This window comes from Oncorhynchus gorbuscha, linkage group LG16 (assembly GCF_021184085.1).
Source record: "Oncorhynchus gorbuscha isolate QuinsamMale2020 ecotype Even-year linkage group LG16, OgorEven_v1.0, whole genome shotgun sequence".
NCBI classification, from domain to species: domain Eukaryota; kingdom Metazoa; phylum Chordata; class Actinopteri; order Salmoniformes; family Salmonidae; genus Oncorhynchus; species Oncorhynchus gorbuscha.
The window spans coordinates 23,589,425-23,661,513 of record NC_060188.1 but is presented as its reverse complement, the minus strand read 5'-3'; the positions used below and the strand labels follow the sequence as shown (position 1 = coordinate 23,661,513).

At 42.2% G+C, this 72,089-nt stretch overlaps 2 protein-coding genes across 4 annotated transcripts; both read left to right on the top strand.

The window, feature by feature from the left end:
• Positions 1–43,446: 43,446 nt before the first annotated feature.
• LOC124000377 (proteasome assembly chaperone 3-like) lies at positions 43,447–44,732 on the top strand. Of its 3 annotated transcripts, none has more exons than XM_046306696.1 (3): positions 43,447–43,564; positions 44,045–44,273; positions 44,407–44,732. In XM_046306696.1, exons 2-3 carry the CDS (start codon positions 44,058–44,060, stop codon positions 44,557–44,559), a joined length of 369 nt encoding a protein of 122 aa, XP_046162652.1. In that variant the 5' UTR covers positions 43,447–43,564; positions 44,045–44,057; the 3' UTR covers positions 44,560–44,732. The 3 variants fall into 3 exon arrangements, with proteins under 3 accessions (XP_046162652.1, XP_046162651.1, XP_046162650.1); XM_046306695.1 differs by having other exon boundaries at positions 43,477–43,608; XM_046306694.1 differs by having other exon boundaries at positions 43,481–43,608; positions 44,050–44,273.
• Positions 44,733–49,925: 5,193 nt separating this feature from the next.
• Positions 49,926–66,909, top strand: LOC123999992 (transmembrane protein 184B-like). The gene is made up of 9 exons (XM_046306059.1): positions 49,926–50,250; positions 54,189–54,417; positions 57,526–57,691; positions 60,469–60,559; positions 60,852–60,927; positions 61,914–62,005; positions 62,177–62,346; positions 62,482–62,688; positions 64,894–66,909. The coding sequence occupies exons 2-9, from the start codon at positions 54,190–54,192 to the stop codon at positions 65,130–65,132; spliced, it is 1,269 nt and encodes a 422-aa protein (XP_046162015.1). The 5' UTR covers positions 49,926–50,250; position 54,189; the 3' UTR covers positions 65,133–66,909.
• The last annotated feature ends 5,180 nt before the right edge of the window (positions 66,910–72,089 follow it).

Sequence of the window (72,089 nt, the reverse complement as noted above, 5' to 3'; positions counted from 1 at the left end):
GAGGGAGAGACATGTTCAAATGAATTAATGGGAAGTTCTGCATTGGAGAGAGAGTGTTTTTCATTATTTTTCTGTCACTCTGGTCACCGCAAAGTCATTCTCTATGATTAACAGCCAAATGGCAGAGGTACAAAGCACCGGAACTATCCATTTCAAAGACAGTTCAAATAGTGTTACCACACAATACAACATAAGCATTCATTAATATGCAAATGAAGAAGTTCTCTTTAGGAACCACAGTAGTCCGTTTGTTGCCGGTGGTTGTTTGTCTCTAGTCTTACTGTTGACATCACAAAAATGTTCTACTTCATATTCATCATCTCCAGCACCACCCCAACATCACCATATGTGAAAAAGGATGTGTTTCTATGTTTTGTAGTACAAAAGATAGAGAAAGATAAGTGTTTCCAATGACATCATCAACCCAGTAGTAGGCAATGCCTACTCACAATTGGTCAGTTTCCATTTAAGTGGCATCATGTACTTCTTTGGATCATCCCAGTAATGTCAGTCTTTCACATTTGGTAACACTTTAAAAAAAAGTTTATTTTATAAACTCTTCATAATGTACACCTTAATATTTAGAGTTACCATGTAAGTTAAAAACAAAACTGTAGGTCTTAGTACGTTATGGCATGTATTTTTTTAAAGTCAGCCTGAATTTCAAATGCACTTTTTCAATCAAATCAGTAGTGCAATGAGCAGGCTGTATACTTGGCATCTCTTACTTATTGTTTTGCTCACTGGGTGACTTGAGGTATTCATATTTGTATTTAGCCCCGGAGAGTACCTAGTAGGCATTGTTCAAGTGCCTTCCTTGACATTGTGTAAAGTCTGCTAATTAGGTGCAAAAAAAAGGAACTTAATTAGAAGCTACATATCTACAGATGTAACCTCAATAACGAACGAAAACAAATGACATTGCTAATGGTTAACCAAAAACTCAAAACGTTTAAAAAACGCTGATAACATCCCTGACACTCAACATAGATTTTAGTCTAACCACCAGTTCCTGTGTTCCTTCTCTGCATCGATTACTTCACCTCCGAAAGAAAGGCAGTCTATTAAGCTCAGTATTCAGTATTGCTCAGTGCATAGATAGGTAAGTATTCATCTCCCACGGATCATTAATAAGTGGGACTCAAGTGGCAGAGCTGAAACCCTGCAGCTATGACTGTGCACACGTAATATCTTCATTAGGTCCCCTCATCTGCATACAATCAAACTGTGCAGCCAGCCATTAAGAAGTGGAGGATGAGGACATAACAGAACCCCAATGAAGAGTATGCGATCCGAATGACCAGATGGGAAATGAATCAGTCTGTCACCGGTTTGGAGAGTCTTGTCTGTTTTTTTCCTATATAAACTTTTTCCCACTCTTTTGAAAACTCTCAAAGCTGGAAACTCTGGATCCTCTGTATAGGGATCCCTTAGAAAGTGCTTGAGACAGATCTTAAAAGCTAGCAAATGAAAAATGAGCTTGCACTGTCAAGAATAAGTAGATAATATTTTTCTCTAAATGGCAAAAAATCAAACTCATTATTTTCTTAGAAACAGATGGTGTGCTGCCAATTAGGCAGTGAATTTACATTATTAGTAATTGAAATTTGCTGCTGGCTCCTGCACAGAATTTTCGTTGGGCATCTTTTTATTTTCCGTTCAGCAAGAGAATAGCTCTTAAAAACCCCGTCTCTATCCCTTTCCTCATCACCATACACTCATGTTCTTCGAGGTCACTTTTGCAAAAAAGAAGTTGTCATCACCGCAGCTTAAACATAGGATTTCTCTATAGAAACAACTTAACCACAGCTCCTGGAGCAGTCCAGCTGAAAATATTGAGATAGTTACACAAAGAAGATGGCATATCAATGCAGCCCACTCAAAATGACACGCATCCTAAAAACATATGTGCATTAAAAATGGCTTATTTACTTCAAAGGTTGTTTTCTGTTCCCAACTGTTGAATCAATAAATATGTCATGCAAGTTTTATCACACAGATGACACATTCAATTCAAAATGAATAATATAACTTGATAAATACTTAATAGGTTGGCAAAACAAACCAAAGTTAGTTTTGGTCCATGAATGACACCAAATACATTTGATAGCAGTAGTGATTTAGAACCAACTATTTTCAAGTTAGTTTGTCAATCATGACTTGCTGGCCAATATGCATCAATTACGGACTCACTCCATTGGTAAATGAAAATAGAAGCCTTTTGACCCTCTCGCAACAAGATCTTACTATTGGTGCTTTAAAATTCAGAGGGCATTTCTACTCTTTTGTGAGGGTCAGCAGGGTGAGTGGGTCTGTGAATATGAAGATATTAAGAATGATAATTTTATGCGGGAAAACACATTTTGTCATTTTAATTGTATGACCATGATGAGCTTTGTCTGATTAACATTTACCTCGGGTTACAGAATGAGAAGCATATATTCAAGGCTCTGTTTCACTGACTTACAAGAGAACAAGCATCTCTGTGCAGTGAATGTTTTATGATCTGATATGCATACGGACCATTTAACTCAGAAAGAGTACATTTTACATTTACATTTAGGTAATTTAGCAGATGCTCTTCATTCATTCATTTCAGGTAGACAAGAGACAACTGCAAATCACAGTCATAGTAAGCACATTGTCCCTCAATAGGTAGCTATCAGCCAAGTCAGTGCTAGTAAGAAAAGTCAAGTGCGAGTGTTCTTTATTTGTTTGCCTTTGCAAACATTCACTTGGTTATTCCGGTTTCTAATGTCTTTTGCCTACTTTCACTCCTTTTCATCTCCTAGGTAACGCAGCTGGGTGCCTGAAAACACACACAAAAATAAATAAGAACACAGTGCTTTTTTGACAGCTCCTCTATTTCCTGACAAGGCCTTCACTCAGAACCACGGCAATGTACTTTATTGCCAACGTCACCTGAGTCATAGCTGCTGCAAGTAAAATGGATTGAATATGGACCTGTGGTTGCTTATCGACTTCTGGCTATGGCCATGCTGAATACAATCTTGATCGGATTCAGATATGTTCAAGTGCTTCCACACACTGTGGCCACTAACACCGGATGTGACCAGGGAGCAAATCAGAACATAAACACACATGACACAAGAGGCTTTACACAGGAGCAACCATAGCAACAGGGGTTACACAACAAACCTTAAAAGTGTGCACTGAATCAGTCAAGTACACTCGTAGGAAGTCCCTTACCAAATAAATAGCCAATTTATAAAACAAAGAACAGATGGTGTGTTTGAAGTTGACTGATACACGTTCAGAGATATTTAATTCCTATCAGAATATAACAGGTATGAACAGAGGAGATACCAATTGGCCTTGCCACAGAGGGGAAGAACTCCGACCTCCCACTTCTTCCCCTGACTGTTGCTGGGATGGACAACACATCAGACGACTTGACATGAAACAGAATGGAAACTGAAAACATACAAGGGGACACATACAGTATTTTGTGGGTCTTTGATTCCTGGTTGGAACCCTTGGCAGAGTTCGTTTAATTTATACCTGTAAGCATTAAATCCCTACTTTGAACCACGTGCTGCTTGGAGATTAGAGGGTGCCTCGGGTATTTCTCAAGCAAGAGACTATTATGAAAATATACTATGTACTTTCGCCACTGATGATTATGTTAAACAGCAGTCAAGAGAAGAGCTAAGCTGGTTTACTGACTACTGTTATGGACCTTAACATTTGATTTGGTAACAAATGTTGGGAGTTCAGGCTACTACATCATGATGAATCTGATGAATGCTCAGGTCCCTGGAAAAACAAATCCAGAATAAAATGTATATGAAATTTGGTGTACTACTAAAATATATGGAAGCATATAGTGTACTTAAAAAAAAACTCTCCATAACAATGAAAACTATGATACAGAATGTGAACATACAAAAACCTTCAGCCAATGTCAATGGGAACGCTAACAACATGACTAATGTCATATTTTCTCAAAATGCTTTCTGTTTGTGTCAAATACCCATTGACTGATCCTCTGTGGACAAAGGAATATTTTGAGGAAATGCAAGACTGCCCCTCAGTAAATCTTGTCATATCTGGTTTACTAGTGTATCTGTAATGTCCCCCTTGGTTTGGCATTGCATCAATCCCAATTAAAGTGAACCACAGCCACACAGGATTGTTTGAATTGCAATACCCACTGCTATTTTACTAAAAAGCTTGGACAGAACAGCAAGCCCTTAACACAAACACATTAGCCTTTACATTAATAGTGAGAAACTTTGAATGTTTCATTAATTTATTAATTAGCTTGCCTCTTAGCCCACACTAAAGTGGTCCGTAATGGATTTGGAGCATCGTCCTTGTAATATTCATAACTTGATAATGAATTCAATGTTTGTTTGACATTATAATGTGTTTTCTTAGGACGGATAATTAGAGTTAATGCAGTTAGGGAACAGAATGAAGTACAGAATGAAGTAGGAAGAATATAGATTGTGGCTAATCATCCTGTAAATGGGATGTTTTGTTAGGTTTCTGTAAGAGGGCAAGCACAGTGTTGTGCTGTCAAACATGGATGGATCCATGCCCTACTTCCTTCTTGAATGTTTCAAAGGCATTCTGCTATAACTCAGTGTGTCACACCATGATCTGTTTCCCCTATCTTTGTGCTTATCTCCACCCCGAACCCCTCCCCAGTGTATTTATACCTGTGTTCTCTGTTTGTCTGTTGCCGATACGTTTTGTTTCGGAAACCTACCAGCGTTTTTCTCCTTGCGCCTGTCTGTTCTAGTTCCTGTTTTCTAGTTTTTCCTATTGACCACTCTCCCTGCCCTGACCCTGAGCCTGACTGCCGTTCTGTACCATGCCACACCATACTGGATTATTGACCCCTGCCTGCTCTGACCCTGAGACTGCCTGCCATTCTGGACCTTTTGTACTCTATCTGGATTACTGACCTCTGCCTGCCCTTGACCTGTCGTTTTGCCTGCCCCCTGTTCTAGTAATAAACTCTTGTTACTTCAACACTGTCTGCATCTGGGTCTTAACCTGAAACCTGATACAGTGTATATAAATTAGTGTAACTTACATGCTGTAAATTTCATCATGCTGTTAAAACAATTTCCACATATCTGTCAATTACTTCTTAGACATCATAGCATGAAAAAAAGAACATAAAAATGCTGGGAGACTAACAACAGTATTACAGAATGATCAGAAAAATGTAAATATTTCCATGATCCCTCATGGCTTAATAATTACATTGACACATGTTATTTTATGGTATCAGTCCCTATCCAATCATAATACTGTATAGCTTCAAGTCAACATGGATGCTGTGGGTGGTGTGGGCCTGCCAATATAACTTCTCCTGAGAGATGGAATCTGGGTTCTATGTCAAATCCCTCACTTGACCTGACTTCCTCCACAGCCCTCATCCATCCAGGGACACTGTATCAAGGAGGACGGAGAGGTTGGTGGGATGGGGGTGGGAGGCTGACTAAAAGATTGCAAGTTACATTACGGAAGACTCTACCAGACTTTGTCCAGTTCCCCAAAAGGAAGACTCATGTTTTGAGGCCGTGCGCAGATCATGATATTCCTCGAAGGATTATGGGACATACAGCCACATAAGGATGACCCAAAACAATTATGACAGGGGTAAAGTAGCCCTTCTGCTAAACAGCCACCTTATTTAGGAGAAGTTCATGGCATCCATTTCCTAACTGAACTCACGAGCTGCACTTTGTGACACTTTCAGTTTGGATCATTTTGCCCTGCAATGACAGTTTACTGCAGTCTCTATGAAAGTGCATTGCGAGGGGGAACTAAACCATCAAACTCCTCCACAGTGATTTCAAAGGCGTCAATGTTTAAAGACACCTGAGATGTGTTCTAGTGTACGTTTAAAAGCATACTGTAAGCAAACACCGCAGTGTGTGGGAGATAACGATCATCTGGAAACATCTATTATGGGGAACTCCCACTATAGCCTCTATTATCTACATTATAATTCCCCATTTAAGGCATCATACTTTGGTCCACAACACAGACATTCAGACAATAAAACATACTGTCTTTTGAGAGCTGTACTGAACGGTGTGAACCGAAATCGTTTTAGCTTTCACATATGGTTTAAGGAAGTGTGATTTGGTTAATAAAGAGAAATATGATGTTCCATAAAAGCCTATCATGCACATGTAAAATGCATGGTATTCAAAGCATGAAGATGAACAGAGGAAGCCTGACATGATAACGGGCAGTGAATCATCAGGTCCCAATGAGGTTGCTGCAGCGTTGCTCGTCTCCAGAAACATCTCGCATAGAAGGTATGTCCCATCACTGGCTGTATAGTTACAAAGTACAGACTCCTCAATGTGCAAAAAGTTTGAATAGAAGACTATTTAGAACCCCTTGCCATTTTTAGACTTCATGGCATCATCATAACATGCCAATGTCATAACACAACACTTTGTGATCACTAATTAACTGTAATGGATGTCAAGCTGAGCCGCGATTTGGGACTGATCAATAAACAACGGAGACAACTGGGGAATGATCTGAATCCTCCAAGGTTTGGAGGATGCATCATTGATTACTCGGTAGAGCATGTTGTCTCTATCATTAACACAAACTGACACTGTGCGGAAACCCACACACACAGCCAGAGCCTTAATGAAAGCGCAATAAATAAAAAAATGTTGACAAAGACAGTGAGATAAAAAGGACCAAAATATCTTCAAAACAAAAAAGAAAAAAGTGTGGCAGAAAAAAACCTGTAAACAAATGAATAATCCACATTCTATCCTATTTATTCCAGACATCCAACTATCTCTGCTGTCAGTGGAGGCTCTGGTACACCTCTCCTCTTAATAACATGTTACTTCAGGCTTTCAGGGGAAGGAATGGTTACGTCGACAAGTTAACGTGTCTCCAATAATTCTCTTAAATTGTCCTCCTGGATTGCAGCCCAAGAAATCTACTGAAACCCATTAATGCATGAACTAGATTAAAACTGGGCTTTAACCCTTTGGCATGGCTACAGGTTATGCAATAGCTAATCATTCTGAGTGCCGGGGAGTTTGTATAGGAAGCCTCTATATTCTTAAAATAACACACGAGACCATGCTCATAGGCCAAAACACAGCATGTAATCTAATATGATGTGTCTATTTCCTTGAAGAGCTGGGATCTTAAAACCACAAGCTACATTTACATCATCATTTACATTTAAGTCATTTAGCAGACGCTCTTATCCAGAGCGACTTACAAATTGGTGCATTCACCTTATGACATCCAGTGGAACAGTCACTTTACAATAGTGCATCTAAATCTTAAAGGGGGGGGGGGGTGAGAGGGAATACTTATCCTACCCTAGGTATTCCTTAAAGAGGTGGGGTTTCAGGTGTCTCCGGAAGGTGGTGATTGACTCCGCTGTCCTGGCGTCGTGAGGGAGTTTGTTCCACCATTGGGGGGGCCAGAGCAGCGAACAGTTTTGACACTGTAATTGTCAATAGCCGCTCAATTGTCATGTATTACATACTCGTATACAACAGGGCGCCACGAAAACCCTCAATATGCTTCATTCAAGTACCCTCTTGTTCCAGAGAAACAAACGCACCCGCTGTACTGTGACTTTCAACTCGAACATAGAGTTGTCATATGGTACAGTATTTACAAAATATTGGCAACTCCATTGCACTTATCTTATACACACACACACACACTGGCATAACGCAGTTTCTCTGGACCCCCACAATAAAATCTAATACATCTGCCAGCCACTCCCAAAATATAGACTACCGTTCGCTGTCCATGGTGCTGAAATGTCCATGTCTATGCAGCTGCGTATTGAATCGATGAAAGGCTTTCTGTGGTGCCAGGGCATGTGGCATGCAGCCTGTAGCTTCACTTTAGCTAATGGATAAATGTTTAATGGTAGGCCAGTTTGATCACAATTTTCTCATGTTAAGCCTAATGTTTCACAAAGCTATATATGGTGTCGCAGTAATTACTTGTTCAGAAATTAAAGTTGTAAATTAAAGTATTGCAGATTAAAAGCTCTGTCAGGTTGGATGGGGAGCGTTGCTGTACAGCTATTTTAAGGTCTCTCCAGAGATGTTCGATCAGGTTCAAATCCAGGCTCTGGCTGGACCACTCAAGGACATTCAGAGACTTGTCCTGAAGCCACTCCAGCTTTGTCTTGGCTGTGTGCTTAGGTTTGTTGTCCTGTTGGAAGGGGAACCTTCGCCCCAGTCTGAGGTCCTGAGCACTCTAGAGAAGGTTTTCATCAAGGATCGCTCTATAATTTGCTCCATTCATCTTTCCCTCGATCCTGACTAGTTTCCCAGTCCCTGCCACTGAAAAACATCCCTACAGCATGATGCTGTCACCACCATGCTTCACTGTAGGGATGGTGCCAGATTTCCTCCAGACGTGACTCTTGGCATTCAGGCTTTTTTTCATCAGACCAGAGTATAGAGCGATCCTTGATGAAAACCTTCTCTAGAGTGCTCAGGACCTCAGAGCCCAGAGTCGAAGCCGATCAAACATCTCTGGAGAGACCTGAAAATAGCTGTTCTGAGACGCTCCCCATCCAACCTGACAGAGCTTGAGAGGATCTGCAGAGAAGAATGGGAGAAACTCCCTAACTACAGGTGTGTAATCGCTGCCCAAGGTACTTCAACACGGTACTGAGTAAAGGGTATGAATAGTTATGTAAATGTGAAATTTCAGGGATTTAAAAAAATATATTTCCAGAAATCTGTTTTTGCTTTATCATTTTGGGGTATTGTGAGGGAAAAAAACATGAAAAAACGATTTTATGAATTATAGAATAAGGCTGTAACGTGACAAAATGTGGAAAAATGGAACGGGTCTGAATACTTTCTGAATGCACTGTAAATACACACACACACACACACACACACACACACACACACACACACACACACACACACACACACACACACACACACACACACACACACACACACACACACACACACACACACACACACACACACACACACACACACACAACTGTCCTGAACTGTATGACATGAGCAGTCCTCGCGCTCTCTCCCAGCTTAAATAGAAAGTTGTTGTGCGTAAAACCAGTCTATTAATATCAATCTCTCTTTATTCTATGTAGAGGCCTGTGGTAGCTTCATTACTTGACTGCGTTGCCTTGCATTTTAGTGTGCCTGTAGGTCCAGGTTGCAGGCCCGACTGTTTTCTATACTGAGTATTGACAACCCAAACAGTCTTTCCTGAGACATTGTACACTGTATGTTCATTGCGCTGCACATAATTTGAACTTAATCTTGAATGATGTATGCCAAGATTTACCAGAGACAAGGCACTGTTGATATTGCAATCACACAACTCAAATGCAGATTCACCATTATGAACAAAATCGCAAACCGCTTTTTTTGTTTGAGCCCTCAAGAACTGTTGTCGGCTAAAGATGATAATCTGTTTGCATCTGCTAATTTATTGACTGTTCAGTATTCAGACGGTCTGTCCCATAGCTTCCTATACAGTTAATCTCCTTCCATAAAGTGTTGAGGCTGGCAATTAAGGAGAATTAGTATTTGGAGCACCACTTCCTTCCACCCAGTTTCCCTGATGTTGCTATGGCAATCAAGCAGTTTTGAACCATCCCTGTAACTGTCGCTTCTGCGGAGAAATCGTTTAAGGGTGCGTTCGTAAATTCAGTCAAGCTATCTACTCCGATTTCAGAGCACTCTCGTCTGAGTGTGCCAATGCGCAGAATAACTGATTAATTTACTAACGAGCATCACCTGTTGAATATGACCGGTGTCAGTAAACGTCTGCAAAGACAAACGGAATTAAATTGTTGTCATCAGCACAGTTAGTCACAAGCACTCTAAATAACAAGAAAACAGCCTAACCAGCTCTGCTAGTGCGAGTAAAATGGTTAGAGTAAGGTGTTCTCTCATTTGTGTCTGAAAGTAGCTAGAAAGCTTGCCTACTTTGGCCACCTAGCATGGGTGCTTGACTGCCTTGTGAGGTCAGAACACTCGGATCAACTCTACTCTTCAGACAGAGCGTATAGTGTGCTCTCTGAACGCTCCAAGAGTAAAAAGCTCTGAATTTACAAACAGACAATCTGACAATGCTCTGAATTTAAGATTGGCCAGAGCGCACTCTGGTACCCCAGTGTGAATTTACGAACACACTCTAAACTAAAACTCACAAAGAACTACTTAAGAAGCGTTAGGCTCTCGGTCTGATATGCTTTTTTGAACACCTGAGTAAGTTCCACTCTTTGCACTGGCGAGTGGCGTCGTAGCCTTGAACACAACATTTGTTTACCAATGTCAGTTAAATTGTTTATTTTCCAAGGCCTGAGGCACTTTTATCAGTCTCATTCTTGAAGCGCAACAAACAAATACTTAGCTTCCTAGTAAATATGGAAACATAAAAGGTTTATGAATGACTTTTCGATTGTTACTGTCAAAATGATTTATAAATAAACATCGATGTCAGACATGGGCCCCCCACCTTCTGGGGCTTGCGGGGTGTCGGTACGCCATTGCACACACACTCAGTGAGCGGAAGAAATAGGTGTCCATAGTTATGTATTCACTGAATAATTAACGCTGGGATCCCTGGAGAGGAAAAAGAAATGTACTCTGCCATTCTTTATTCAAAGGTACATGAGAGAAGCAAATCTCTTTCATGGTCAAATGTTGTTTTCATATGGCAGTTTATATGATTTTATATATATACTAAAGCTACTAATCATATGCAGGCTAAATGTCCATCTTTAGAATATGTGACGGGTGTGCAGTTATTGATCTCTACTTTTATTGGCGCATCATCTCGCTCCGTTACACAAACTAAGTTTACAGATTGGCTCTGAAGGCAGGAGTGTTGTTTGCAAATAGATATGAAGCTACTATTTAAAACATGTTCCAAAGCATAAATCGTGATGAAGTACTTTTTTTATATGGGAACACTATAAACGTGACCCAGTTCAGCTTGCATGTGACTTGTCTATCTTTTTACTTTAGAGTGGCAGACATGAAACCATGAAAATATATATGATCTGTTTAGCGTTCAGCCTGGGTTGTTATCATAGTAGCAACATTGAGTATAGTCAAGGTCTAGAACCTCTGCTACCCCATTGGTCCTCATCCTGATTATCTTAATGAATCATCAGAGAACAAGCTAGAACCTGTTCAATCCACCTACGTCAGTTCAACTTAACTTTCTAGAATAGATTTATTTTGAGGCATTTACCACAGGAGTTATTTCTACCACTACCATAGCAACACACATCTTTTAACTCATTCTTATCGCATATGACTCAGTATCTTTTAACATGTATGTTCAGCAGCAGTCGTCAATGCCAAATTATTCAAGACAACACACATTGACTCAGGTAATGCAGCGGTCTATGAGATATAATAATAACCACTCTCAGAGACAGATTCAGCATTTCAAAGACAAATCATTTGGTAAGATTTAAAAACTTCAGTGGATACCAAATTGAAAAAAACATACACATCACAAAATATTAGCGGAGTATTGAGATGAGACATGGGTAAAAAAGAGCGGGCAACAGACACTCCATTACACACATGGTGTGATGGGGTCAGAATAAGTACAGGACTATCTGATGAAAGCTCTCAAATGTGGCATGTAGGCCCCTCAACTTTTGGATTCTTTATCAGGGACAGGGGGGAAAAAATCTGAAGAAATTTGAGATGATAAAAAAAAGGCCATGCAGAATCCACTTGAGTGCACAAGTTCCAATCTGTCCTCCTGATTTGTAGTGACAAGAAGCTGTATGCTAACGTATTGGTCTCTTGAGACTTCTGTAGGGAAACTAATCCATTACAAACAGACAGACTGTATTAGAGGGTGGATAGCAGAGGGTGATATGCATCGCCTACAAAATATAAGAAACATAACTGATGCTCTCCCTGATGGCAGCGCGTGCTATCTTATTCTATAGCAGATGAGACGGGAAGAGCAATGGATTATTCATGAGCGTGGCTTTATTATTGAGAGGCTCTAATTAAATGTTAAGAGCCGTAGGGGCTGATTTCCTGCATTTCTCTAGTGCAAACTTTGCACCTGTTATTCTCTTGAACCGAGGTATATAAAACATGTGTTTATAGGATTTTAGAACTGCTTTGGTCTTATATTCCCTTCTGAAAATAACATGTAAAACATATACAGTTGTAAACACTTGATTCTACTGGAACCTGGCACAGTGTTAACTTGATATTGTATGCCATACAGCGTCCAAATCACAGGAGGGATTTTCAACATCACTTGTTACCTTCAGACAACAAATGCACTGCCGTAGTATTGTGATTGCATCACACAAACTGTGAAATGTAAACAGCTTGAGACACACTATTCAGGTCTCACTTTTAACACAAATGGTTCCTTTCACATATACCAACATCTGAAAATCATCACAATATTTGGCATGGTTACAGGCAGCAATAACCTCTATGAATCTCAAATACCAAGCCTTAAGGGAGTTCTATCTGAAAAAGATGAAGTCAAACCATCTAAAAAAGGTCAGGATGCCTTCAGATCAGTTTCAAATGTTTGTGAACTTTGAATCAAATACCACTTTAAAGGTTTTAGGGTGACACTATTGGGTTAAAAGGGGGATATTGATGCCAAAATAGTATTTTTGACAATATTGTTGCCTCGCTGCAATGCCCAGCAGTTGCCTACTTTGTAAAATGCTTTCACAAAAATGGACCCAGAGCATGGATCTTGACTTGATAGATTTTAGACCTAATATGCATCTCTAACGTTGGATCGGGTCATATTAGGTTATTTTACTGCAAGTTTTATGATCTTGAAACATGTGCTAATTACTTATTGACAGTAACTGAAATGATGCAAAGCAGTTTCCAAGAACGCCATATACAGTATGATCTTTCTTCGCAAATTCTGATGTGGTGATTTGTGACAAATTAGCTGTAGCCTGCGGGTCCGCTGGTTTCAAATCAAATCAAACTTTATTCATCACGTGCGGAACAGAAGACCTTACCGTGAAATGCTTACTTACATGCCCTTAACCAACAGTGCAGTTTAAGAAGATTTAAGAAAATATTTACCAAATAAACTAAAGTAAAAAATGCAAAGAAAGTAACACAATAACATAACAATAACAAGGCTACATACAGGCGGTATCGGTACCGAGTCAGTGTGCGGGGGTACAGGTTAGTTAAGGTAATTTGTACATGTAGGTAGGGGTGAAGTGACTATGCATCGATAATAAACAGCGAGTAGCAGCGGTGTGCAAAACAAATGGAGGGGTCAATGTAATAGTCCAGTGGCCATTTGATTCATTGTTCAGCAGTCTGATGGTTTGGGGGTAGAAGCTGTTAAGGAGCCCTTTTGGTCCTAGACTTGGCTCTCTGGGACCGTTTGCCGTGCGGTAGCAGAGAAAACAGTCTATGACTTGCGTGACAAGAGTCTCTGACAATTTTATTTGTACGCATTGTGATATACAGCACATGAAAGATGCACGTCAGCACTATGCATCCCAATAATTTACTACCAGTACAACAAACCTCAGGGGAAAACAAGGATGTGTATCAGCCTCACTACTACCGAGGGGGAAGAAGGACAATAATAAGGCAACACGTATTAACCGATGTCTCTGTGTGTACATAGACAAATGACATTGTAGGATTAGCAAATGTTCTACTGTGCACCCTGGGAGAGGTCAGTGATTATAAATCAAAGTCAAGGCCATGGCTTGTGGATAGCCAATGTAGAGGTAAAGCCTTGGAGTCATGACCTGCTACTTTATTAAACTGGGCCTCTAACATATTGACTTATAATTCATTCAATATCATGGGCTGTGGAGCAACATAGATGAAATGTGTATCCTTGACATGAGCAATACAAAGTACACACTAATATACAAATGCACTACAAAGAAGAATGAAGTATTTGGAGTAAGAAACCAAGCTAATGTTACAAAGTCAAATATGCATTGTTTTCAACATAATCAGCCAGGGAGTCACTCAATTCATATGAGTTGATTGATTGAACTATTGCAATTAAAATGATGATGATGATGATGAAGTTATTATGTTTAATAAATAATGGGTGTGAATTCATCCATATAATTCAGCTACAGCCTCAGTATGTGCTCTGTAGAATATGCAATCAAGTAATGAGCTAATTGCATCATAGTAATATGCATAGGCTACATAACAGTGAGTTGGAAAACAGTGAGCTTGGCTGTCCTAAAATGGGCACCATACACATGGAACGCAATACTAAGCCTAAAGGTATTTGGGCTATTTGAGTGATAGCCATGTGGTGAACCAATCCATTAATATAGTTTTCCAGTATTCTATTTCATTGATGAAACAAACATATGAGGTAGAAGTGTTATGGGTCAAAGTTATAACCAAATATTCCAACATTAGAAATCAAAACTGGATGGTCTTCAGAGATAGATGGGAGGGGTTGAGGGTAGCTGAAGGATGGGACTAAAAACAAACTAAAGATAACTATTGTAAAATATACAGTGTCCATAAAATGTATATAGTATGAATAAGCTGGAGGTAGAGGCCTAAGTGCTGTTGTCCATTAGTTTACTCCAATTAAAACTCTCAACCACTGTTACTCCCCCTTCCGGGATGCATTCAAGGTCCTCCCCCCGCTCTCCTTTTGGTAAATCAGATCTCAACTCCCTTTTGCTCCACCCTTCCTATAGGCGGAAACTCAAAGAGGAAGTACCTGTGCTAAGGTCTATTCAACGCTGGGCTCACCAATCGGAATCCATGCTTCAAGATTGTTTTGATCACTCGGACTCGGATATGTTCCGGGTAGCCTGTGAGAATAACATTGACGTATACACGGACACGGTGACTGAGTTAATCAGCAAGTGTATCGGGGATGTTGTTCCCACTGTGACTATTAAAACCTACCCAAACCAGAAACTGTGGATAGATGGCAGCATTCGCGCAAAACTGAAAGCACGAACCACCGCATGTAACCATGGCAAGGTGACTGGTAATATGGTAAAATACAGACAGTGTAGTTATTCCCTCCATAAGGCAATCAAACAGGCATATCGTCAGTACAGAGAAAAAGTGGAGTCTCAATTCAACGGATTACAAAGGGAAAACCAGGCACGTCGCGACACCAACGTCTTTCTCTCAGACAAACTAAACACCTTCTTCACCCACTTTGAGGATAACACAGTGCCACCGACGTTGCGTGCTCCCAAGGACTGTGGGCTCTCATTTTCCGTGGCTGACGTGAGGAAGACATTTAAGCGTGTAAACCCTCGCAAGGCTGCTAGCCCAGAAGGCATCCCTAGCCGCATCCTCAGAGCATGTGCAGTGTTTACGGACATATTCAATCCCTCCCTAACCCAATCTGCTGTCCCCACTTGCTTCAAGATGTCCACCATTGTTCCTGTACCCAAGAAAACAAAAGTAACTGAACTAAAGGACTATCGCACTGTAGCACTCACTTCTGTCAACATGAAGTGCTTTGAGAGGCTTGTTAAGGATCATATCACCTCTACCTTACCTGACACCTTAGAACCACTTCAATTTGCATACCACCCCAATAGATCCACAGACAATGCAATCGCACTGCACACTGCCCTATCCCTTCTGAACAAGAGGAATACCTATGTAAGAATGCTGTTCATTGACTACAGCTCAGCCTTCAACACCATACAGTAGTACCCTCCAAGCTCATCATTAAGCTCGGTGCCCTGGGTCTGAACCCCACCCTGTGCAACTGGATCCCCGACTTCCTGACGGGCCGCCCCCAGGTGGTGAAGGTGGAAAACAACACCTCTACTTCGTGATCCTCAACACAAGGGCCCCACAAGGGTGTGTGCTCAGCCCCCTTATATACTCCCTGTTCACCCATTATTGCGTGGTCATGCACGCCTCCAACTCAATCATCAAGTTTGCAGATGACACAACAGTAGTAAGCCTGATTACTAACAATGACGAGACAGCCTTCAGAGAGGAGGTGAGGGCCATGGTGGAGTGGTGCCAGGAAAATAACCTGTCCCTCAAAGTCAAACAAAATGAAGGAGCTGATCGTGGACTTCAAGAAACAGCAGAGGGAGCACACCCCTATCCACATCGACGGGACCGCAGTGGAGAAGGTCAAAAGCTTCAAGTTCCTCTGGCATACACATCACTGACAATCTGAAATGGTCCACCCACACAGACAGTTTGGTGAAGAAGGTGCAACAGCGCCTCTTCAATTTCAGGAGTCCGAATAAATTTGGCTTGGCTCCTAAGACCCTCACAAACTTTTACAGACACATAATTGAGCACCCTGTCGGGCTGTATCACCGCCTGGCATGGCAACTGCACCGCCAACAACCGCAGGGCTCTCCAGAGGGTTTTGCGGTCTGCCCAACACATCACCAGGGGAACAGTGCCTGCCCTCCAGAACACCTACAGCACCCGATTTCACAGAAAGGCCAAAAAGATCATCAAGAACATCAACCAACCGAGCCACGGCCTGTTCACCCCGCTATCATCCAGAAGGCGAGGTCAGTACAGGTGCATCAAAGCTGGGAACCTAGAGACTGAAAAACAGCTTTTATCTTAAGGCCAACAGACTGTTAAATGGCCATCACTAGCCGGCTACTCAACCCCGCACCTTAGAGGCTACTGCCCTATATACATAGATATAGAATCACTGGTCACTTTAATAATGGAACACTAGTCACTTTAATAATGTTTACATACTGCTTTACTCACTTCATATGTACAGTATATACAGTATTCTATTCTAATATATATTAGTCAATGCCACTCCGATATTGCTCGTCCTAATATTTATATATTATATATTAATTCCATTTAGTTACTTTTAGATTTGTGTCTATTGTTGTGAATTGTTAGATATTACTGAACTGTTGGAGCTAGGAACACAAGCATTTTGCTACACCTGCAATAACATCTGCTAAATGTGTATATGACCGATACAATTTTATTAGATTAGGGGAGGGGTGGTAGGGTTAGGGGAAAGTAATAAAAGGAAAAAAATATATTTAAAAATATATATATATGTATATATATATATATATATATATATATATATATATATATATATATATATATATATATATATATATATATATATATATATATATATATATATATATAGATATATATATATATATATATATATAGATATATATAGATATATATATATATATAACTTTTCAGAAGTTAATAAAACATTTGCATTGTAGCCAGGGGCTACTTAGGCTGGCACCGTAGAATAGGATTTGGTAAACAGATCTAATGAAACTCAAAGGTTCCCTTGTAACATTTGAATTGAAACAGGCCTTTTGGAGGACTTGTGGGAAATGATTTCACCTGAAAACTAGCCTACTTGTAGAAACAGTACTCTCTTACATGAGTTTGTGCCATGTTTGATCATATTTATGCATTCTGTGGTAGTCTTCATTTGAATAATATAATTACATGAATGCCTTTCAGAAGAAAGTAAATTAGAGCACAAGAAGGAGAATACCAAAGGGCAGATGACCAGGTGAAGTCAAACATAATGTTGCTGCTCAGTGAGCACATGAAACTGACAGATTTCTGCTCCTGATGCCAGACAAGGCCTGGACACTAAATACACTTGAGAAAACACACTTGGATGTAAAGCAATCAACACAGAGAACCACCACAGCAGGGCCCACCAAGCCCATCAACCATTTACACACAAGAACGTGAGCGAGCAAACACACACACAGATGTCCTGATGCCTTTGTGACCGATGACAGGCTCTACACTTCAATATCAAATTGCTGCTGCCGGGTTGTTAATTTGGTGTCTTGCTACAGGGGAATTAAACATCCAGCTATTGGAGGGGTTGATTTGCTGAAAAACACAAATTCCCCACCATCCCAATGGAAAAGATTGTGCTCATTCAAGTAGCTCATGCTGCATGGATATACAGTATGTGGAATATGGGATAAAGATGGTCCAAGCAAATCCAGAAGAATGTTTGAAAACTTCTTAGACAATCTGTCACGCCCTGATCTGTTTCACCTGTCTTTGTGCTTGTCTCCACCCCCCTCCGGGTGTCCCCCATCTTCCCAATTATCCCCTGTGTATTTATACCTGTGTTCTCTGTCTGTTTGTTGCCAGTTCGTCTTGTTCGTTCAAGCTTACCAGCGGTTTTCCTGTCAGCGTCTATCGTTTCCCAGCCTCTCTTTGCTAGTCCTCCCGGTTTTGACCTTTGCCTGTTCTGACCCTGTACCTACCCGCCTGACCTCTCTGTCTGACCCTGAGCATACCTGCCGACGTGTACTTTTGCTCCATCTCTGGATTACTGAACCCTTCCTGCCTTGACCTGTCTTTTCCTGGCCCTGTTGCTACAATAAATGGTGTTACTTCGACACTTTGCATCTGGGTCTTACCTTGATTCCTGATACAATTTGATGCTAGGAATGAAATCGAATGCACAATGTACAGTAAAGCTATGCACCACAACGATGTGATTTGGTAGAAGTCTCTTACAGCTCTGTCTCGCCGTGTCTATGTTTCCATATGCATGACATGATCTAAAAGCTTTTAAGTCAATCAACATTCCGGCAGGTTGGCATGGTTTCATGGACGAGCTATGACTACACAAACCTTGGGTATTCCATTTCCTCACCATTCAATTCTAATGGGAGTTTTGCATCATGCAGTTGACGATGTGGTCCATGATCTTCAATCACGCTATTACCATGGGCGGTCAGCATGGTCTTCAGTGACACATGTAGCATCTCCATCTGTACCCCACAGGCTCTGGGTGTGGATCACTAACTTTGAGAGTAAATAGAATAGAGCCATTCATCTTTGGAATTACATGTCTTGATAAAACATACACCGCACTTTATTTCCATCAAGACCAGAGCATTCCAAACCACAGACATAAGAGCTATGGGACATAAATCATATACTGCAATGTATGGTGCTCATTCAATACAGTCAGTAGGAAGCCTCCCAGCAAACCCAAATTGGGTTGTGTGAAAGTTCCCCGAACATTCGTTAGGTTGTGTCAAAGGTTTTCATGACACAAAAACTGTCCAGTTGTGCTGATGATTATTCAATGTTTGTATAAAACATTTGGCTGACTTTGCAAGAATGTTCCCAGAACACAGTCTGTTCTTCAAAAGGTTCCAGAATGTTTCATTAGGTTGTGGGAAGTCTGGTGAGAACATTGTAAGGACATCCCAAAATATGTGTTCCCAAAACACAAAACTGTCCAGTTGTGCAATTGATTAGACAATGTTTCTTTTAGGGTGCAAAAAAACATTCACCAGACGTTACAAGAACAATAATTCTCTGTATATGTTCCCAGAATGATACAATTATTGTTTGAACAGCCCATTGAGGTTTCTTTCATGTGTTCATGTTATCTTAATGTTGAAGAAATTAGTTGTACAACAACACATATGACAATTATTTGGAATCACATTACAACTTATTAGACATTTATTGTACAAACAGTTCTACTGTATTTTGTTTGTCACAAGCGGGGATCGAGGTTTGGCGTGTTAGTCCTGGAATTAATCCACTGCACCACTTGAATGAGGCTAACACAAATATAAAGGTGTTTATACCTTTAATCTGACTTCCAGGTTGTGGTCTTTGTCTTAATCTAGAAAAATAAGTAAGTATACTCTATTATTTCTTAATCTACCAATCTTCTTTATATACTGTAAAGTTGGGATGTTTTGACTTTCATTTTCCCTACAAACTTAATTTCAGAAATCATGTTCAATTATTGTCTGGCAGATTGTGGTGATGTGCACATTGATGTGAATATGTACGAAGACATCAAGCTTTAGTTTGGATCATAATTTAAGGATTTCAATACAAAGGGAAATCCAGTAAAAACATTAGAAACCTGGTGGCGCAGCAGACTAAATAACCCACAGGGCTTGAAGATGACAGGTCATAGGTTCAACTCTACATGATTACGATCCTTTAAAAAACCTATAGCTATGTTTGGACAATAACCTAATATAAAATAGTGATGTAAAAATATGGAAATGACATTTGTTTAAAAGTTTGGCAACTTCATGTAATAATGTTACATTACACGTCAGCATTAGCAGAACACTGCAGCAATGTTTTCAAAACTACTTCCATTATCATTGAAGTATGTCATCAACTTCATAAGAGTCTCGCAGGAACGTTTCTTGTTTGTTGCAATAGGAATATCCTTGGAATGTTCACCTTACATTCACTAAAATGCTTCTCACGATATCTGTAAAAAACTACCAAAAAACATCCCATTAAGGTTCTCATTTGGTTGTCAGGGAATGTAACAACACAATGTTCCAGTAATGTTCTTAGAACATACTGCCACAATATCATGTGGGAGTAACAGAAATGTTTCTGAGGAAACATTACAGGAATGTTCTGCTAAGGACGGATATGTCATTCAAAACGACCATAACAACAAGCAGGGAATTCCTACAATGGTCTCATAACGTTATAGTGTGACATTATAACATGATGGTTCTAATAATGTTCCCTCAACGTGGAGATATTACTACTTCGAACCACTTTGAATAAAATATTTGGTGATCAAAAGCATTCTTTGAATGTTTGTGGGATGTTATCATAATGCAGTGTTGTGTTCGAGACCACCTAAAGCCAGACCGATTCATGACCAAGACAGGAGCGAAATGAGTCCGAGTCAAGACTGGAGGGGGGAGGGGGACGAGAGGTGTGAGACAAGACCGAGACCGGGAGGGGGACGAGAGGTCCGAGACCGAGTAAAGACCGAGACCAGAAATTCAAGACCACGATCATAATTTTGTCAAATCATCAGCATAATAAGATTGGAAAATGCCTTGTGTTTCTGTGTTCATATTTCAGAAGAACATATGGATTCTTTAGACATTCTGAATGGTGTAAAAACGCATGCTGAGGGCAAATAGAGCCACTCTACAATGCTTTACTAACCCAAACACAGTGGGGAACAACGAGGGCCTGCTATGCTTTAAGAGAAAGGCTAAGGATTTATACAATTATTATTAATTATATTATTATTTTCAATGATGCTCTGATTTAATCTCTTTAATTTTGTTAGAAAGGGAAGGGTTAACACTGAAGTGAAAAAATCTGATTTTTTTTTTTTGGTGGTGTTTGGGGAGATAAATCTAGATAGCTAAGTGAAAGTAAAGGGCAGTAATGTTATGAGTAAAGTATGAATCCCAGGTTTCAATAGGCAATATGATATTAATGGTTCAAGAAAGGAGTGTATATATTTGGCGAATGGATTTGATGCGCTGACTGAATGGAGGCTGATAATTCTGAGTTTTTTTTACTCTGCTGGAGTCGGGAAGAAATGATGAGTAAATCACCGTCAAGACCGAGTAAAAATGCCGATACAACGATGATACAACAATGGTCTCCAGACTCGAGTACTACAACACTGTCGTAACGATAGCTCAAACCCTAACTAGAACTGAATTTTAATGTATGCAAATGTTCTGGGAATGTTCCCAGTTTGCTGGGCTGTTTGTTGTTATCAATACACATCATTGGTTGTTAGGCCAAAACAGGATCCTGAACAGGACCACCCTGTTGCAAGGAGAAATGTTCCTGTGCCACAGGAATTGAAAACCTGTACTGTATTCACGGTTTAAAAATGCTTCAAAAGTTTGTCATTTCCACTTAAAAATTGCAGACTTGATTTGGCCGAACGAAAAATGTGTAACTATGGGGCAAAACAGATGGGCTTGGCTTAGATTGTTGATAACATATAAACTATATTTAGTCTCCAATGTTTATTGAAAACATAAATCAAGTTGCACAATGAGCCCTTGTTGCTCAAATACATCATTATAGTTGTTGGTTAGCTAGCTAGCTAGCACATGTTTGCCATATTAGCATACAGTAGACGTCAGTCAAAATACCTCAAAACAAGACATGGTATCAAGAACAAGATCAAATGAGCTGAAACAAGCCACTTACAATTCACCACATGGCAGTTTCTTGTCATTGTTGGTAGCTATCTGGCCATCCAGAACCATAACAACACACATCCTTTTGCCCCTTTGAAGCGCACACATTGTTAACCCGTCTATTTTGCTGTAGTATGTTCAGAGAACATTATTAGAACAATCATGTCATAACGTCACACTATATCTTTATGAGAGCATTGTGTGAATATTGCCTGCTTGTTATGGGTGTTTTCAATAACATCTCCATCAACATTAGCAGAACATCCCCGTAATGTTCTATTGTTCTCACATTTTGTTGCAGCAGTATGTTCTAAAACCATAACTGGTACATTATTACATTACCTGGAAACATAATGAGAACGTTTGGGTGTTTGTTACAGATGTTGTGCACAACATTTTTGTGAATGCTAGGAGAACATTCCAAGGATATTTAATTTCAAAAAATTAATTGAATGTTTTTGGGATGTTATCAACCTAATATTAGATAAAAACTAGAACTTAATGGGAATCTTACTGTCATGCCCTGGCCATAGAGAGGTTTTTATTCTCTATTTTGGTTAGGCCAGGGTGTGACCAGGGTGAGCATTCTATGCTCATTTTCTATGTTTTGGTTTTCCTTTGTTGTTTGGCCGGTGTGGTTCTCAATCAGAGGCAGCTGTCTATCGTTGTCTCTGATTGAGAACCATACTTAGGTAGCCTGTTTTCACCCTGTTAGTTGTGGGTGGTTATTTTCTGTTTAGTGTTGGTTGCACAGTGCAGAACTGTTTTGGCTATTCTTTTTGTTATTTTGTATTTCGTATTCAGTGTTCAGTCAGTTACGCTAATAAAGATGAACACGTACCCCGCTGCATTTTGGTCCAATGACTCCTCTTCTTCCGACGAAAGCCGTGACACTTTCATAATGTTCTGGGAATGTTCCCGATTTGCTGGGCTACCACTTACCTGGCTGTGTTTTATTTTCTAGAGCATACATTGACAAACTCGTGAAAACCCATAAATAAGACCTTGGGATATTCTCTATGATATTGAAATAAAGACTTGGAGAGTGTGAATGACAATCTACATCCTGCTTAATGACTGATTCAATAGGCCATAAAGTTTAATTGATTGAGAGTCATTTCGAGAGCATTTACGGTCAAATGTATCACACATCCTTGTTTGCTAAATGTCCTTGATTAATCATTGGAACAATCATCCTATTGTGAAACTAATAATGATGTTATTGAACAGTGTAAATGACCCAAATGCAGATTAATGCAAACTAGTCAATGTGCTCATACTCAATCAGAGGCATGCATTCACAATGAGCCTATATGACCGACTTGGTAACATGAAAGGCCGATAATGTGATGGAGAGGCAATTTACTGCTGTTCTCCATCTCTCTCCACAACCTTTTCCAAGAGGTGTGTAATGTATTTGTGTGCCTACCGCTGCAGTACATAACACCGAGGCAGAATCACAGACCTGTCATCACACCTGTACTCAGTCTTCACAAAATGCCGCCCAATCATCAAATAGAGGCCACCGGATTGATGTATGAATTTAAAGAGGGCCGCCTACAACGGCGTTGCGGTGTCATTGTAAAGTATTGAACCCATTATTTCCTCAAAAAGGGAATAGCTAAATGGTCTGAAAACATTAACCCAATAGTGATGAATGAATGTCAAGGTACTGATAGGCTAGAATTGTATCAGAATGCAGAATTACTTTTGCTGTAGGAATTAGGACATTGTTAAGATCATTATAGTCCGGAATGTGCACTGATTATTAGGGTTATGATTGCTAAGTTAAGGGGGGTCTCTATCATGTGTCTAAAGTGATTCCCTTACTTTTAGGAACATTGTCATTCCTTGTCAGAGAAGGAAGAGGGTGGGAAATAATGTGTGATTATGAGTGATGATATCAATTAGATCAAAATAATTTAAACACCAACACTTTTTTTGAACAAGTCTGGAAACTCTATTGAGTGGGGACAATATAGATTTTACTTACACTACTAAAGTTGAATTAACACAGGTGATTTTTGCTGTGTAGAAACACATAGCAACACAATGTATTAATTTCTACATTCCTGGTCCTGTCCCAAAGCCATTCCCTCAAGCTTTTTAGTCTCTAAGAATAGCTAGACACAGGAGATGAGCTGCAGCTGCTCCTCTTGAATCTCATTTACCTGCTACCGTAGCCTACATCGGTAATTAATAGCTTTTTGTCTTCTGAAGAAACTCCCCTCAGCCACTTCCCCAGCAGGCACTGGGACAGGCAAGAAAGACAAGAGATTTTCTCTGGAGACACCCCTGCTAAGCAGCCAACTTTGAGAGAAACTACTGAAAAATTGAGAAGCCGCACAGAAAATTAAAGGCACCCATCCTCACCGAAGCCACCATGATGTAGGGTTCAAGTTTTGTTGGCTGCGCCTTCCAGTCACAGGCCAATATAACACTCTGAAGTGCACAGTAGGACTGAGAATTGCCAGGGACCTCATGATATGATGTCCAAATCAAATGTAATTAGTCACATGCGCCGAACAGAACAGGTGTAGACCTTACAATGAAATGCTTACTTACGAGCCCCTAACCAACAATGCAGTTTAAAAAAAAATCTGAATGAGAATAAGAAATAAAAGTAACACGTAATTAAAGAGCAGCAGTAAAATCACAATAGCGAGACTATATACAGGGGGGTACCGGTACAGAGTCAATGTGCGGAGGCACCGGTTAGTTGAGGTAATATATGCACATGTAGGTAGAGTTATTAAAGTGACTATGCAGCTGGATCTTCACAACTAGCTATCTAGCTAAACTGCAACCCCGGATGATTACCCCTGGCTAGTGTTTCCACCCACTTAGCCTGAAGCTAGCCTGGCCAGAGCACCTGTAGCATACTCCTGGGCTACAATACCCGGGCCCACAACCGGTCTATCGATGTCACCACATGAAGAGGAATAAACAGACTCACCCCATCGCGACGTCCCCCTAAGGCTAACTCTCTAGCCCTCGCTATCTCCCTGCTTGCTAATTCGGCCTGCTAACCGCTAGCTTGTCTAGCTCCGGTCCGCTAACTGCTACCTTGTCTAGCCCGGACCTACGAACTGTTAGCTTGTTAGCACAGGCCTGCTAACCGTCTGAATCGCCGCGTCCCAAACACTCTCTGGACCCATATTTACTTTCTATCTCTTTTTTATTTTCAATTTGTTTATACCTTCCGGAAACCTGCCTCACCCAATGTGATACGGAATCGCTATTATTTTTTATTTTTTTAGAACACACTCAAGAACCTCCAGACGCTAACCAGCTAACTAGCTACAAGCTATTTAGTCATTGTTAGTTTTTTTTTACCTGGATAACACTCGCCAGTCCAGCTTCCCTGCCCATCCACCGCTGCCCCCTGAACACTGATCTCTTGGCTACATAGCTGATGCACGCTGGACTGTCCATTAATCACGGTACCCCATTCTGCTTGTTTTTTTTATCTGTCGGCCCCGTTGCCTAGTCAACGCCATTTTACCTGCTGTTTTGTTGTGCTAGCTGATTAGCCTCACCTACTGTTTTAGCTAGCTTTCCTAATTCAACACCTGTGATTACTGTATGCCTCGCTGTATGTCTCTCTCAAATGTCAATATGCCTTGTATACTGTTGTTCAGGTTAGTTATCATTGTTTTAGTTCACAATGGAGCCCCTAGTTCCACTCTTCATACCCCTGTTACCTCCTTTGTCCCACCTCCCACACATGCGGTGACCTGACCCATTACAACCAGCATGTCCAGAGATACAACCTCTCTCATCATCACCCAGTGCCTGGGCTTACCTCCGCTGTACCCGCACCCCACCATACCCCTGTCTGCGCATTATGCCCTGAATATATTCTACCATGCCCAGAAACCTGCTCCTCTTATTCTCTGTCCCCAACGCTCTAGGCGACCAGTTTTGATAGCCTTTAGCCGCACCCTCATACTACTCCTTCTCTGTTCCGCGGGTGATGTGGAGGTAAACCCAGGCCCTGCATGACCCCAGGCACCCTCATTTGTTGACTTCTGTGATCGAAAAAGCCTTGGTTTCATACATGTCAACATCAGAATCCTCCTCCCTAAGTTTGTTTTACTCATTGCTTTAGCACACTCTGCTAACCCTGATGTCCTTGCCGTGTCTGAATCCTGGCTCAGGAAGGCCACCAAAAATTCAGAGATTTCCATACCCAACTATAACATCTTCCATCAAGATAGAACTGCCAAAGGGGGAGGAGTTGCAGTCTACTGCAGAGATATCCTGCAAAGTAATGTCATACTTTCCAGGTCCATACCCAAACAGTTCGAACTACTAATTTTGAAAATTACTCTCTCCAGAAATGTCTCTCACTGTTGCCGCCTGCTACCGACCCCCCTCAGCTCCCAGCTGTGCCCTGGACACCATTTGTGAATTGATCGCCCCCATCTAGCTTCAGAGTTTGTTCTGTTAGGAGACCTAAACTGTGATATGCTTAACACCCCGGCAGTCCTACAATCTAAGCTAGATGCCCTCAATCTCACACAAATCATCAAGGAACCCACCAGGTACAACCCTAACTCTGTAAACAAGGGCACCCTCATAGACGTCATCCTGACCAACTGGCCCTCCAAATACACCTCCGCTGTCTTCAACCAGGATCTCAGCAATCACTGCCTCATTTCCTGTATCCGCCACGGAGCCGCAGTCAAACGACCACCCCTCATCACTGTCAAATGCTCCCTAAAACACTTCTGGGAGCAGGCCTTTCTAATCGACCTGGCCCGGGTATCCTGGAAGGACATTGACCTCATCCCGTCAGTTGAGGATGCCTGGTCATTCTTTAAAAGTAACTTCCTCACCATTTTAGATAAGCATGCTCCGTTCAAAAAATGCAGAACCAAGAACAGATACAGCCCTTGGTTCACTCCAGACCTGACTGCCCTTGACCAGCACAAAAACATCCTGTGGCGGACTGCAATAGCATCGAATAGTCCCCGTGATATGCAACTGTTCAGGGAAGTCAGGAACCAATACACGCAGTCAGTCAGGAAAGCTAAGGCCAGCTTCTTCAGGCAGAAGTTTGCATCCTGTATCTCCAACTCCAAAAGGTTCTGGGACACTGTGTAGTCCATGGAGAAAAAGAGCACCTCCTCCCAGCTGCCCACTGCACTGAGGCTAGGTAACACGGTCTCCACCGATAAATCCATGATTATCGAAAACTTCAATAAGCATTTCTCAACGGCTGGCCATGCCTTCCGCCTGGCTACTCTAACCTCGGCCAACAGCTCCGCCCCCCCCCCCCCCGCAGCTCCTCGCCCAAGCCTCTCCAGGTTCTCCTTTACCCAAATCCAGATAGCAGATGTTCTGAAAGAGCTGCAAAACCTGGACCCGTACAAATCAGCTGGGCTTGACAATCTGGACCCTCTATTTCTGAAACTATCCGCCGCCATTGTCGCAACCCCTATTACTAGCCTGTTCAACCTCTCTTTCATATCGTCTGAGATCCCCAAGGATTGGAAAGCTGCCACAGTCATCCCCCTCTTCAAAGGGGGGAGACACCCTGGACCCAAACTGTTATAGACCTATATCCATCCTGCCCTGCCTATCTAAGGTCTTCGAAAGCCAAGTCAACAAACAGGTCACTGACCATCTCGAATCCCACCGTACCTTCTCCGCTGTGCAATCTGGTTTCCGAGCCGGTCACGGGTGCACCTCAGCCACACTCAAGGTACTAAACGATATCATAACCGCCATCGATAAAAGACAGTACTGTGCAGCCGTCTTCATCGATTATTATTATTATATTATTATCGACCTTGCCAAGGCTTTCGACTCTGTCAATCACCATATTCTTATCGGCAGACTCAGTAGCCTCGGTTTTTCGGATGACTGCCTTGCCTGGTTCACCAATTACTTTGCAGACAGAGTTCAGTGTGTCAAATCGGAGGGCATGCTGTCCGGTCCTCTGGCAGTCTCTATGGGGGTGCCACAGGGTTCAATTCTCGGGCCGACTCTTTTCTCTGTATATATCAATGATGTTGCTCTTGCTGCGGGCGATTCCCTGATCCACCTCTACGCAGACGACACCATTCTATATACTTTCGGCCCGTCATTGGACACTGAGCTATCTAACCTCCAAACGAGCTTCAATGCCATACAACACTCCTTCCGTGGCCTCCAACTGCTCTTAAACGCTAGTAAAACCAAATGCATGCTTTTCAACCGATCGCTGCCTGCACCCGCATGCCCGACTAGCATCACCACCCTGGATGGTTCCAACCTTGAATATGTGGACATCTATAAGTACCTAGGTGTCTGACTAGACTGCAAACTCTCCTTCCAGACTCATATCAAACATCTCCAATCGAAAATCAAATCAAGAGTCGGCTTTCTATTCCGCAACAAAGCCTCCTTCACTCACGCCACCAAGCTTACCCTAGTAAAACTGACTATCCTACCGATCCTCGACTTCGGCGATGTCATCTACAAAATGGCTTCCAACACTCTACTCAGCAAACTGGATGCAGTCTATCACAGTGCCATCCGTTTTGTCACTAAAGCACCTTATACCACCCACCACTGCGACTTGTATGCTCTAGTCGGCTGGCCCTCGCTACATATTCGTCGCCAGACCCACTGGCTCCAGGTCATCTACAAGTCCATGCTAGGTAAAGCTCTGCCTTATCTCAGTTCACTGGTCACGATGGCAACACCCATCCGTAGCACGCGCTCCAGCAGGTGTATCTCACTGATCATCCCTAAAGCCAACACCTCATTTGGCCGCCTTTCGTTCCAGTACTCTGCTGCCTGTGACTGGAACGAACTGAAAAAATCGCTGAAGTTGGAGACTTTTATCTCCCTCACCAACTTCAAACATCAGCTATCTGAGCAGCTAACCGATCGCTGCAGCTGTACATAGTCTATTGGTAAATAGCCCACCCATTTTCACCTACCTCATTCCCATACTGTTTTTATACTGTTTTTATTTATTTACTTTTCTGCTCTTTTGCACACCAATATCTCTACCTGTACATGACCATCTGATCATTTATCACTCCAGTGTTAATCTGCAAAATTGTAATTATTCGCCTACCTCCTCATGCCTTTTGCACACATTGTATATAGACTCCCCCTTTTTTCTACTGTGTTATTGACGTGTTAATTGTTTACTCCATGTGTAACTCTGTGTTGTCTGTTCACACTGCTATGCTTTATCTTGGCCAGGTCGCAGTTGAAAATGAGAACTTGTTCTCAACTAGCCTACCTGGTTAAATAAAGGTGGAAAAAAATAGATGATAACAACCGAGAGTAGCAGGGGTGTAAATTGGGGAGAGGGGCAATGCAAATAGTCTGGGTGGCCATTTGATTAGATGTTCAGGAGTCTTATGGCTTGGGTGTAGAAGCTGTTTAGAAGCCTCTTGGACCGAGACTTGGTGCTCCGGTACCGCTTGCCATGCGGTAGCAGAGAGAACAGTCTATTACTAGGTTGGCTGGAGTCAGTTGCCATACCAGGCAGTGATGCAACAAGTCAGGATTCTCTCGATGGTGCAGCTATAGAACCTTTTGAGGATCTGAGGACCTAATGCAAATCTTTTCAGTCTCCTGAGAGGGAATAGGTTTTGTCTTGCCCTCTTCATGACTGTCTTGGTGTGTTTGGACCATGTTAGTTTGTTGGTGACACCAAGGAACTTGAAGCTCTCAACCTGCTCCACTACAGCCCCATCGATGAGAATGGGGGTGTGCTCGGTCCTCTTTTTCTTGTAGTCCACAATAATTTCCTTTGTCTTGATCACGTTGAGGGAGAGGTTGTTGTCCTGGCACCACATGGTCAGGTCTCTGACCTCCTCCCTATAGGCGGTCTCGACGTTGTCAGTGAACAGGCCTACCACTATTATGTCATCGGCAATCTTAATGATGGTGTTGGAGTCATGCCTGGCCGTGCAGTCATGAGTGAACAGGGAGTACAGGAGGGGACTGAGCATGCACCCCTGAGGGGCCCCTGTGTTGAGGATCAGCATGTCAGAGGTGTTGTTACCTATCCTTACCACCTGGGTGTGGCCTGTCACGAAGTCCAGGATCCAGTTGCAGAGGGAGGTGTTTAGCTTATTGGTGATTTTTGAGGGCACTACGGTGTTGAACGCTGAACTGTAGTCAATGAATAGCAGTTCCTTTAGTTCCTTTTGTCCAGGTGGGAAAGGGCAGTGTGGAGTGCAATAGATATTGCATCTGTGGATCTGTTCGGATGGTATGCAAATTGGAGTGGGTCTAGGGTTTCTAGGATAATGGTGTTGATGTGAGCCATGACCATCCTTTCAAAGCAATTCATGGCTACAGATGTGAGTGCTACGGGTCGGTAGTCATTTAGGCAGGTTACCTTAGTGTTCTTGGGCACAAGGACTATGGTGTTAACACATGTTGCTTAAAACATGTTGATATTACAGACTCGGACAGGGAGAAGTTGAAAATGGCTGAAGATACTTGCCAATTGGTCAGCGCATGCTCGCTGTACACGTCCTGGTAATCCGTCTGGCCCTGCGGCTTTGTGAATGTTGACCTGTGTAAAGGTCTTACTCACATCGGCTGCGGAGAGCATGATCACACAGTCTTTCGGAACAGCGGTTGCTTTCATGCATGTTTCAGTGTTATTTGCCTCAAATCGAGCATAGAAGTAGTTTAGCTCGTCTGGTAGGCTTGTGTCACTGGGCAGCTCTTGGCTGTGCTTCCCTTTGTAGTCTGTAATGGTTTGAAAGCCCTGCCACATCCGACGAGCTTCAATGCCAGTGTAGTACGATTCGATTTTAGTCCTGTATTGATGCTTTGCCTGATTGATGGTTCGTCGGAGGGCATAGCGATATTTCTTATAAGCTTCCGGGTTAGAGTCCCGCTCCTTGAAAGCGGCAGCTCTAGCCTTTAGCTCAGTGAGGATGTTGCCTGTAATCCATGGCTTCTGCTTGGGGTATGTACGTACGGTCACTGTGGGGACAACGTCATCGATGCACTTACTGATGAAGCCAATGACTGTTGTGGTGTACTCCTCAATACCATCGGAGGAATCCCGGAACATAGTCCAGTCTGTGCTAGCAAAACAATCCTGTAGCTTAGCATCTGCTTCATCTGATCAACTTTTTATTGATGGAGTCACTGGATCTTCCACCCTTAATTTTTGCTTGTAAGCAGGAATCAGGAGGATAGAATTATGGTCAGATTTGCCAAATGGAGGGAGAGCTTTGTATGTGTTTCTGTGTGTGGAGTAAAGGTGGTCCAGGGTTTTTTCCCTCTGGTTGCACATTTAACATGCTGACAGAAATTTGGTAAGACGAATTTAAGTTTCCCTGCATTAAAGTCCTCGTCCACTAGGAGTGTCGATGAAAACTCTTTAGGTAGATAGTGTGGCCTACAGCTTATCATGAGATACTCTACCTCAGGTGAGCAAAACCTTGAGACTTCCTTAGATATCGTGCACCAGCTGTTATTTAAAAAAATACATAGTCCGTGTCTTACCAGACGCCGCTTTTCTATCCTGCCGATACAACATATAACCAGCCAGCTGTTTGTTGATAATGTCGTGGTTCAGCCATGACTCCGTGAGACATAAGATATTACAGTTTAGAATGTCCCGTTGGTAGTTTAGTCTTCCGCGTAAGTCATCGGTTTTATTTTCCAAATATTACACATTTGCTAGCAGAATGGAAGGAAGTGGGGGTTTATTCGATCGCCTACAAATTCTCAGAAAGCAGCCCGCCTCTTTTTCTTTGCCTTGTCTTCGCACAAATGACGGGGATCTGGGCCTGTTCCAGGGAAAGCAGTATATCATTCACGTCGGGCTCGTCGGACTCGTTAAAGGAAAAAAAGGATTCTGCCAGTCCGTGGTGAGTAATCACAGTTCTGATGTCCAGAAGTTATTTTCGGTCATAAGAGATGGTAGCAGCAACATAATGTACAAAATAGGTTATAAAAAAAATAAGTTACAAACAACGCAAAGAAACGAACAAAAAAACACAGTTGGTTAGGAATACATAAAACGTCAGCCTTGTTCTCCGGCGCCATCTTGTACCAAGGTATTAGCACGATACGTAGATGCTGATACATTATGTATTGCGATTCTCACAATTCTATATGTATTGCAATTCGATACTTTGATTTTATTGCAATTCGATGTTCCGAACATATTGTTCACCATATGTCTGCTGTAGAGGAACAAGTGAGAGAGAAGAAAGCCTTGAGAAAACAAGTTTTGAAATCAGATATAGAAAAAAAGTGCTGAAAATGGCGCCCTAATTAAAAAGAATATGCAGAACAAGCTATGAAGGAAAAATACTGGAGTTTTGGTGCAGGTACAGCCAACTAGCACAAAAATAATACTGCAAAATTGTCAAAATGATACCATATGATATATCGTCCCCCAACAATATCCCAATATGTAACTATCTATTTCTCCCCCAATCACTAGTGCACAGCAGCCTTTCTAATGGCATCTTGATCAAATGCATTCATCACTGGGTTTAATCAGATGCGTATCTACACTAAATAGAAAGCAGGCTATGGGACCTGAACTATGGGTCTGAGCTCTCTGAAATATACATCTTATACCATGTGTGGTTTGACATGAAATATGAAGCCTCACACCCCTCTCAGAAGTGTGAAATGCTGTAAGCTATATTACACTATTTACCTCATTTGTCATCGTCATCTCATAACGTTCTATATCTATATGTGTGGAAGCTGAACTTAAACGAAGATGGTGAATTACGAGGAATTAAAGGAGGTCTATTCTAGATAACGTTGTGTATCTATGTTTGTGGAAGCTGAACTTAATTGGAGATTGTAAATTACTGGGAATTAAAGGAGGTCTATTTTAATTTCATATAATAAAGAGAAGCAAAACAGACTATGCATGCACTGCTCCACATTCTGGATCTCCTCCACCCTGGCCTCTTCAGGGCTTCGAGAATGTCTCAGTGTTCAATTAAAAACCAAAAGTCATTAAAAATGTAGCCACCTTGAGACTGTTCAGTAGTGAATTGCTTTGGATTCGCTGGGTGTTTCAGGGTACACCCAGGGCTGCAGATAACACTTGAATTGTCTACATTTGAAATGAAGATTTAGAGGTGCCATGAAACAAAACAATCCTGTGTGAATATTACGCTGAGGAAAAATGAGGAGAGAGAGATCAAAATGCTGGAGACACTGCCAAAGAAACAGCGACACAATTGACTTCAAACAGCTGCATATGGGTCAATGCTGACAACTGAAAGGCCTGAAAGGGCAACATGAATCTAGTGAAAGTACATTATATAATTGTTGTGGGGAGTTGAGAAATATTAGATTCCCTTGGTAAAAGTTATATTTTGATACACATTTCCCCTAGAATAATCATCTATTTTTGATAAAACGGTTGTTTTTTTATATACATTAAAACAACTTAAATGGGGCAAGATTGGAAGAAATTATGTTGTGTTTTTAATATCGCTAGAGTCAAATGTACCTTGCAATAATGCATCCTATGAACAGGGCTCCGGGCAGCCGAGCGGAAATGGAGGAAAACTCGCCTCCCTGCGGACCTGGCATCCTTTCACTCCCTCCTCTCTACATTTTCCTCCTCTGTCTCTGCTGCTAAAGCCACTTTCTACCACTCTAAATTCCAAGCATCTGCCTCTAACCCTAGGAAGCTCTTTGCCACCTTCTCCTCCCTCCTGAATCCTCCTCCCCCTCCCCCCCCTCCTCCCTCTCTGCAGATGACTTCGTCAACCATTTTGAAAAGAAGGTCGACGACATCCGATCCATGTTTGCTAAGTCAAACGACACCGCTGGTTCTGCTCACACTGCCCTACCCTGTGCTCTGACCTCTTTCTCCCCTCTCTCTCCAGATGAAATCTCGCATCTTGTGACGGCCGGCCGCCCAACAACCTGCCCGCTTGACCCTATCCCCTCCTCTCTTCTCCAGACCATTTCCGGAGACCTTCTCCCTTACCTCACCTCGCTCATCAACTCATCCCTGACCTCTGGCTACGTCCCTTCCGTCTTCAAGAGAGCGAGAGTTGCACCCCTTCTGAAAAAACCTACACTCGATCCCTCCGATGTCAACAACTACAGACCAGTATCCCTTCTTTCTTTTCTCTCCAAAACTCTTGAACGTGCCGTCCTTGGCCAGCTCTCCCGCTATCTCTCTCTGAATGACCTTCTTGATCCAAATCAGTCAGGTTTCAAGACTAGTCATTCAACTGAGACTGCTCTTCTCTGTATCACGGAGGCGCTCCGCACTGCTAGAGCTAACTCTCTCGCCTCTGCTCTCATCCTTCTAGACCTATCGGCTGCCTTCGATACTGTGAACCATCAGATCCTCCTCTCCACCCTTTCCGAGTTGGGCATCTCCGGCGCGGCTCACGCTTGGATTGCGTCCTACCTGACAGGTCGCTCCTACCAGGTGGCGTGGCGAGAATCTGTCTCCTCACCACGCGCTCTCACCACTGGTGTCCCCCAGGGCTCTGTTCTAGGCCCTCTCCTATTCTCGCTATACACCAAGTCACTTGGCTCTGTCATAACCTCACATGGTCTCTCCTATCATTGCTATGCAGACGACACACAACTAATCTTCTCCTTTCCCCCTTCTGATGACCAGGTGGCGAATCGCATCTCTGCATGTCTGGCAGACATATCAGTGTGGATGACGGATCACCACCTCAAGCTGAACCTCGGCAAGACGGAGCTGCTCTTCCTCCCGGGGAAGGACTGCCCGTTCCATGATCTCGCCATCACGGTTGACAACTCCATTGTGTCCTCCTCCCATTGTGTCCTCAACTAACATCAAGGCGGTGGCCCGTTCCTGTAGGTTCATGCTCTACAACATCCGCAGAGTACGACCCTGCCTCACACAGGAAGCGGCGCAGGTCCTAATCCAGGCACTTGTCATCTCCCGTCTGGATTACTGCAACTCGCTGTTGGCTGGGCTCCCTGCCTGTGCCATTAAACCCCTACAACTCATCCAGAACGCCGCAGCCCATCTGGTGTTCAACCTTCCCAAGTTCTCTCACGTCACCCCGCTCCTCCGCTCTCTCCACTGGCTTCCAGTTGAAGCTCGCATCCGCTACAAGACCATGGTGCTTGCCTACGGAGCTGTGAGGGGAACGGCACCTCAGTACCTCCAGGCTCTGATCAGGCCCTACACCCAAACAAGGGCACTGCGTTCATCCACCTCTGGCCTGCTCGCCTCCCTACCACTGAGGAAGTACAGTTCCCGCTCAGCCCAGTCAAAACTGTTCGCTGCTCTGGCCCCCCAATGGTGGAACAAACTCCCTCACGACGCCAGGACAGCGGAGTCAATCACCACCTTCCGGAGACACCTGAAACCCCACCTCTTTAAGGAATACCTAGGATAGGATAAGTAATCCTTCTCACCCCCCCCCTTTTAAGATTTAGATGCACTATTGTAAAGTGACTGTTCCACTGGATGTCATAAGGTGAATGCACCAATTTGTAAGTCGCTCTGGATAAGAGCGTCTGCTAAATGACTTAAATGTAATGTAAATGTAAATGTGCATACTTAAAAACAGGTACTTGACTGCTTTGTATGCAAAACAATAGTGAAGCTGTCCATCTTTGTAAATCCTTTAAACAGGTTAATAATCAATCAATAATGAACTAGATGGAAGCTCTGCAGCTAACTGAAGGTCTGATATTAATTGCTGTGAATATTCCATGGTATTTCAATGTATCAACTAAAGCATTAATAATGCCTTGGAGCAATTTGCATTTAATGAGGTGCTGCATCATAAACCAGAAAGACACTCAATGGCACAAACTAATAAAATTATTCAAATTAATCAGGTATTACAGATATCTCCATGAGTTTAAACAATACCAAAGGGCATACTACTTTGGTGTAATTTACATACATATGTCAAGAGGCATGTGAAATACATTACAGTTAATGAACTCATCAACCAAACTATTTAGGTCCTGTCATAGTAACTAATTAATTTCTCCTTACTGCGATGGAACTGACATTGATGTCATCTCATGGTAACTGTGTTTTCATAATTGCACAGGCTCTCGCCCTGCAAAGCAAATAGAGGCAGCAGTTAACCAAGATAAGAGGAAGCAGAGGCCTGTTACAATGATAAACTGGGAGACACGCAAGGTTGCAAACCCAGCTCTAATGCACAATGTGAGCATTATGGAAATGTTCACAATATGTTCTGTAACAAGGAAATGGGTCTATGTGCACAATGATCCATTGAATAAATAGTAGCCTTGGAATACAACTAGTAGACCTGAAATATAAGCAAGTCAAAATAATGTGTGGAGCGAGGCTTGCTGTCACTTCACCCTGGCAGAGCTGTTCCACATTAGAAACATGGGCGTGGTAATAGGGGTATTTCTCTTTGTCCAAATCAAGATGATGAGGGGTGTCATTACCAGCAGACAGTGCACTGAGGTGCACACACCTCGATAACTGGGCAACTAATGGGGCTAGACATCTGCATAGTGATCCACAGCAAATAGGGGGCAAGACATTATTGCCCAGGAATACTGTGTGCAAGTCAAATACAGAATGTTAATAATTCTCATTTTCATGCTAACAGCATTGAAGAACATACTGTAAGTGCCTAGGGGATTGTAATTGCATAACACCACACCAGGCAACCTGGCGGGCTGCACCGAAATGGAAAATATTTTATTCTCCATCCAAGCTGCAACCCTTCACAATCAGTATACCTGTACTTGTGAGAATGAACCGTCTACCGCATGTCAACATAAATTAATTTAGCTAAAATAAAAAACAATGACTTCATGTTTTGCCACCACATAGCTCCTAAAGGGAAATATTCTGTATTATATTCCGGTACTCTCAGTAAGTTAACATGTTAATTTGCCGAATCCCCTGGAATTTAACATTCTCTCTCCTTGGCTGTGAAGATTTATGGTCTGCAGTGAAACAATCTTGTATTTTGTGGGAAGAAGCACTTTATTTCAAAAGAAAACGGGACAGGCAAACCATCTGAGAGGGAGGGAGAGACTCAGCCTTCTCTCCTCTCCATCCTCTCTCCTCTCCTCCCCTCTGCTCTCCTCCCCTCTTCTTTCGCTCTCCTCTCCTCTTCTCCCTTTCTTAGTCAGCCCCTCCTCGGTGGGTCCACACAGCAACAGCAGAGAGAGACTGGCCAAACCCATGGCTGATTCACAAACCTCAGTTGTAATTACTCGGTTAACGATAGAGCTCTATACACCAGAGAGTTTAAGGCTGACACTGACACTCCTTTTCCTTCATCACAAATACAGTCCAACAAAGATTTGCAGTTTTGCAAATTGCGCATCAATTGTGGTGAAGCAGATTTCTGCAGATTTTTTGGGAGGATTCTGCCAAGAAATATTACTATCCCTGACACCAAAACAACAGCCACAATTAGAATAAAAGTACTCAGAACCATGGCTCAGAATAACCACAACAAATAAATAATAAGGAATTAAATTTTATCCACTCTTAACCTACTGTATATTGATGAAGGTAATCCCAGTCCCTGCTCAGTAGTCCAGGTAATAGTGCTGTAAATAAGGCTAGTAATGTACTAACCTGTGCTGAGGCTTATACAAACCAATGTACATGACAGAGGGCAGCCAATTAAAAAGAAGCCCATGCATTCCACAGCAAAGTCCTCAAGAGTTTTGCTTTCTGCAATCATCCAGTCTAGTGTTACAAACACCATGCTCCAAACAACTGAGCTATTGGAATCACGTCTAAATGTGTTCTTGTGTGAATTATTTGGAAACCCACAATACCAGGTTTCATAGCATACAGACCATAGTCATTGAGTTTGGTCTATTGTTAAGATAGACAAGTAGCCCCAGTTCTATCAGCAATACAGCACAGCACTCTAGTGGTCACAAGGGGAATGTGTGTGTGTGTGTGTGTGTGTGTGTGTGTGTGTGTGTGTGTGTGTGTGTGTGTGTGTGTGTGTGTGTGTGTGTGTGTGTGTGTGTGTGCGTGCGTGTGCGTGTGCGTGCGTGCGTGCGTGCGTGCGTGCGTGCGTGCGTGCGTGCGTGTGTGTGTGTGTGTGTGTGTGTGTGTGTGTGTGTGGTTGCGTGTGAGAGAGAGAGCAAGAACAAGAGATGTATTCTATTGCTGTGTTTTTCAATACTGTGAAGTGAAGGTACACTCAATTTCCACCCCATACATTTCCATGAATTAATCATTGATGTTAGACTCCAGATGTTAGGACAGAAATGTCAATTAAACATATTGTTAAGCCCCATATTACATCTTGAATCTGTGTTTTACAGATAATAGTAAATGAATCACACATCACATAATAGTCAAGCAGGTGTCATTCAAAGATATGCAAAGAAAGAACACATAATATCCATTTATACAGTATCGAAGAGACTTGATGAGGCTACACATAGAAGAAACACATTTGAATGCATGAAATGAAATGCAGTGTAGTGATGGGAGGGAAGGAAGTGACTTCTGCAATTAGGAGATAATTACTCACAGTTAAGATGACATTTGGACACTGCAAGCTTTCATCTGTGTGTGTGTGTGTGTGTGTGTGTGTGTGTGTGTGTGTGTGTGTGTGTGTGTGTGTGTGTGTGTGTGTGTGTGTGTGTGTGTGTGTGTGTGTGTGTGTGTGTGTGTGTGTGTGTGTGTGTGTGTGTGTGTGTGTGTGTGTGTGTGTGTGGGTAGAAGGGTGTTTGTAATATCAATCTCTGTGTAATCTGTGAGGTAGGTGACCCATAAAGGCTTCTACTAACCCGAACAGAGCTCATTTTGCACCATGCCAAAACAAGGATGCCATGGCCCCTCCATATCCTTTGCTTATTGAATGAAAGAGTTACAGCAAAGGGCCAAGTCACTACTCTTAATTACTGGGACAACCATTATGTGTAAGGCTGTGCTTATTTAGCCAGCAGCCTGCATTAAAGTGACAGATTATTGTGCCGGCTAGGGCACTAGCCAAATGATGAGGTGACAACCAGGTTTTAGCAATATGGTGCTTTTCAGGTTCTCTATTAATATAATTGCAACAATCAACTTCCAGTTAATGTGAACATTTGATATGTATTGTTTACCATCCATATAAAGTACTTCATTAAATTGACCGGCACCAACAAAAATGTCTGCCGGAAGAATATTGTTTTTCACTTCAACTCTGGCTGACGGCTGAATAAATACATGCAAAAAGAAACGTGCATCAATGAGCAGTCAATGTTATGCAGTAGGCCTATCAAAACATGTCTACTAATAAAAGGAAATAGAACTCTGTTAAATATTTCATGATATTTAACAGTAAAATGAATAGCCTACTCCTCTCTTCAATGAAATTATTCCCGATTTTGTCAGTAGGCCTAGTACAGTACATTATTTAATGTGAATAGCTGTTAAAAAATGTCCAGCTATAGCAATTAATAAAGACAATCACACTTTAATTGCCCTGGTCTTAAGTATCTTCGCTATTAAATGGAGGCATTCAATATGTGTAATACGTCAATCATGGCTATATAATCCCTGTCATTAGAAACCAGCTTTAAAATAAAATGAATTTGAGAAAATGCAGTTGAGAATGGGAACAAAAGAGGGCTAGGTATGTGCTGAAATGTAGGAGTTAACACTGGGGATGAAATGTACTTTTAATTAAATCCTGCCAGAGTCAGACAATCGCGCTTATCTCCCCTGTGTGGGGGCGCATAAAGAGACAAAACTCCATACACAGTTTTACAAGAACATAAAACAGATATTAAAATGGTAGTGCTTTACCTCCAGAGGTATTCATGAACAATGAATGAGCTTGTTCTTTCTTTTTAATTTGCATGATCGGCCACTCCCATGCTTTTCTCTCGCTGTCTTCCTGGCACAAAACTAAAGTCTATAATGTCCTAATTGGAAAGGTTATGTACAGTATCTGTGCAGTGTGCAATGATGAATATTTTTTTTCCGCAAGTCTACTGCATGAACGCATGAATACAAATGCATTTGCATTTTGTTAGAAGAAACATTTGGATTTAAAGGTAGACTCGGCGATATGACATAGATGCAGAAAGTAAACAGCATAGTGGATTAATTTCCGCAACAGCTAAGAATGTACAACAACGAGGCTCAACTTCTCCGCTGTTTTGGTCTCGTGACTACCACGCCGTGACAGCGTGAAGCAAACCCGTGCACATTCAGATACTGTGTGTGTCTGTACGAGAGCGAAGTCATACATCTCATCTCAACATCTGCGGTGCTGCTCATTGCAATCCCATTTCGCTGATTCTACTTTTAAAAAGACTAACGTCAGTTTCACTGCATCTGTTTCATTTGCCCTTCAGTACCATTCATTCGGTGTTACATATGAATCAGCCTGGACTCATAGATTATATGTAACATAGTAACATCAAATTATTAGGATATGTTAGGTTTGGTTACATAAGACAAAAGGTTAGTTAAGGCAAAAACGAAAGGAGATTGGTTGGGGTGGGTGGGCGTATAACACAAACGTCTAGCAAAACAAAGGTTGTGTATTCGAATCTCATCACTGACCATTTTAGCTAATTAGCAACTAAACTCAGCAAAAAAAGAAACGTCCCTTTTTTAGGACCTTGTCTTTCAAAGATAATTCGTAAAAATCTAAATAACTTCACAGATCTTCACAGAATGTAAAGGGTTTAAACACAGTTTCCCATGCTCATTCAATGAACCATAAACAATTAATGAATATGCACCTGTGGAACGGTTGTTAAGACACTAACAGCTCACAGACGGTAGGCAATTAAGTTCACAGTTATGAAAACTTAGGACACTAAAGAGGCCTTTCTACGGACTCTGAAAACACCAAAAGAAAGATGCCCAGGGTCCCTGCTCTTCTGCATGGACATGCCTTAGGCATGATGCAAGGAGGCATGAGGACTGCAGATGTGGCCAGGGTAATACATTTCAATGTCCGTACTGTGAGACCCCTAAGACCGCGCTACAGGCAGACAGGATGGACAGCTGACCGTCCTCGCAGTGGCAGACCAAGTGTAACATGGCAGACCACGTGTAACGTGTAACATCATCAATTTCTCATTCTGTGCGTGATTTCCTGCAAGACAGGAATGTCAGTGTTCTGCCATGGCCAGTGAAGAGCCCAGATCTCAATCCCTTTGAGCACGTCAGGGACCTGTTGGATCGGAAGGTGAGGGCTAGGGCCATTCCCCCCAGAAATGTATGGGAACTTACAGGTGGAAGAGTGGGGTAACATCTCACAGCAAGAACTGGCAAATCTGGTGCAGTCCATGAGGAGGAGATGCACTGCAGTACTTAATGCAGCTGGTGGCCACACCAGATACTGACTGTTACTTTTGATTTTGACCCTCCCTTTGTTCAGGGACACTTTATTCCATTTCTGTTAGTCACATGTCTGTGGAACTTGTTCAGTTTATGTCTCAGTTGTTGAATCTTGTGTAAATATTTGTGTGAACATATGTTATGTTTGCTGAAAATAAATGCAGTTGACAGTGAGAGGACGTCTCTTTTTTTGCTGAGTTTGTTTCTGAGTTTGCGTTATTGTTTCTTTTCCAGTGTTCATGTCTGTTCGCTACTCGTGTTTCTGATTTTGTTCTATGTTCATTCAGTTATACACTCCCTGAACTTGCTTCCCAACTCCCAGCGTACGCATTACACATATGAAATGTAACATACAGTATCATATTCTAAATTGTGTTGGATTTACACACAGAATAATACAAAATGCTGTGAGAGGGGGTTGTGTGAATCTACATCACACCTTAGAATGGAGATTGGAGAACCAAACACAGCAGGGCTAGACTCATTCTGTTCTTGAAAATCAGACCAACGTTGTAGGCTATAAAGTAGGCAAACATCTTAATTGTTGAGGGGATTTTAAAAATGGCACTGTCATGTAGCAACAGCTAACATGCATAAACAGCAAGCAGAGCTACTACGCCCCCAATATTTGCCACATCCATATGGTCTACAAGGTGACAGCTGCTCCTTCAGTCAGGAAGAGATGAGTGAAGAGAGAGGCTTGCCTATGTTAGTCAAATGAAGGGAACGTAGCCCTGGTGACAAAAATGCAAGCTTTGCAACTTTTTTCAGGTGGACGCGATGCAGCGAGACTCCCCTGAAGTCTGCCAGTGCAGCGCCAGGATGATGCACAAAGAGTCATCACTGTGAACATGACACAAAATGTCAAATAGACCAGGCTCAGCAGAATTGTTAAGCGCTCTCCTGCGGGACGCTCAGACTGAGGACGAAGATAACATGAAAGGAGAGTTCTTCGTGGAGGTTTCACCTTATCAAGCACACCTCAGCCGGGTGTCCTTGAGTCCCGCTACTTGGGGTTTCACTTTCAGATAGCAGGTCTAGCATGGAAAAAAACTCCTCGTTGTTTGAAAGGGAAAGGGTCCAACTCTGATGTAAATAAATAAAAACATAGGGTACAAAGCTGTATGGTGTGAGATTATCCCCTTCATTCAATTCACAACGATTGTACATCCCCTATGAAAAGTCAGCGAAAACGTAAACAACATCAATGGAGAAGTCAACATACAAGTGTAAGCAAAAACGATGCAAATAAGTTACATGACGGCACAAACACGTCTTGTAAAGAGTAAATATGTTTTTGTTTGGTTATCTTTTGAAAATGGCAGAAATAAAACATTTTCCTTCTTCAGAAGTTCCAGCTAGGCAGGCTAACTTTAGTTAGCTAATCAGTTTGCTAGCTATCATACAGTGGGCGTATATATTAATATTTATTTATTTAATATAAGTAGACATGCACTCATCATTGACTCTAGTTGCATATAATAAAGTACCCACAAGCTACCCGTGGCTAAAAACACAATCATCGGGGGATGAATGAGGGACGAATTTCCAGCCAAGGGTGGTCCATTTAAAAATCATTCCTTCCTCCCTCACCCCTTGCCCAGCAAGTGTATACTCGTCAGAAGTGTCCACTTCATTTGAGAGCTGAGGGAATAGGGTGTGTCTTTTAAGTGTTTGGACAGTGACCCTAGGCTACTTTTCCTTTCCCTGACACAAGAGGAGCATTCGAGGTTACCTTCTAAACATTGTGGTGTAGTGCAGCCTAAAACGAAAACAATATGCTATGCTGGTTCAATATTATTGTGCCTACTTTAACACACAAAATGAACTATTTTCTGAACTTTCAGTGGGAAAACTGGTAAACCCACAGTTGCACCTGCGTCTCTATAGCATTTCCCGCCCTTTGAATACAGGTAATTATCACAGTTTCCACTCCTTGTGCTCCGTGTCATATGCCAAAGAGCCTGGCCTTTCGGTAATTTCAATGTTCAAAATGCAGTTGGACAATGAGTGGAAACAGACTGATACCCAGACTAGAATTAATATTCCGAAGATGGAATATGCCATTGCCATACCTTCAGTTTAGACACATCCAAAATCTTTTTTTTTTTTATCACAATCAAGATTGTGTTTACAAATGTAAAAACCAATGCACACAGGCTCAATATGGCTGATCTCAGATCTGCACTTAGAAGCGACAGGACCTGCAGCGTCATTTCATTATTTTAGTGGCAAGTGCGCATGTGCGAAATTTAGAGAGGGACGCTTGAGAAACTGCAGACGATATCAATGCTTATAATTAACAGCCTTCAATAAAGGTTAGTATTGAAGTTCATGGCAAACGGATCCAAACAGGCACACGGTGAGAAATATTTCACCACTATTTAGAAAATCTATCGGTATCTGACTTTTTTTTCCGAACAAGCGTAGCTATAGCAGCAGCATGACATCGATGTGTTAGTGCGGCCTCGGAATATCCTAGTTCCGCTTGCCGATATGAAATGCCACAGCAGCAGGGCGAGACTTTGGCTCTTCAGCCTGCATTAGCCCAGTAGAAGGTTATCTAACACAAAACAAGTCTGAGATTCTGGTTGTTGTAATGGAGAGCTTGGTCAAAGTTGTCGAATTAAAACTTGGTCAAAATGTTATTGTACTTTCATTATGCTGTATTTTGACTTAATGCCAGCGATATATGCTTGAGAATACTCTTTGAAAATGTTTATTTTCCAATAGAATAATCATGTGCCGTAATGTTTACTTTTCTCAATGTGTTACTTATATGTCTTTTTTTGTTTCAGGACAGAAAGAACCATGTCAACTCAGCCTCTCATCAGATCAAAGCAGACAGAGAAATCAATCAATGGAATATCCACACAGGTTGTTTGCACAGAATTCAGTAACTACATATTTATAGTTCTCACACAGTATGGAAAGATTGGCACTTTAGTATCAGTCACACCTGACTCCAGATCAGGTGATATCAGCACTTCCATGTTCACCACTAAAGTATTGCTGGGAAAAGAAGAGGTAAGCAGCTAGACACCACTGGAATTTTTCATAATATTAGTAGCATTGTATTACCGTAATTGACTGCTATGAGTATGTACGTGGCTGCCCACACTCTTCCTCACACACGGTCTTGTTTTATTTCTCTCTGCAGGCTTTGACACACGTCTGTGCCAAAAACTTGGCAACATTTGTGTCACAAGAGGCAGGCAACAGGCCTGTTCTACTGGGGTTGGCACTGAAGGACAGTTCCATAGAAGCAATAAAGGCCATGAAAGATGTAATCAAAAGTTGTCAAGTCTGGTAACTACTGGTACAGGGAATGAGCAACAGAATAGAAAAGACAATTTCAGAAAAGGCTTCATACACTGAACACATTTTTTCCTCAATGTTTTTGCATCTTTTAAAAACGTATTTTTTTTATCTGTTGTTACGTCTAAGCTTGATGTGGAAATAAATGCCATATAAATGGGAAGTTTATGCATTATAAATGCCTATGGAATTTTGTGGATTGAGTGGAAGCCAATGGCCACAAACCTATTCTGTTTGAGACAACCATCTCAATTTTAAAGCCACACTCTGAATACTGTTAGTGCACAACTAACACATATATAAATAAAGGAGCGAATGCATCTCATTCCCATGAAATTCCCATGCAAAATAGTATTTGATTGCTGTGATATAAAAGTTTGGGGTTACGTAGAAATGTCCTTGTTTTTGAAAGAAAATGTTGTGTAAGACTGGTATTTTGCGGGTACTATATAATGAAGCTGCCAGTCGAGGACTTGTGAGGTGTCTGTTTCTCAAACTAGGCACTCTAATGTACTTGTCTTCTTGCTCTTGCTCAGTTGTGTACCGGGGCCTTCCACTTCTCTTTCTATTCTGGTTAGAGCCAGTTTGCGCTGTTCTGTGAAGGGAGTAGTACACAGCATTCTCCAGATCTTCAGTTTCTTGGCAATTTCTCGCATGGAATAGCCTTCATGTCTCAGAACAAGAACAGACTGACTAATTTTAGAAGAAAGGTCTTTGTTGCTGGCCATTTTGAGCCTGTAATTGAACCCACAAATGCTGGTGCTCCAGATACTCAACTCGTCTAAAGATGGCCAGTTTTTTTGCTTCTTTGATCAGAACAGTTTTCAGCTGTGCTAACATAATTGCAAAAGTGTTTTCAAATAATACACTTCCATTAGGTAACACAACGTTGCCATTGGAACACAGGAGTGATGGTTGCTGATAATGGGCCTCTGTACGCCTATGTAGATATTCCATAAAAAGTCTGCCTTTTCCAGCTACAATAGTAATTTACAACGTTAACAATGTCTACACTGTATTTCTGATCAATTTAATGGTATTTTAATGGACAAAGGTTAAAAAAATCTTTCAAAAACAAGGACATTTCTCAGTGACTACAAACTTTTGAACGGTAGTGTGTGTGTATATATATTTACAGTGGGGAGAACAAGTATTTGATACACTGCCGATTTTGCAGGTTTTCCTACTTACAAAGCATGTATAGGTCTGTAATTTTTATCATGGGTACACTTCAACTGTGAGAGACAGAATCTAAAACAAAAATCCAGAAAATCACATTGTATGATTTAAGTAATTAATTTGCATTTTATTGCATAACATGTATTTGATGCATCAGAACAGCAGAACTTAATATTTGTTACAGAAACCTTTGTTTGCAATTACAGAGATCATATGTTTCCTGTAGGTCTTGACCAGGTTTACACACACTGCAGCAGGGATTTTGGCCCACTCCTCCATACAGACCTCCAGATCCTTTAGGTTTCGGGGCTGTCGCTGGGCAATACGGACTTTCAGCTCCCTCCAAAGATTTTCTATTGGCTTCAGGTCTGGAGACTGGCTAGACCACTCCAGGACCTTGAGATGCTTATTACGGAGCCACTCCTTAGTTGCCCTGGCTGTGTGTTTCGGGTCATTGTCATGCTGGAAGAGCCAGCCACCACCCATCGTCAATGCTCTTACTGAGGGAAGGAGGTTGTTGGCCAAGATCTCGCGATACATGGCCCCATCTATCCTCCCCTCAATACGGTGCAGTCGTCCTGTCCCCTTTGCAGAAAAGCATCCCCAAAGAATGATGTTTCCACCTCCATGCTTCACGGTTGGGATGGTGTTCTTGGGGTTGTAATCCTCCTTCCTCCAAACACGGCGAGTGGAGTTTAGATCAAAAATATCTATTTTTGTCTCAGACCACATGACCTTCTCCCATTCCTCCTCTGGATCATTCAGATGGTCATTGGCAAACTTTAGATGGGCCTGGACATGCGCTGGCTTGAGCAGGGGGACCTTGCGTGCGCTGCAGGATTTTTATTCATGACGGCGTAGTGTGTTACTAATGGTTTTCTTTGAGACTGTGGTCCCAGCTCTCTTCAGGTCATTGACCAGGTCCTGCTGTGTAGTTCTGGGCTGATCCCTCACCTTCCTCATGATCGTTGATGCCCCACGAGGTGAGATCCTGCATGGAGCCCCAGACCGAGGGTGATTGACCGTCATCTTGAACTTCTTACATTTTCTAATAATTGTGCCACCAGTTGTTGCCTTCTCACCAAGCTGCTTGACTATTGTCCTGTAGCCCATCCAAGCCTTGTGCAGGTCTACAATTTTACCCCTGATGTCCGTACACAGCTCCATGGTTTTGGCCATTGTGGAGAGGTTGGAGTCTGTTTGAGTGTGTGGACAGCTGTCTTTTATACAGGTAACGAGTTCAAACGGGTGCAGTTAATACAGGTAATGAGTGGAGAACAGGAGGGCTTCTTAAAGAAAAACTAACAGGTCTGTGAGAGCTGTAATTCTTACTGGTTGGTAGGTGATCAAATACTTTGCAATAAAATGCAAATTAATTACTTAAAAATCATACAATATGATTTTCTGGATTTTTGTTTTCGATTCCGTCTCTCACAGTTGAAGTGTACCTATGATAAAAATTACAGACCTCTACATGCTTTGCTGTAGAATCAAGTCCACCCAATAAAGTCCAGCAAGCGTCAGGACCATCTCCTAAAGTTGATTCAGCTGTGGGATCAGGGCACCACCAGTACAGAGCTTGCTCAGGAATGGCAGCAGGCAGGTGTGAGTGCATCTGCATGCACAGTGAGACAAAGACTTTTGGAGGATGGCCTGGTGTCAAGAAGGGCAGCAAAGGAGCCACTTCTCTCCAGGAAAAACATCAGGGACAGACTGATGTTCTGCAAAAGGTACAGGGATTGGACTGCTGAGGACTGGGGTAAAGTCATTTTAATTTTCTCTGATGAATCCCCTTTCCGATTGTTTGGGGCATCTGGAAAAAAGCTCGTCCGGAGAAGACAAGGTGAGCGCTACCATCCGTCCTGTGTCATGCCAACAGTAAAGCATCCTGAGACCATTCATGTGTGGGGTTGCTTCTCAGCCAAGGGAGTGGGCTCACTCACAATTTCGCCTAAGAACACAGCCATGAATAAAGAATGGTACCAACACATCCTCCGAATTCTGTCCCATTCCTAATGACAAAGCTGGTGTAACTGAGTCAGCTTTGTAGGCCTCCTTGCTCGCACACGCTGTTTCAGTTCTGTCCATCAATCTTCTATGGGATTGAGGTCAGGGCTTTGTGATGGCCACTCCAATACTTTGACTTTGTTGTCCTTAAGCCATTTTGCCACAACTTTGGAAGTATGCTTGGGGTCATTGTCCATTTGGAAGACCCATTTGCGACCAAACTTGTTGCTTCAATATATCCATATAATTTTCCTGCCTCATGATGCCATCTATTTTGTTAAGCGCACCAGTCCCTCTTGCAGCAAAGCACCCCCGCAACATGATGCTCCCACCCCTGTGCTTCACGGTTGGGATGGTGTTCTTTGGCTTGCAAGCATCCCCTTTTTTCCTCCAAACATAACGATGGTCATTATGGCCAAACAGTTGTATTTTTGTTTCATCAGACCAGAGGACATTTCTCCAAAAAGCATCTTTCTCCCCATGTGCAGTTGCAAACTGTAGTCTGGCTTTTTTATGGCCGTTTTGGAGCAGTGGCTTCATCCTTGCTGAGCGGTCTTTCAGGTTATGTCAATATAGGACTCGTTTTACTGTGGATATAGATACTTTTGTACCTGTTTTCTCCAGCATCTTCACAAGGTCCTTTGCTGTTGTTCTGGGATTGATTTGCACTTTTCGCACCAAAGTACGTTCATCTCTAGGAGTAGAACGTGTCTCCTTCCTGAGCGTTGTGATGGCTGCGTGGTCCCATGGTGTTTATACTTGCATACTATTGTTTGTACAGAAGAACATGGTACCTTCAGGCGTTTGGAAATTGTTCCCAAGGATGAATCAGACTTGTGGAGGTCTACAATTTGTTTTCTGAGGTCTTGGCTGATTTCTTTTGATTTTCCCATGATGTCAAGCAAAGAGGCACTGAGTTTGATGGTAGGCCTTGAAATACATCCACAGGTACACCTCCAATTGACCCAAATGATGTCTATTAGCCTATCAGAAGCTTCTAAAGCCATGAAATCATTTTCTGGAATTTTCCAAGCTGTTTAAAGGCACAGTCAACTTAGTGTATGTAAACTTCTGACCCACTGGATATAATCTGTCTGTAAACAATTGTTGGAAAAATGACTTGTGTCATGCACAAAGTAGATGTCCTAACTGACTTGACAAAACTACTTTGTGGAGTGGTTTTAATGACTCCAACCTAAGTGTATGTAAACTTCTGACTTCAACTGTATGTAAATAGAACAAAAATATAAACACAACACTCAACAATTTCAAAAGATTTTACTGAGTTACAGTTAATATATGGAAATCAATCAATTGAAATAAATTAATTGGGCTCTAATCTATGGATTTCATATGACTGGGCAGGGATACAGCTGTATTTGGGCCTGGTTGGGCATAGGCCCACCCACTGGGGAGCCAGGCCTAGCCAATCAACATTAGTTTTTCCACACAAAACGGCTTTATTACAGGCAACAGCTCTGGTGGACATTCCTGCTGTCAACATGCCAATTGCACACTCCCTCAACTTGAGACATCTGTTGCATTGTGTTGTGTGCACATTTTAAAGTGGCCTTTTTATTGTCCCCAGCACAAGGTACACCTGTGTAATGATCATGCTGTTTAATCAGCTTCTTGATATGTCACACTTTGGCAAAGGAGAAATGCTCAATAACAGGGTTGTGCCCAAAATTTAAGAGATATAAGCTTTTTGTGGGTATTGAGCATTTCTGGACTTTTTTTTGTCAGCTCCTTAAACATGGTAACAACACCTTACATGTTGCGTTTATATATTACTTCAGTGTAAAGTGTTGGTCCCGTGTTTCATGAGCTGAAATACATTTTTTTAAAAATCCAAGAGAATTTGGCAGTATGTCCAACTGGCCTCAACCACAGACCACATGTATCCACAAAGTTGTCACTTATTGCACACACACGACTGGATAGACATGCAAAGAGTGTATATGCTACTTGGCCTATGGTTATGTCACATGACGATGACCGCTTCTACGTCCATGTTCCACCTGAGTGTTTACCTGGGGTGTATTCATGAGTCTGGCAACGGAAACCGTTTACCGTGTAAGAGCCAAACGGAAGCAAACAGCGAACGGACGGAAATTGGGAGGGACCTATCTGAATTTGTCCAATTGAAACTCGTTATCGTTGCAAAACCTTTTCCTTTGGCTTAAACGGTTTCTGTTGCAACGAAACGTTTTGAAACGGAAACAGCGCAATTAATGAATCCCTGATGTTGCAGTTTATTGAGAAGAGGCAATAGTCCAGAGAGTTTATATTCGGTATTATATGTGTCGCTTTTATTAGAAAATTAATTAAAACAGGCCTACATCCTTCTTTATTTGAATAACCTACACTGACTGAGTCAGTTCAACCTTCACCGGCTCTGTGGACTTCGAACTCCCATTACACCTGTCTTCACAACAAGGAAGTATTGAATCCTCCGTTCGTACCTTTTGAAAGGAAGCTATTTCTCAGCAAGCTCACTCACTGGTAATGGTATTTGATAACATCAGCTAAATCATATTTATTTCTATTAATTGTTCCATTCCAAATGTATTTTTGAGAAAGGGCACGATTTATACCTGCCTGTTCTATTTGAAGTTTATTTCGCTCAAAGTGGATACTCCAGTAACATTAGGTTAACGCCATCGAGTCTACAGACAGCTTAGGAAAACCTCAGCATTTTACCTATGTAGCCTACATATAACTAAGTAATTACAAATATTTGTTTGGACATAGGCGTGTAGGCTATGACTTGCCCATGCAACAGGTTTCTCAGACAGATTATTAAGGTTGCGGTTGTTTTTTTCTTGATAATTCACATAGGCCTATCACAGGGATCATCAACTACTGTAAATTCAGCCGCGGGACAATTTTTTTCTTGAGCGGGCGGTCATGGGCGGGTGTTGTGCCGAAAATTCCCCCTCTGTCAGAACACCGGAACATAATTACAAATATATTTTTTATTTTTGACCGCTTCTGACCGCTTCTTGCGGTCAATAGCACATTGACCGCAAGAAGCCTAAAACATAATCATTTCAACCCTTGTCCACATTTGTATAAATTAAAATCACATGGAGCTGATCTGCTAGTGTTTTTATGGTATTTTATACTGCAGTTGTGATCTTATAGGTTTTCTTATGTTATTAAGAAGTTAACAGCTCATAGAACCTTCACTTTTTCATAAACCAGCAGCTGATTGTCATGCAAATCTTTAGGACATTTAAAATATGATTTCCTATATGTATGTAGCCTAGACAGTGGTGTAAAAAGACTTTAAAGTACAATTTAAGTAGTGTTTTTGGTGGGTGCCTTCTGGTTTGCTTAATAGAAGGGATTTGAAATAATATATACTTTTAGACTTTTACTTAAGTACTATTTTACTGGGTGACTTTCACTCTTACTTGAGTCATTTTCTATTGAAGTATATTTACTTGTACTCAAGTATGATAATTGCATACTTTTTCCACAACTGAGCCTAGAGCATGGTTCCCCAACTGGCAGCCACTGGCCAAATAATTTATTTGGCCCCCCACGCTTTCTATCTGTGATCTCTAATACCACCGCCAGCATGGGGCACTCTGTTCACAACATTGACACCAGCAAACCACTCGTCCACACAACGCCATACACACTGTTTGCCATCTGCCCGGTACACCTGGATTCATCCATGTAGAGCACACTTCTCCAACGTGCCAGTGGCCATCAAAGGTGAGCATTTGCCATCAAAGGTGAGCATTTGCCAACTGCAGTCAGGTCAAGACCCTGGTGATGACGACGAGCATGCAGGTGAGCTTCCCTGAGACGGTTTCTGACAGTTTGTGCATCAATTCTTCAGTTTTGCAAACCCACAATTTCATCAGCTGTCCTGACAATTCCATAGACGAAGAAGCCGGATGCAGAGACCCTGGACTGGCGTGGTTACACGTGTTCTGCGTTTTTGAGGCCAAATTCTCTAAAACAATGTTGGAGTTGGCTTATGGTAGAAAAATGAACATTACATTCTCTGGCAACAGCTCTAGTAGACATTTCTGCAGTCAGCATGCCAACTGCACGCTCCCTCAACTTGAGACATCTGTGGAATTGTTTTGTGTGACAACTACATTTTGTGGCTTTTTATTGTCCCCAGCACAAGGTGCACCTGTGTTTTGCCGTTGAATCAGCTTCTTGATATGCCACACCTGTCAGGTGGATGGATTATCTTGTCAAAGGAGAAATGCTCACTAACAGGGATGGAAACAAATATGCACACAATTTTAGAGAAATAAGCTTTTTGTTTGTTTGGAAATTTTGGGGGATCTTTTATTTCAGCTCATGAAACATGGGGCCAACACTTTACATGTTGCATTTATATATATATATATATATAGTACCCAGTCAAAAGTTTGGATGCCTTCTTTTTTTCTGTTTTTTTTTTTACATTGTAGAATAATAGTGAAGACATTAACTATGAAATAACACATATGGAATGTGCGCTATGATGAAACTGGCTCTCATGAGGACCGCCACAGGAAAGGAAGACCAGAGTTACCTCTGCTGCAGAGGATAAGTTCATTAGAGCTACCAGCCTCAGAAATTGCAGCCCAAATAAATGCTTCCCAGAGTTCAAGTAACAGACCCCTGGCTCAGACTGTATTCTCAGTACTTTAAGTAAATGTGGCAGCAATTACAGCTTCAAGTCTTCTTGGATATGATACTACAAGCTTAGCACACCTGTATTTAGGGAGTTTCTCCCGTTCTTCTCTGCAGATCCTCTCAAGCTCCGTCAGGTTGAATGGGGAGTGTTGCTGCACAGCTATTTTCAGGTCTCTCCAGAGATGTTAATTCTGGTTCAAGTCCGGCTCTGGCTGGGCCACTCAAGGACGTTCAGAGACTTGTCCCAAAGCCACTTCTGCGTTTGTCTTGGCTGTGTACTTAGGGTTGTTGTCCTGTTGAAGATAAACCTTCACCCCAGTCTGAGGTCCTGAGTGCTCTGGAGCAGGTTGTCATCAAGGATCTCACTGTAATTTGCTCCGTTCATCTTTCCCTCGATCCTGACTAGTTTCCCAGTCCCTCCCGCTGAAAAACATCCCCACAGCATGATGCTGCCACTACCATATTTCACCGTAGGGATGGTGCCAGGTTTCCTCCAGACACTTGGCATTCAGGACAAACAATTCAATCTTGGTTTTATCAAACCAGAGAATCTTGTTTCTCATGGTCTGAGAGTCTTTAGGTGCCTTTTGGCAAAATGCAAGCGGGCTGTCGTGCCTTTTACTGAGGAGTGGCTTTCGGTGGAGTGCTGCAGAGATGGTTGTTCTTCTGGAAGGTTCTCCCATCTCTACAGAGGAACTCTGGAGCTCTGTTAGAGTGACCATCGGGTTCTTGGTCACCTCCCTGACCAAGGCCCTTCTCTCCCGATTGCTCAGTTTGGCCGGCAGCCAGCTCTCGGAAGAGTCTTGGTGGTTCCAAACTTCTTCTATTTAAGAATGATGGCGGCCACTGTGTTCTTAGGGACCTTCAATGCTGCAGAAATATTTTGGTACCCTTCTCCAGATCTTTGCCTCGACACAATCCTGTCTCGGAGCGCTATGGACAATTCCTTCGACCTCATGGCTTGGTTTTTGCTCTGATGTGCACTGTCAACTGTGGGACGTTATATAGACATTTTTGTGCCTTTTCCACAGCTGGGCTTGAGGATGATCAATGTAATCAGGATGCACCTGAGTTCAACCCTGGGGCGGTAGGGTAGCCTAGTGGTTAGAGCGTTGAACTAGTACCCGGAAGGTTGCAAGTTCAAACCCCCGAGCTGACAAGGTACAAATCTGTCGTTCTTCCCCTAAACATGCAGTTAACCCACTGTTCCTAGGCCGTCATTGAAAATAAGAATTTGTTCTTAACTGACTTGCCTATTTAAATAAAGGTTAAAAAATCATTAGTCTCATAGGAAATAGTCTGAATATTCACGTAAATAAGGAATTTCAGTTTTTTATTTATTTGCAAACATAAAAAAACTGTTTTCACTTTGTCATTATGGGATATTGTGTGTAGATCGATGATTATTATTATTTTTTAAATCCATTTTGGAATACGGCTGTAGCGTAACAAAATGTGGAAAAAGGAGAGGGTCTGAACACTTTCTGAAAGCATTTGGTTTTTGTGGAGGGGGGGACATAAGACTGTAAAAACACCTGCAAATTAGCTCCAAGTGATAAATGTGGTCATTTTCAAATGTTAGCAAGGTTTGAAATGATTTATGTTTTAGTCAAATATTGTGTCTGTTTAGGCTTCTTGCGGTTAATTTGAAGTCTACAAATTATTTGTCATTATGTTCTGACCCCCTGACTATCCACTCAAGAAAAAAATGGCCCGCGGCTGAATCTATTTGACTATCCCTGGCCTAAAGCTTCCTCATTTACCCAAACAACACTTTTTATTGTTTCAGATGAACAGCACCTCAGAGGAGATGGCGATGGACTCGGAGGTCCCCCAAAATGAGTCTCTCATACGTTTCGCGTCTCCAATTCTTAACAAGTCAGACATATCGAACATGACAATAATTCAAACAGGGAATGGGACTATTGTGGCACACGATATCTTCTTGAATACGACTGCTGCTCAAGCTCTGTCTGGGATCTTCGTCTGGTCAGCGCTGCTCCTCACTTGCCATCAGGTAGGTTACATTATATCAGTTTTCTGCCTCTGTACTTGTTTTGATGTGAATCTAGTGAACAAAATCCGTGGCAAGTTAAAAGCATGGCTCCAGGCGTTGTCAGTATCACTCAGCTTTTAGGCAAACAAATGCAAATATGTAATGGGAGCTAGGAAGGTGTTGTGGGTTGCCTACACCCTTACCAGAGGGCGAAGACTCCAGCCAGACAATACATTTTGTTTTGTGTTTTTCACTTCTACACTTGATCCAGTATCAGGTGTTGACCAGACCTACTTTCTCCTCGCCGTCTCCATCATTGAGAGGCAAGGCTGAGTGTGAAAGTTAATTGGCTCCTGTCTGTAAAGTGACGGTTTGTACATAGTGTGTCATTGTTTCTTAATTGTTACTAGGTGATCCATTAGTGTTGCTGTTTGCGGGCACTTCCGTTGACCGTGACGACCACTGATAACGACACAATGCAAACAGAGCCGTCATCGATCAAATGGCTGGGCAGGGCAGTTATATAACTTTAACCAAGTATAATAAGGCCTTTCCATGATTATATTCACATTCATTATAGGCTTACTGAAGGGTGTTTTTTATTCAGTTATTGCTATTTACTCAGTCTCTTGCTGTAATCTTTCAGTGGAGACGATGGTGATACTTATCACCAGACTGCGGTTTCATCAACTCCCGAGAGGGTGGACATTTGAATGGCATACATTATCAGCAGAGATGTGCAGGTCTTGTCGAGGTCACATTTCCAGCGACGTAATAAAAGGAGAGGATCACGTTTTGCGAGGGGCAATCAGCGAAGGACCCGTGTGTTTTATGCTGCTCAGCATTGGGGAGCGAGGCGTCTCTTCTCATATTGTGCTGATGAACAGATAAACCTGAGTGCTGCTGAGAATGGGTCCATCCAACCTTTAGCGGCTGTATAGACAGGAAGCCCCCAGGGAGTCCCACTGTGTTGGCTCTGGTTGGAGATTTAGATGATCACAATATTTCTAGATAGGAATATGATGGTGTTATTGTCCCCAGGGTTCATGTGCTGACCTTTTCTATACGCTGGTTGCAACATTTCTGATACGTTTCACATTATCATCAGCTCATTCTTTATTACTGAAAATACATCAAGCAGAATTAGGCATACCTCTGGTATAGCGAGCATGCCCTTTTTTTTACTAGATTTAACATGTCTTATAAAATTGAAATTGTTCATAAAAGGAGTTATACAATTGTTTTTAATTAGATGTGTCTTTTTCACAACACGCAAAAAATACTGTCAATTTGGCATTCCATGGAGTCTCCATCTGTTTTAGTTTTGGAGTACTTTGTTTTCCCATCCACTCCCCATCGAAGCAGGCCAGATATGAACATATGTGGCCCGTGAGATAGTTGCAGGGTTGCATGAGGCAAGCACACAGGGAGATTAAAAACAGCCTTCCCAACAGGATTGTTTTTATTTAGTATTCTGGTGTATCATCAGATTTTCCTCCATAAGACTGTCTCTGGAGAGTTCTCCTCCTCTCCCAATTCTGCATACTAACACTGTATGCTGGTCGATGCTGATCTTAGATATCCCAGTCTGCTCACTGTGGTCCAAAGCACCAGGTGTTACAGTGCTATGGAGTGTTACTGATGTTCTCTGACACACTACACTGTTCAGACCTCCCACTTCCCGGGGCAGCTTGTCAGGGAGAGAGGAGGGTCATATTATCACCCTATAGTCAGTGTGATGTGTGGTCTTCTCATTCTGTCTGGGTGTTCTGTATAGAGCTGTCGGGCTCAGTGCGCTCCCCTCTCACTTTCTCACGGACACTGCTTGGTATAAACGCGAGACACTCCACACACTTTCTCATTCCAACATGGACGTTTGGTGTGTCACAGCTGTCAGTGCCAGGGGCGGGCTGGGGAGTGTTATGAGGTAGAGTTATACGCCTTTCACAGACCAACTGAAATTAGCTGGGGGATGGACTTGGGTTACTGCTCAACTAATGAAGACGGGTATTGAGTCTGAGTCAGGCTAGAGCAGAGTCATTACCCAGGGCACAGCTCTGTCTGTCTGCCTGTCAGCTCAGCATTATGGAGCCTGGAGGACCGCAGTCTTTCCACCAGCCATTCAGGGGAAATGGAGGACATCAGTCTGCAGCCTGCTTCACTTCTCAGGAGAGTCCCATGCATCACGCCCTGGCATTGGCCAGCCTCTAATGTGCCACCTCTAATGGCCATTTAATCATGTTGCATGAGTCTGTGTAAGTGGACCTGAAGTCAAGAAATGCCATGGTGCACCACTTGAAATGGATCAAACTGCAATACTCAACTCTGACCATTGCTTTTAGTTTCCTTTGGCATTTGCCCCTGAAAATATGTAGTTAATTATGTGCTTCACGAACTGAATTATGTAATGGATGCTCTGAACTATCCTTCACCCCATGGCCTTGACTCCAATTCTGAAAAATGTTGGTTCCTAGAATAGGGAATCATGCTACACCCTTTAGCATTCACATACTGCATTATGTTTTTAAATGATTCAGTGAAATTGAAGAGTTCAATCAAATTCAACCGTCTGAGACACAAGTTTTGAAGCAGTGCACCCCTCTACTACTTTCTGTTCTCCCTCCCAAGTGTAAAAACGTCCATCCAACACATCTCTAGTTGATCCTATAACACAGACGTTCACTTTTCAGTCAAGCGTTTGCCTTGATCAGCAGAAATTCATCCCGCTCACCTTGTTACCCCAATTATGCAGTGTTATCATTCTGGGTTTTCATTTTTACCCTCCTCTATCTTTTTCTTACCTCTCGACCCCAAACCTACAGACACGGTCCTGTTTTTATATATTTGAGTCAATGCTGTAATGCTGTCCTTCTAAAGCCTGTTGGGCCCTGTGTGATAGCCAAATCGTGCCTTGAGAGGGTTCCAAGGAAGTGCCGTTTATTCATAAGAACCCGTCTCTTTGAAGCACTGGCCCCCTAATACTGCTCGTCAGGTTTAGCTCAATTATTCATAATGGTTGGTCTATGGGATGAAACTGGGATTTGAATACCTCAATGCATTTTTTGCCTAGTCAGTGCTCTTGTTATTTTAATAACTATTTTTGTTTTTGTTTCTGTGTTCCTTTTCCAGATCTACACACACCTGAGGTCCTACACAGTCCCTAACGAGCAGCGCTACATCATTCGCATTCTTTTCATCGTGCCAATCTATGCGTTCGACTCCTGGCTCAGCCTGCTCTTCATCAGCAACGACCAGTACTATGTCTACTTTGACTCCGTCCGAGACTGTTATGAAGGTACGGTAGACCAACCACCCCACCCTTCTCCTCCCTTTCGCTGTTGCCTCATATCTCAGCCAGCGCCTTGACAGCGGTTTACTCTATAAGCACCTGTACAGGCGGCAGTAGTCAGACACCGGGCGAGTTCTGTCTGGCCAGTAATGACATTTAGACCTATTATGAGTTCTGAAAAAAACATTTTATGGCTATAAGGTTTGAAGCTAAAACGGACTGGCCCAACCTGTTTTTCCTCCCCTGTCAGTGCCGCCCTATGGGCAGAGAGGTCCTATTGTTCGTGGTGTTCTGTTTCCAGGGCGTGTAGACTTTCAGACCTGTCTTTTTTCCTCTTAGGCTTTGTGGTTTTTGTATTCTATTTTTTGCAAAAGGTGGAAAAGGGATGTACTTTAGTTCAGATCATTCTAATCCAAATTAAACTAGTTAAGAGTTGTTTTTAATTCAAACATAAAGGAAATGTTCATCTTCCTCACAGCTATTCTTCACATTTAATTATTAATGTCTAACAAATTTTCCTCTGAAAAGCCTTTCTTTAATAGTCATTATGTACCGAAGCAATAAGAAAAGACTGTAGTACTTTAACAATGGCAGAAGTGAATCACATGCAGAATTGTTTAAGTGTCATTTGATATATGGACAAAACTATTAGTATTTCACATACATTATTGACCAGATGAATTTAGTGTTTGAGACAAGTTTATGATTGGTGGTGGAGATTGCTCTCTAAAATCAGCATCTGAAAGCAGGGTAACTGTTGCATTGCATTGAGTCAGCATGGCCAGGGCTAAAGTGTGAAAGTGTGAAACTCTGTGCCCTGATTCTGAGAGTGTAACTTGCATTTGCTTTTTTTTAAACCTCTCCTGAAATGTCAACCAAGGATTTGAAGGACAGAGAACCATCCCAAGCCTCTTAGTGGTGGGGAGAAAACATTGATTGGTAAAAAAAATATGATTATTGAAAGTGAAACCCTCTCACCAAAGTATAATTTCAATTTCCACAGCTTCTAAATTAGGACGTAAGATCTCTACAGTGCTATCATCACAATCTGGCCCACAATATTACCTGCAGCACAGAATGCTCACAGATTTGACTAATTATCTTTAAAATCCATGTTTATGAGGAATGATTTATAGCAACAGAACATTAATATTTACTGAGATTAGCTGGAATCGGTAGCCCTTTACACTCGTACCCGTATGTATACGGGTTGAAATGGCAGATTTGGGCACCGATAAACGGCTAAATTGGAAGGCATTGGCTGTGCAGTAACATGCTATACATGCACTTCAGTGCTGTATGGGTTCCGACATCCGTGCTGAACTTGAGCACCCAGGCGGTGTCACTCCCATCCCTCCCGCGAATTGGACGACTTTAGCAAATGTTTTGTTGTCTGAGTGAGGGAAGTGCAGTAAATTAAGAGAACTATGTATTTTGAAATATGAGAAGTTGAGGATTATAATAAACACTGCTTTGATGTCATACAAGCAGGCCAAACACCCTGAGTCCAAATGTGCGACTTCACCTTTCCATATCATAAAACTCATGTCATATACAGTGTCGATGTTTATGATCAATCACTATGTTTAATGTACATGTTGACATGATGACACCCAGGGTTATTGGGAACAGAACGAGCCTATGTTTGTCTATTGTGACAAACTCCCCTGTGGCACACGCACCTGAATGCAGTCATGATTCTTTTCTATGCGCAACAAAATTATGATCTGTTTTCCTGTATTGCATTGTGAAATCCTAACACTGTAAGATGATATTTTATAACTTAGCTAGTCATGTTGGCAAAGGAACAGGCTTTCAAATGATGCCAACCTGACCCAGATTGTGATTTGTAATGGTCAGTTTTTGGATTGCGTAAACGACAACAGTAATTGAGTGATGGCAGGGTTGTGTTCCAAACAAAATAACTAAAAGTATGCTTTGCTCTAATGCTCTATTTCCTCAACGGAACAGCTAGGAGAGCGAAAAGCACCTTTACAGTGGAAGACTCTTCTTTTATTCATAAACATGCGTTGAAATGACTTGTGCACACTTTGGAGAGGTGTGTAGCCACCTCTCACTCAAAACCTTTTTTTTTCTTATGTTGCGCCTACGCCACATTTTCCAGGGAATATTCTCATCATGTTACTGAATGTATCAAGAGTATTTTCTGATTTCGGAATCAACAGATGCGGTGAAAAGTACAGTAAATGTAAAATGCACATAAAATCAACAGTGTTATGTTTTGGATTCAGTGTTGTCAGGTGAACTGTTGTGTCCTCACCTTTTGGTGTAATAATTTCCCCTTTATCTCTAAACTGTTCTCTTTTAATTGCTACCATGGTTATGCATTTCATATTTCTCCTGAAAGAAATGTAGCCCTATCCATGTAGCCCTATCCATGTAGCCCTATCCATATAGCCATATCCATGTAGGCTAATTCCCACCCGTGTAAAGAGTTAATGGTGAAACAGCCACATCTGTTTGGGATATTACAACATCATTGAACGCGCGGAAGAGCACAATATCTACTGCAAAAATGTTTTACCACGCTGCACGGCGCTCCTCAGCTCAGCAACAAAAACAATAACCGTGGTGGTGGTGCGGCCAGTGGTGCTGTTTCCCTCTACTACCGATTCCATTTTTAAACGGACTGACCCGTGACGCTGAATTGTTGTTTTTGAAAATGACCCCCACTTGCAAAACCTAAAATCAGTGTTGTAAACAACATTCCATCATAATGTACAGGAATGTATGTGAGTGACTTTGTCCCCTCTCCATGACAGCATTTGTGATTTACAACTTCCTGAGCCTGTCCTTTGAGTACCTCGGGGGAGAGAGTGCCATCATGTCCGAGATCCGAGGGAAGTCCATTGAGTGAGTGCTCCCAGTCCCATCCCCCATACCATGGTCTCATACTACACGCTATGCAAGTAGCTTTCATAAAACCCACCCAGAATGTTGTGGATTTTTCAGTTCGTATTGCAAGTCTTGCAGTCACCCAGGGTCAGTCTGTCATTTCCTCGAATTAACTTCTTGATCTTGTTTTTAAGGTAGTCTGACTTCAAGGATAATGCTGTCTTGTATTTTGGACACTAGAATGATGTCTTTAAATCTCGTACACATTCAAAGGATCCATTTGTGACCACACATTTTCTATCATTCCCAGGTCGAGCTGTATGTATGGTACCTGCTGCTTAGGTGGAATAAGCTACTCTATTGGCTTTTTAAGATTTTGTAAACAGGTGAGTTTCCATCTCCCTCCCTGCTTGGGTGATGAAAGCACTCTGAAAATATGGAAATAGGAAATTGTGATTTGTTATTTTAATGTTACCTCATTGAACTTTTTTCAAAAGCAAGATCGCTCCTCTATTGCAAAATGACAGCCATTATAATTGGCTGTCCACTTTTTAGAGGATAAGGTTGGCTGGTTAAAAAGGAAAATGAAAGCAATCTGAGAACAGGTAAAAGCAGCTCTGTAATAAGCACAGAGAAATAACATGAGCTGTCAGCTTGAGACTGTCCCCATAGTGTCTTGGCGATGCAGTCTGTGCTCTGAGTCTTACCCTGATGGCAATTGGATCTGAAAGGTATGTCCTCAGAACAGTGAATAGATGTCCAGAAAATGGAGCTGATTAACACTTGGCATGTTCTGGCTGGACTCCTACGTGGGGTGGTTTCAAAGCACAACCTTGCTGTTCTCTTCCCTCCGGTAGCAGAGTTGAAAGGGATAGAACTATATCTGCTCTGTGAGACGACAAGTTGGAGGGAATGGGATCAATAACTGCATTTAGAGATTACTCCGGGTTTCAAGAGGAGGACCTCTAATCCAAAAGCACCAGCTTGTCCTAAAGTTGCTATATCATTTCCCAATTAAAGGTCTGCAGGTAGCCCCAGTAAGGAAAACTACTGACCCTTGAAACTCAATCACATGCCCCTTAGTGTACTTAGTGTCTGAAGTAACATTACTTCAGACAGTACATTGTTTTGGCATAATGTCAATACATGCATATGTTTGAGATTTTTAACATGTTATATCATACATTGCAAATTGATAGACACACAATTTCCACAAAATCTTAATTCATTTCATAGATTACTCAGTGTTTGAAGACGTACAGTTGGCTACCTTTCAAACCCAATAACCAGCATGAAGTAGTTGTCACCTGCATTGTTCCTTGTTTTGTGTCTGTGTTCAATGCATGTCCCATCCTGTATTGATGTCATGCAGGCCACTCTTCAGTTCTGTGTCGTCAAACCCATCATGGCCGTCATCACCATCCTCCTACAGGCCTTTGGCAAATATCATGATGGAGACTTTAAGTGAGCACAACCTTTCATTCCATTCCATTTCACCCATTCAACTTCCCTTCGCATGCTCGCACTACTCATTGTGGATTTTACAATATGAGTATTCCATTTGGATGGAAATTCAGAAAGTGAATGTACATAGATCCCTACTAACGTCTGTATTGATCCTGTTCCCATCTACAGTGTGAATGGAGGATACCTCTACATCACCATCATCTACAACATCTCTGTCAGCCTGGCCCTGTACGCTCTCTTCATCTTCTTCTTCGCTACCAGTGACCTGCTGAGGCCTTATGAACCCGTGCTCAAATTCCTCACCATCAAATCTGTCATCTTCCTGTCCTTCTGGCAGGGTGCGTTGGTCCCTTACCTTGACTTAATATCAACAGATTCAAACCCTGATGGGGTTGGAAAAGTCTACAAAATACATTGTAATTGATACATTAGACTGGAGTAGCAGGTGAAGGTGTTGTCTTTTTGTCATTTAGGTATGTTGCTGGCCATCCTGGAGCGCTGTGGGGTCATCCCTAACGCCCTGTTTATCGACGGCCAGGAGGTGGGGGCCGGCACTGTGGCAGCAGGCTGGCAGAACTTCATCACCTGCATCGAGATGTTCTTCGCTGCTATCGCCCTGCGCTACGCCTTCACCTGCACCGTGTACCAGGAGAAGAAGAACGATCTACCAGGGACACACGGTAACTGTACTTCTACACGTCCATAGAGAGGGGAGGTATCTGTTGGAGCTGATGAAATGGTCATTAGGAGGGCTGGGAATTGCTGGACACGATATTACCACCATACTTGGGTGCCGATACGATATGTATTGCAATTCTCACGATTCTGTATGTATTGCGATTTGATACAGTGATTTCTTTGCAATTCAACGTTCCAAACATATGGCTCACCATATGTCTGCTGCAGAATTCCCCTTAAGTGTTCAATTGGGTTGCGATCTGGTGACCCCACACACACACTTTAAACCCCTTATGCTCCTCTGAGACCCCTTTTTCAAAGTCACCGAGCCATGGTAGACAAAATAATGGGATGTTAATTTATTAATTATCTCAGGAACCACACCTGTGTGGAAGCAACTGCTTTCAATATACTTTGTATCTCCCATTTACTCAAGTGTTTCCTTAATTTTGGAAGTTACCTGTAGGTGACAATGCAGTTTTCTGTCCCATTCCCTGGCTGTAAACAGGGAATGGGAAACGGGTCAGAGAGACATGGCAAGAGTGAACAGTGTGAACCAGGCAGGCCAGAGGTCAGCAGAGGAATGGTCTTCAGGGTGTTCATCATTACTCATGGCTCACAGGAAGGTTGCTAGCCCAGCACACTATAGAAAGAGCATTTCATAGCCTCGATACGCTTAATCGCAGGAACTAGCAGTACCGCTCTGACGTCAATACCTTTCACATGAGCAGAAGACAAATGGAGACCAAGGGAAAAGCCTTCTGCGGAGATATCAATCATCTCAGCTTGTTCCCTCCTGCAACAGCAGTCCTGCTGAGGCCTTGGGCTATAGGAGACAGACGTGCAGAAAGAAACGGAATCGCTGAATGCTGATGAAGTGTGAAATGTTTCCATGTCCATTACATTTGACCGGTAAAAGTGTTCTCTTCATGTTGCCGAGTGATCAAAAGAACCTTGTGACAAAATGAATAGTGATTTATCCCATGCTCGGCCTTCTTCGTGCTCCCGTACAAAATGTATTGTTAATTTTCCATAGTTGCTATTCATTTTAAAACTAATGGTAATGTAGCCGCCGAAAGTTAAGCAGCAAATTACATTTTTATTGTGGTCTAAACTTGTAAATGAAATGCAGCTGAAGCCAGACTATTCTCTGAGGAGTTTCCAAAAGTATGGTTTTGAAAGTTAATTTTCCCTCTCAAAGGGACGCATGGTGTTGGGGCTACATTTCTTATATGCCCCACAGAGTTGTTATTTTCTACCAAAGCACCAATTCAAAGGTCATAATTCAGTGCTATAGTATGTGACTGGACTGCATAAACATTACCTGAACCAGAAAGATTCCCATTAAGACTAGTCTAGCCTTTTGATATTGCTGCTGAGAGTTGTAGTCACAGCGCCATCCAACCCTCACTGGGCTGCGAAGTGTCAGAAGGTCATTCATGTGTGGTGTTTTCAATGCCTGTGGAGATTTGGGAGGCTTATATACCTCCAGGCTGTCCTCCTCCAACCCTGACTGAGGCCAGCCCTAGTTGCAACACAGGCCAGCTGTGAGGAGAAGCTCAGGAGAGCATGGCTAACCACTACTCTGACCCTGAAGCACAGCGGAACGCTCCGCCGTGCCACCTTCCCTCCAGAGACCTGGCCTAGACTGCACTGTCGCTGACCCTGAAACAGAAGGCTGCGTTGGTTCTGTCTGCACCGGACTGCTCCCGGGATGTTGGATGAGACACCCTGGTATTATAGGGTCAAGTATCAGCCTGGCCCACAGCTGGAGGGGCTCAGTCAGGGAAGTGACTGGGAAGGTAGACGGAGGAGAGGAAGCATCTTCCTCACTCCCACTAAATTGCTGCAGACCCCTTGTCATCTCTCTCTATGCTCTCATCCATCAACACAGAATAGATTAACACTAACAAGAGGTCCTCATGTGGTGGAACACTGGGCACAAGGACTGTGCAGTCTTAAAACCAATGAGTTTGCATGAGTGAGATTCGTATCAACTGTGATTCTGGACTAGGGAGTTTTTCCTAATGAGTCTCTGTCAGCACCTTGTCTTCAAAAATGGATGAATTTAGTTTTCATAAGCGGAACTACTCTTGTATTTCTCATGTTGTATATTGTATTTTCTATGGTTTGATATTCAGATCAAAGTTATGTCCTATAAACAAGTTAAATGACCATGTCAAAATGTGTCTGTTATGTACTTCTAGACAACATCGCCCCCATGCAGAGCATCTCCAGCGGTCTGAAGGAGACGATGAACCCTGGGGACATGGTCCAGGATGCCATCCACAACTTCTCCCCAGCCTACCAGCAGTACACCCAGCAGTCCACCCAGGAGGTGGTACAGCCCAGCCAGAACAACGGCAAGGCAGGCACAGGCGGCAGCAGCAAGAGCTTCAAGAAATCTGACAAAGTCCTGCTGATTATCTCTGATGACGAATTCTAAGGAGTCGCCCACCACCACGAGTATCCATGTCTTTGTTTCCTCACCACACCCAGGACAACACTGGCACCGCATATCCCACTGTCAGACCTGGCATCCGTCTGTGTGGTTCATTTTCATCTTCTTTCATTTCATTTCTTAAGATTAAATCTTTACTTTAGTCCTGGTTTTAAAGTAACTGTCCAGTGTTTCTATGAAATATGATCTATATATAATTCATTACAAAATTTGTGAAAGTTTTCCATCCAAAAATGTTTATGTATGCAGTTTTTCTGTGTTGGAATGGTGTCGGTGTACCCCAACAATAGAATGGTGAGGTAAAAATATTAATGTGAGTAGATAGCTGATTGGCCAGCTGAGGAGGATGACATCATCTATGAAATAGCAAGCATGTTTTAAACGGTCTGTTTGAAATAGAAGTTTGAGGTAAGATTTTTGAAGTGTTTTTCTCCAGCTGATGCTTTCGACACAATATTATTTGGGTACGAATTAAGAGAGTACCGGTATGAACTTTTAAAAGTGAGATTTTCACTGTACAGTTAATTTAATGAATAATTATAGCAGGAAAGATCAAGAAGGGGACCGAATGAAGATTTGAATAACCTTATGAGATGCCTTTTGTTTCTGCCTTGCTAGTCATGATACTATGGGAAAATAGCCTGTCTGCTGAGCCGTTTCAGACATGGCAGGTAGTGATGCAATTTTTATTTTGGTCTTTTCCCTGATCCTGGTTCGGTCTCTATCGTAGCAGTGACTGAGCTCTACTCTGGCCGCTGAAGTATGTACTCCACTCTCTCTGATTCATGGGAGTTTCAAATAGGAGCTGATTAATGTACGACTTCAGGAGGGAACCCAGGAATCGTGCCCGTCATGGCTGGCTCTGACACTTCAAGGACCATCTCTTGCATTTGTGTGTTTGAAGTATTTGCTCAGCAGTCCTCTGTTGGGTCTCCTGACGAACTGAATTATTTTTTCAAAGACACAACTGACTTTGGAGCAGGAACTTCAAACTCTAGACTTTGGCGCTTTGAAATCCTTTGTATCTAACATGCCACAGACAAATTGGAGGATAAGGCCGACTCCCACTAACTTGGAGGGTTGTGGTATTCTCATTAATTTTCTCAGCATGGATGTCAGTGTATAATTCAGCAGAGCTCTACAATGTTAACCCTAAAAAACATTTGCAGTATTGTAAATAGTTTGAGTAGAACCTTTATAGTTTCTGATGTTCGTATTATTGTTCCTTTCAATTCACTGAAGATAACATTTGTACAGCAATTGTTTGATTGGTTTAAATGTTAAATTATGCAGTGTACTTTGGTCTCAATGTTTAATTTTTAAAACATGTTTGCAGTTATGTTTACCTTAATGACAGTTTGATAAATTGCTATATTGTAAATAAGCTATGTAGTATTAACAATGTGTTTTCAGTGATTTCTGCAGATCAGTTTGATATTTCATTATATTTAAGTTGGTTTCATGTCATTAGAAAATATATATATTTTGTTTCTGTTTGTGGCAAATTGTGATAGAGGGACACCATCTACCCTATAATTTTGAACTGTGTTTAAGTTATGGAAATTATGTGCAATGTAATCACTTTTGCCATACCTTCATGTGCCAATTAATGCTGCCTTACTGGGAAAGCAGAAACAGATGTAGAGTTGGATATAAAGTGATCACTGAGATGTAGTGTAACTATAGTGTCTATTACTGAATTCTGGTTTATTTGGTTGTCACATTTTTGCACTCAGGTAAAATAAACGATTAAAGAAATGTTCCGGGACTCTTGCGACTACGAAATTATTTTTTGAAACCTCCAGTTTTGGCCTGGATGTGTCAATGTGTAGTTTATATATGCAAGAAAAAAAGGAATGTCTGCCACTCAGGTCAATCTGACGAAGATCCAACTCTGATTGAAACTTTGTCTTTATTGTGCATCTGATTTAAATCACCATGGGAGCATACTAGAGTTGCGCACATTCCTTTTGTCTTTGGTATGTTCTTCTGTCCTGCACCTGATAAGTTGGATGTGCATATATCTATTTTTTTCTATAGTTTACATTGGCACAATGTATACTGAACAAAAATATAAACAACATGTAACAATTTCAAAGATTTTACTGAGTTACAGTTCATATAAGGTAATCAATCAATTGAAATAAATATATTAGGCCCTAATCCATGAATTTCACATGACTGGGCAGGGGTGCAGCCATGGGGAGCCAGGCCCAGCCAATCAAAATTAGTTTTTCCCCAACCGAAGGGCTTTATTACAGACAGATCTACTCCTCAGCACCCGCACCTCCGGGTGTGACGGTCCCAGGCTGTGGTTGTGAGGCGAGTTGGGCGCACTGCTAAATTCTCTAAAACGACACTGGAGGCAGTTTATGGTAAAGACATGAACATTCAATTAAATTCTCTGGTAGATATTCCTGCAGTAAGCATGCCAATTGCACGCTCCTTCAAAACTTGAGACATATGTGGCACTGTGTTGTGTGCAAAACTGCACATTTTAAAGTGGCCTTTTGTTGTCCCTAGCACAAGGTGCACCTTTGTAATGATCATGCTGTTTAATCAGCTTCTTGATATTATCCACACCTGTCAGGTCGATGGATTACCTTGGCAAAGGATAAATGCTCACTAACAGCGATGTAAACAAATTTGTGGACCAAATTTGAGAGAATTAAGCTTTTTGTGCATTTGGAAGATGATTTATTTCAACTCATGGAACATGGGACTAACATTTTACATGTTGCATTTATACAGTGCATTTGGAAAGTATTCAGACCCCTTGACTTTTTCCACATTTTGTTACATTACAGCTTTATTTTTAAATGGATTAAATCGTTTTTTTCTCTCATCAATCTACACACAATAAACCATCATGACAAAGCAAAAACAGCTGGGGGGTTTTATACAAAAAAATGAACAAAATATCAAATTTACATAAGTATTCAAACCCTTTTCAGTACTTTATTGAAGCAACTTTTGAAGCAATTACAGCCTTGGGTCTTCTTGGGTATTATGCAACAAGCTTGGCACACCTGTATTTGGGGTGTTTCTCACATTCTTCTCTACAGATCCTCTCAAGCTCTGTCAGGTTGGATGGGGAGCGTCGCTGCACAGCTATTTTCAGGTCTCTCCAAAGATGTTAGATAGGGTTCAAGTCTGGGCCACTCAAGGACATTCAGAGACTTGTCCCGAAGTCATTCTTGCATTGTCCTGGCCTTGTGCTTAGGGTTGTTGCCCTGATGGAAGGCAAACCTTTGCCACAGTCTGAGGTCCTGAGCGCTCGGGAGCAGGTTTTCATCAAGGATCTCTCTGTACTTTGCTCCGTTCATCTTTCCCCTCGATCCTTTCTAGTATCCAGTCCCTGCCACTGAAAAACATCCCCACAGCATGAAGCTGCCACCACCATGCTTCACCGTAGGGGTGGTGCCAGGTTTCCTCCAGACATGACGCTTGGCATTCATGCCAAAGAGTTCAATCTTAGTTTCATCAGACCAGAGAATCTTGTTTTTCATGGTCTGAGAGTCCTTTAGGTGCCTTTTGGCAAACTCCAAGCGGGCTGTCATGTGCCTTTTACTGAGGAGTGGCTTCCATCTGGCCACTATACAATCAAGGCCTGATTGGTGGAGTGCTGCAGAGATGGTTGTCCTTCTGGAAGGTTCTCCCATTTCCACAGATTAACTCTCTGGTTCTTGATCACCTCCCGGACTAAGGTCCTTTTCCCCCGATTGCTCAGTTTGGCCAGGCGGCCAGCTCTAGGAAGAGTCCTGGTGGTTCCAAACTTCTTCCATTTAAGAATGATGGATGCCATTGTGTTCTTAGGGACCTTCAATGCTGTTGACATTTTTTGGTACCCTTCCACAGATCTTTGCCTCAACACAATCCTGTCTCGAAGCTGTATGCACTGTCAACTGTGGGACCTTGAATAGACAGGTGTGTGCTTTTCCAAATCATGCCTTATCAATTGAATTTACCACAGGTGGACTCCAATCAAGTTGTATAAACATCTCAAGGATGATCAATGGAAACAGGATGCAGCAGAGCTCAATTTCGAGTCTCATAGCAAAGGGTCTGAATAGTCACATAAATAAGGTATTTCCGTTTTTTATTTTTAATACGTTTGCAAACATTTCAATAAAACGTTTTCGCTTTGTCATTAAGGGGTATTGTGTGTAGATTGATGTTTTTACTTTTTTTTAATCCATTTTAGAATAAGGCTGTAACGTACCAAAATGTGGAAAAGGGAAGAGGTCTGAATATCAAATCAAATCAAATTTATTTATATAGCCCTTCGTACATCAGCTGATATCTCAAAGTGCTGTACAGAAACCCAGCCTAAAACCCCAAACAGCAAACAATGCAGGTGTAAAAGCACGGTGGCTAGGAAAAACTCCCTAGAAAGGCCAAAACCTAGGAAGAAACCTAGAGAGGAACCGGGCTATGTGGGGTGGCCAGTCCTCTTCTGGCTGTGCCGGGTAGAGATTATAACAGAACATGACCAAGATGTTCAAATGTTCATAAATGACCAGCATGGTCAAATAATAATAAGGCAGAACAGTTGAAACTTGAGCAGCAGCACAGTCAGGTGGACTGGGGACAGCAAGGAGCCATCATGTCAGGTAGTCCTGGGGCACGGTCCTAGGGCTCAGGTCCTCCGAGAGAGAGAAAGAAAGAGAGAATTAGAGAGAGCATATGTGGGGTGGCCAGTCCTCTTCTGGCTGTGCCGGGTGGAGATTATAACAGAACGTGGCCAAGATGTTCAAATGTTCATAAATGACCAGCATGGTTGAATAATAGTAAGGCAGAACAGTTGAAACTGGAGCAGGAGCATGGCCAGGTGGACTGGGGACAGCAAGGAGTCCTCATGTCAGGCAGTCCTGGGACATGGTCCCAGGGCCCAGGCCAGCCAAAACTGGAGCAGCAGCATGGCCAGGTGGACTGGGGACAGCAAGGAGCCATCATGTCAGGTAGTCCTGGGGCATGGTCCCAGGGCCCAGGTCCTCCGAGAGAGAGAAAGAAAGAGAGAAGGAGAGAATTAGAGAACGCACACTTAGATTCACACAGGACACCTGAATAGGACAGGAGAAGTACTCCAGATAAACAAACTGACCCTAGCCCCCCGACACATAAACTACTGCAGCATAAATACTGGAGGCTGAGACAGGAGGGGTCAGGAGACACTGTGGCCCCATCCGAGGACACCCCCGGACAGGGCCAAACAGGAAGGATATAACCCCACCCACTTTGCCAAAGCACAGCCCCCACACCACTAGAGGGAAATCTTCAACCACCAACTTACCATCCTGAGACAAGGCCGAGTATAGCCCACAAAGATCTCCGACACGGTACAACCCAAGGGGGGACCCAGACAGGCCGACCACAACAGTGAATCAACCCACCCAGGTGACGCACCCCCCCCCAGGGACGGCACGAGAGAGCCCCAGCAAGCCAGTGACTCAGCCCCGTAACAGGGTTAGAGGCAAAGAATCCCAGTGAAAAGAGGGGAACCGGCCAGGCAGAGACAGCAAGGGCGGTTCGTTGCTCCAGAGCCTTTCCGTTCACCTTCCCACTCCTGGGCCAGACTACACTCAAGACCCACTGAAGAGATGAGTCTTCAGTAAAGACTTAAAGGTTGAGACCGAGTTTGCGTCTCTGACATGGGTAGGCAGACCGTTCCATAAAAATGGAGCTCTATAGGAGAAAGCCCTGCCTCCAGCTGTTTGCTTAGAAATTCTAGGGACAATTAGGAGGCCTGCGTCTTGTGACCGTAGCGTACGTGTAGGTATGTACGGCAGGACCAAATCAGAGAGGTAGGTAGGAGCAAGCCCATGTAATGCTTTGTAGGTTAGCAGTAAAACCTTGAAATCAGCCCTTGCTTTGACAGGAAGCCAGTGTAGAGAGGCTAGCACTGGAGTAATATGATCAATTTTTTTGGTTCTAGTCAGGATTCTAGCAGCCGTATTTAGCACTAACTGAAGTTTATTTAGTGCTTTATCCGGGTAGCCGGAAAATAGAGCATTGCAGTAGTCTAACCTAGAAGTGACAAAGAAGCATGGATTAATTTTTCTGCATCATTTTTGGACAGAAAGTTTCTGATTTTTGCAATGTTACGTAGATGGAAAAAAGCTGTCCTCGAAATGGTCTTGATATGTTCTTCAAAAGAGAGATCAGGGTCCAGAGTAACGCCGAGGTCCTTCACAGTTTTATTTGAGACGACTGTACAACCATTAAGATTAATTGTCAGATTCAACAGAAGATCTCTTTGTTTCTTGGGACCTAGAACAAGCATCTCTGTTTTGTCCGAGTTTAATAGTAGAAAGTTTGCAGCCATCCACTTCCTTATGTCTGAAACACATGCTTCTAGCGAGGGCAATTTTGGGGCTTCACCATGTTTCATTGAAATGTACAGCTGTGTGTCATCCGCATAGCAGTGAAAGTTTACATTATGTTTTCGAATAACATCCCTAAGACGTAAAATATATAGTGAAAACAATAGTGGTCCTAAAACAGAACCTTGAGGAACACAGTTGATTTGTCAGAGGACAAACCATTCACAGAGACAAACTGATATCTTTCCGACAGATAAGACCTAAACCATACTTTCTGAATGCACTATATTTTTGTTCAGTGTATGAGCAGAATAACTGTCTTACCTTAATTAGGTAACACCTCCAAAACAAAGGTCATGTGGTTTGGTAAGAAGAATGCCCCTCTCCCCACAGGTGTGATTACTACCTCTGAGGGTTTAGAGCTTGAGGTAGTCACCTCATACAAGTACTTGGGACTATGGATAGACAGTACACTGTCCTTCTCTCAGCACCTCATTGTAGATTAAAGGGTGATTTCTCATTTAACTAGTACATTTTTAAAAAATTAAAAAGGAAATCTAATCTACCGTACTGTATAGAATAGACCTTTGGGGGAAGGATTGTTGACATTTGACATTTG

Bases quoted from the DNA above. Each gene is read 5' to 3' on its own strand.
- LOC123999992 (XM_046306059.1), top strand. From the start codon at position 54,190: ATGAACAGCACCTCAGAGGAGATGGCGATGGACTCGGAGGTCCCCCAA. The intron at 54,418-57,525 runs GTAGGTTACATT...TTCCTTTTCCAG, and splicing joins TGCTCCTCACTTGCCATCAG to ATCTACACACACCTGAGGTC. The intron at 62,347-62,481 runs GTGCGTTGGTCC...TTTGTCATTTAG, and splicing joins CTTCCTGTCCTTCTGGCAGG to GTATGTTGCTGGCCATCCTG.
- LOC124000377 (XM_046306694.1), top strand. From the start codon at position 43,581: ATGGCAAACGGATCCAAACAGGCACACG. The intron at 43,609-44,049 runs GTGAGAAATATT...GTTTCAGGACAG, and splicing joins CGGATCCAAACAGGCACACG to AAAGAACCATGTCAACTCAG. The intron at 44,274-44,406 runs GTAAGCAGCTAG...TTCTCTCTGCAG, and splicing joins TATTGCTGGGAAAAGAAGAG to GCTTTGACACACGTCTGTGC.